The 60,481-nt window shown below is 39.6% G+C and overlaps 2 protein-coding genes across 3 annotated transcripts; one reads left to right on the top strand and one right to left on the bottom strand.

Annotated features, from left to right (window-relative positions):
* Positions 1-6,609: 6,609 nt before the first annotated feature.
* Positions 6,610-9,092, top strand: LOC147903849 (uncharacterized). The gene is made up of 7 exons (XM_087372332.1): positions 6,610-6,708; positions 6,820-7,113; positions 7,162-7,360; positions 7,524-7,714; positions 7,778-7,969; positions 8,124-8,708; positions 8,837-9,092. The coding sequence occupies exons 1-6, from the start codon at positions 6,610-6,612 to the stop codon at positions 8,616-8,618; spliced, it is 1,470 nt and encodes a 489-aa protein (XP_087228458.1). The 3' UTR covers positions 8,619-8,708; positions 8,837-9,092.
* Positions 9,093-26,970: 17,878 nt separating this feature from the next.
* Positions 26,971-28,629, bottom strand: LOC147903850 (protein ALUMINUM SENSITIVE 3-like). Of its 2 annotated transcripts, none has more exons than XM_087372837.1 (3): positions 28,264-28,629; positions 27,857-28,052; positions 26,971-27,713 (listed from the first exon to the last, which is right to left on the bottom strand). In XM_087372837.1, exons 1-3 carry the CDS (start codon positions 28,549-28,551, stop codon positions 27,409-27,411), a joined length of 789 nt encoding a protein of 262 aa, XP_087228963.1. In that variant the 5' UTR covers positions 28,552-28,629; the 3' UTR covers positions 26,971-27,408. The 2 variants fall into 2 exon arrangements, with proteins under 2 accessions (XP_087228963.1, XP_087228962.1); XM_087372836.1 differs by having other exon boundaries at positions 27,807-28,052; positions 28,264-28,628.
* Positions 28,630-60,481: the final 31,852 nt, after the last annotated feature.

Raw genomic sequence — 60,481 nt, forward strand, 5'->3', positions numbered from 1 at the left:
CTTGCACTCAACCATGCCAAATGCCTTTAGTATCTCTCCAGCATACTTCAGCTGTGAGATGAAGATCTGTTTTGGCTCTTGCCAAACTTCAATCCCCAATCATAAATGCATCAGTTCGAGGTCTTTCATTTCAAACTCTCTTCCTAGCAAATGCTTTGTCTGTAAGATCTTCTCTTCATGGTTCCCTACTATGACAAGGTTGTCCACATAAAGGACCACGATCATACACCTGCCTCCTTCTCTGTAGTTATACAAATTTGCATCAGATGGGCACCTCTTGAACCTGTTTTGCAGAAAGTAGGCATCAATCTGCTGGTACCATGCTCATGGGAACTGTTTCAGCCCATAAAGTGCCTTCTTCAGTTTACAGACTTTACCTTCTGAACCAGGGATCTGAACCAGGGATGATAAAACCTGGTGGTTGTTCCACATATACCTCCTTGAGATCTCCATTCAGAAAGGTGGATTTTACATCCATTTGAAACACGGGCCAACTTTCCTGTGCTGCTAAAGCCAAAACACTATGAATTGTGGTTAGTCGAGCTATGGGAGCAAAAGTATCCTGATAATCAAAACCATTTACCTGTGCGAATCCTTTTGCCACGAGCCGAGCCTTGTACTTATCCAAGGTGCCATCGGATTTGTACTTGGTCTTGTACACCCACTTGGTTCCAATTACCTTGTGTTTTGGTGGTCGATCCACAAGGTCCCAAGTGTTGTTCTTTATTATGGAGCCATACTCTGACTGCATAGCCTCGATCCACCTATCATCACCATGTGCCTCTTCAAGACACTTGGGTTCTTCAGCACGGATCACCTCTGTCATCAAAGCATAGTTGACCAAGTGTTCCTGCGCCCTTCTTTGCTCCTCTAATCTCTTGGACCGGCAGTGTTCGGATGGTTCCTCCTCAATGGCTGGAGGTTCTCTGCCATCCAAATGCTACTTTACCCACTTCGAGAATGGCCGTTGCCATTGTGGTTCTGCAGGCTCTTCTTTCTCTTCTTTATCTTGAATCCTCCCAAGCACCATTGGGGGAGTTTGGTCTGCTGTTGGTTGTTGTACTGGATGGATATCCTGGTCCTGGTTGTCTAGGAAGGAAGCATCCTCCTCCAATTGATGCAGCTGTTCTGAGAAGACCACATCACGACTTTTTCTTACCTTCTTGGTAACAGGGTTATAGAGACGGTAACCCTTCGCCTCTTCACTGTAGCCCAAGAAAATACACTTCCGGCTCTTCGGTTCCCATTTGGTCCTATTAGCATCAGGGACATGCACAAAACAGTCACATCCAAAAACTCTGAAATGTGCAACTGAAGGTTGCTTATCAGAAAAGGCCTGTAGTGGAGTCATTCCATTCACAGCCTTCGTGTAGCTACGATTCAAATTGTAAACTACCATGTTACATGCTTCAGCCCAGAAAGTCTTTGGCAAATCTTTCTCTTTCATCATACTCCTGCCCATTTCACAGATGGCACGCATCTTGCGTTCTGCTACTCCATTTTGCTGTGATGTATGTGGCAAGGGTTTTTGCCTCTTGATCCCGTGACTTTTGCAGTAACTTTCAAATTCACTTCATGTGAACTCTCCACCTCTGTCTGATCTCAACTTCTTCATATTCCTCCTCGTTTCTTTCTCGACCATTACATGCCATTCTTTGAACTTACTAAAAGCTCATCTTTAGTCTTTAGGAACTATATCCATATCCTTCTACTGTAGTTGTCGATCAGCATCATGAAGTAGTAGGAACCACCCAAAGCTTCCGTCTCCATCTTTCAGCAGAGGTCCGTGTGAACGAGCTCTAGAGGAGCCTTTGCCCTATTGGCCTCTTTAGGGAAGGGCTGCCGATGCTGCTTCCCCATCATGCAAGCTTCACATACATCGAATAGATCTGTAATTTCTAATAGGTCTACAATCATTCCACTTTTATGCATCTCTTTTAAAGAACTAAGGTTTAGATGACCAAACCTCTCATGCCACAGCTCAGTGCTCTTCACATCGGCTCAAGCACTAAAAGCTGAGAGTTCGTAGATGTTGTTGCATCATGTACCTTTACCAACGACCTTCCCTTGAAGATCCAAAATTTGTGCGCCATTCTTATTGAATTGAACTTTGAGGTCCCGATCTGTGATCGCAGAAATGGACAACAAGTTACTCTTGATATCTGGTACATAAAGAACATCGGACAACTGTTTTACAACTCCATTTGACTTGAGAGCAATCGTACCTTTTCCTTTTGCTAGATATTTTGTACCATTGCCGACTGCTACCAGGATGTCATTCCCTATCACATGTAGAGAGGTATACCAATCCTTCCGACTGGTCATGTGGCACGATGCATCACTGTCAATAATCCAAGGTTCATCCACAGGTAGATGAGTTGCCTTTGTGCAAATCTCCTCAATTGTTACGAATAGCTCTACTAGTACTGCCTGCGCGTTGTTGCTGGACTCTTTCTTTACTCCGTTCTTCTCATTTGCAATCTTCTTCTAGCACTCATTCTGCTTGTGCCCTGCCTTGTTGCAATAGAAGCACTTGATCTTCTTCTTTCTCTTTTTATTATCAGAAGAAGATGGGTTACCAGAGTCCTTACCCTTATCTTTCTTTGATCCAGCCGAGAAAGCCGAATCTTCTCCAGTCCTCATCTTTTGACGCATCTCCTCCTCCAGAAGCATTGCACTAAAATCCTTAAAGTTGAGGGGTGGATTTTTGTTCTGCGTATTCAGTGCCATAATAAGACCGTCGTACTTTGGTGGGAGAATCCGTATGCAACCTCGTGCTAGATTCTCACTGGTGATGGTGATGCTAATCACAGTCATCTGATCGCGTAGATTCTTCACCCTGGTGATGAACTTCTCTGCCATTTCAGACTCAGACAATTTCTTGTTCACGAGTTGAGTCTCTAGATTCTGAATCCGCGTCTGATTCGTAGTCTTGTATCGATTTTTCAAGACCGTCCATGCCTCCTCTGCTGTGGTGACATGTTGATTTAACGCCATGATAGAATCATTTACACTGCAAACAATAGAACACAACGCATCTGCATTTCTTCTTGTCCACGTGAGAATCTCATCCGCAGTTAGTACTATCTGTTGTGCTGCATTGGCTGGATTCGATTTCACAACCGGCTTAAGGTCCACCCCAATAGCAGTATCCCAAAGCTCATATGCACTTAGGATGGTCTTCATCTTGAACTTCCAGCTCTGATACCATGTAAGAAAACAATACAACGTCTGTGCTCAACAGATAACAAGATCTCGTATGCAAGAGAGAAAAGTAGATAGTATGGAGAATCAAAAGTTTGATTACTATAGAACTGATACAAGCTGTAGCTAGTGATGATGATGGGCTTCACGAGCTTACTCTTATATAGCTAGCAGTCATAGTCGGTTAGACCCAATTGGGTGACTGACCCAGTCCATCCAAAACGGCCGACTGGGTCCCAAAATAGGCCACCGACCACTCAATAGAATCTTGGTGCAAAATAGAGCAACTAACCTATGGACACCGTTCAGCCCAGAGCCATCTAGGATCATCTGGGCTCCAAACCGGCCCTGCAACATGAGAGTGGGCTGCCTCGGGAAATGCTCCATCTACCCTCAGTGCGGTCAATCATGGGATGCCTTCTTGCACTTGCATGTGGCCTAGTTGGTAGTGTATCAACTCCATCTGAAGCCGTCCAGCCATTAGGCCACACATGGCCCCCATCTGATGTCCAAACCAGGACCTACCGAATAATCGAGCTACTCAAATGCCTTCTCCTCATATGGGGGGCTTACAAGTAGAGTTAGTTGGTTCCTGCGTAGTTACACGAGAGTGGAGCATTGATATCTAACAAAACCCTCGAGGAAGGACCATGTCTTTGGGTGAAGAAAAAACTTCATGTGCTAAGAAAATTTATATAGATTGTAAGGCATAGCACGTACCAAGATGATATCATTTTCATGTGACTTTTAATGCAACCCATAGTAAGTAGACATAAAGTTATGTTTCAATGATGAGACATGAAACTACCGTTGTCAAATCACATTCATATATACAAGCTATTGTCATGAGGGACTCATAATCCTTGTATTCACACTATCCTCTCAGTTCCATGCTTTTCCAACCCATAACTTATGATAGAAGACACACAAAGAAAAATAAGAAGCCATTATTGAATTTGAGAGATGCCCATTTTCTTTGCAATTGCACAAACTTTATGATAATGGCTCAACTAGAATATTGCACTTACTATGGGTTATGTTTTCAACTAGAAGCTTGCACTTACTATGGATTATGTGTTTGAAAGCACTGCAATTTGTGTAATTTTGCTTACAGTATCCTATACTAATGGAGCTTAGATGTGCAAATTTAATATATTCAAATTAAGAAATGTGTTGTAGCTTCAAAGAATTTCAAGGAATACTAGTTTACATTGTTGAGGAAGGGATTCCTTTGGTTGAAAATTTCGAAGAAGGGAATCCTTGGGTTAACAAATAGTTTATGTGGTTGAAGAAGGAAAAATTTTGGTTGACAAATTTACAATGATTGGTCTCAATTGTCAAATTATCTTTTGCATCATCGAGTATAAAGGTGTCCTATCCCCTTCCTTTACCTTAGGCTTTTCTCTTATTTTTCCTTTTACTTGTGCATGTATTCTCAATGGTTGGGCATCATTGACTATAAAGGTGTCATGTCTGCATCCTTCGCCTTATGCTTTTCTCTTATTTTTCCTTTATTTGTGTGGCATTCTCTTGTCACTTGGAAGTACTAGCTTTATACTTTAGCTTTATAGGACTAATCTTTCTCTCCTTATAGGACTAGTCTTTGTCTATCCTTATAGGACTAGTCTTTGCGTATCCCTATGCAAAGGCAACACGATAGTGAAAGCTCATTTTTTATTAAAAAGGCTTTTCAAGGTGCCGAAACTTTTGGCATATCTATGACTAGACACGAGCCTTAGGGCCTTAGCACATGGATGGGGCTAGCATGGGCTTAGGATGGGAATCTTTTTGTCATCATTACACCCATCCTAGACCAAATGGTCTAGGATGGATTTAGAATGGGAGTAGCACCTTTTTCTCCCATCTTGGACCATGGCCTCTAGACCGTGGCAACCAGAATGGGTTTCCCTTTTTTAGGGATTCCAAAACATGGGAGGATGACAAGTGTCCTTGTCCCCACATGGTCCCCAACTTCTAAACACATGAAATGATGCCATGTCTTCTCTTCTACCTAAACCCATCCCTAGTTTCTTTTTTGTTAGCACATGATGGGATGGGAATAGGATAGAAATATGCATGGGACCACCTTTCTCATTCCCATCCTATTTCTTCCCATGTGCTAAGCCCCTTAGAGAGCACTTAAGGTGGGAGGTCGATGGAGGATTAATCTCCACTGGTCGAGCCACTTCATAGACAACAAGGTGGGGATCCCACTAAGGCCCTACCTTTTGGAATGTCATTATAACTCTAAGTGTAAAGTTGCTTGGGGGTGTTGAGAAATGTGGTGTGATTGGTAGAGTGGATTGTGTCAACGAATCGATGATATGTGTACTGGAAAAAGATGATGTTGTACTCTAGGTAGATGAGTGAAGAGACTAGAGAAAAGAGGTGAAAGAGGTGGGTGTGTGTGTGTGGTGGTGGTGAATGGATCATTAAATAAAAGTGGGATGGAGCATTAATAAAAGTAGGGACGTGGCTATTTTGGCAGGAGTAGTGTCTAGAGAGAAATACCCAATAAAAGACATAAGCATTTAAAACCTCCACAAGAGGGCAAAAAGTTGACCCTAACAACACATCAGGAGTAGATTAGAAAGCCTTAAACAACCACTAAACCAAAACTTAAAGTGGTCAAGTTGACCAGATGAACTGAAAGAAGTGGGATGGACTTGATTAGCAAACAGGTTGGGGATCCCACTATGGCCCTGCCTTTTGGAGTGTCATTATAATCCAAGTATTAGTAGCTTGATAAATATTTCGAATAACTTGTGAAAGGAAACAATAGGTGTAAATTGGAAGGAAAGGAAAAGAGAAAAAGCAAGTAAAGGTGAAGGAATATATCGAGAAACGTAGATGAGTGAAAGAGAGGAGAGAAAAGAGGTGAAAAGGTGTATGTGTGTGTGTGTGTGTGTGTGTGTGGTGGATGAGCCATTAAATAAAAGTGGGGACGTACTTATTTTGGCAAGAGTAATATAAATGTGGTGTCATACAAGAGACAAAGAGAGCCTCCATCTGTAGAGAGAAATACCTAACAAAAGACAAAAGCTTTAGGATGAAACACAAAAGCATTTAGGACCTCCACAAGCAAATAAAAACCTTAAACCCTAAACACATTAGAAGCCCTTAAACTTCTATTAACCCACCTTTAAGCCTCATACTAACCATAATTTACAAGGTCAAATTGACCAAATGAACTGACTTCAAAACTATGGCCTTGATTAGCAACTCACTAGGACCCTTGGAGGGCCAAAAAGTGGCCCTCGGATGTTTACCTTCCCGATTCTAGAGACTAGTGGGATTCAACAAGACACCATCCCCTTATGTTTTCCTTCCTCAAGGAATGTCGATTCAACACCGTTGGGCATCCACTTATCTAGCATCCCTTCATCGCCATTTGCATGCAAAGCCATGGAAGCTGTGTTTGGATGTCGCAGATTTCTTGCTCTTCTTTTGTATTCCATAGCCTGTAGCTCATGCGTCTTCTCCTCCTCCCTTGACAACTCTGCTGTAAGGGATCAGCGTCAGCTCGAGGGTACCATTCTTGTCTCATCGAATCAGCGTGCACATTACCACTTCGACGTCTTTGAAATTACTGTTGACCCCGAGTCCCCCTCTTAGCCCAATGCCAGTCATCCCCCACGCAAGCTTACTGATAGCACCTCTGTCAATTACAATGGACACTTTGTGGACGATGAAGATTCACAAAAGCTACTGCGTCGTTGGGCATCATTGGACCTGTCCGCAACTCGGCCTCATCCCGGGCCGGATCATATGTTGGCCTTCGTTTCTGAACGGGACGGCATCGCGAAAGTATACTTCGATGTAGTCAAAGACAAGAAGTCCAAAACAATCGAGCTGCCTGTCGTGGACGGGCCGGATCTGGATCGGATTGCACAGTTCCAGGATAGGCCGGTTTTGTCGAATGGCCGGGCGATTACGTGGGCATGAGACGGCGATCAGAACCCGGGCAGAGTTGGACGGCTGTCTGATCTTAGCACCGGCGTCACAAATTGCCTCACGCCCCCGGATGTGGCGGACTTGAGCCCCTCCGTTTCTCCCTCTGGCGAATGGGTGATTGTGGCTTCTGATCAAGGTAAAAGATTCCAAGGAGAAATCTTCAACACCAACTCAGCTTTGTACATGTTCAAGGCTGGGGATGGTTCGTAGCATCGCCTGTTGGTCAAGGACGGGGGCTGGCCTTCATGTTCAGACGATTCCCATTTCTTTTTCCACAGAAAGGCAGACGACGGATGGTGGAGCATCTTCGAAGCTGAGATCCCGAATGCACCTTCCGATCCGATATTCGTGAAGAGAATATACAGGCTTCCATGCTTTTACTCTGGGAGCTTCGAGGAACAGGAAGTGGTTGACTATGGCTACTCGATCAGAACACAGCGATCACAGAAGAATCGAAATCTTTGTATTGGCAGATCAAAGCAGGGTAGCGCTCACTTCCGCCGTAGATGGCAAATATCACAGCTATAATCCGTTCATGTCTGCCGATTCCAAAAAGGTGGGCTTCCACAAATGCTCTTGTACAGGCTAAGAACCTGAAAACGTTCTGGAATACCTGCAGTCGCCTCTGCCTAGCCTGTCCCTTCTCCGCATCAATGAGGATTTCGCTTCCTTCTCACGCGATGGAAAGTTGATTGCTTTCAATCCTGATGTCAATGATGGAGATTCGTGGGACAGAAATACCGGAGGTGATCAGGTACATGTCACGAGAACAGCACAAGATGGAGGTGGTAAGACCAGAGGTGCTGTGCAGGTTAGTAGCACCCAAGGGCAAGGAAAAGCGTTCGGGATTGCATGGTCGATGTCTTCGACCGCGGGCCGACACTGTTATTGAGCTCGGTCCTTTTCTTTATGGACAAGGAGGAAGAGGTGAGGGTATGCTCCGTTGATGTGAAGGTCGAATTCAGGAACGAACACGCTTGCGCGTTGATAAATCAGAGAACAAAGAGCCTTGCAGCCGGTTCCTGACGAAGAACGGCATCAAGAACAATGCCTTCCCGTCAGCATCGCCGGTTGGGAAGCACCTGGTGTTCCGCTCTTCTCGACTCAGGGCACACAACCTCTTCATCATGGATGCCGAGAAAGGAGAAGATGGTGAACCAGTGCAGCAGTTGACAGACGGAGAGTGGACGGATACCATGCCAAATTGGTCGCCAGATGGGGAATGGATTGTGTTTGCATCGGACCGGGAGGCATCGGGATCACTCCGCTTCGATTTATACATGATTCATCCCGACGGAAAGGGGCTACGCAAGGTGATGATTGCCAACAACAACAAGGAATCAAGTGCCAGTTACGTGCATCCGCATTTCAGCCCAGACTCTCGGAGACTGGTATTCACGTCAGACTATGCGGGGTTATCAGCGGAGCCCATATCGATGCCGAGCCAGTACCAACCTTAAATCTTCATGAGCGATTTGAAGGGACAGAATCTGCAGAGGCTCACGTATAGTCCCTACGAAACTGCGCTTCCCGCATGGGGTCCTATACAGGTTGCTTCTTTGAATCGCTTGATTCTACATGCATTATTTGGACGTCTTCTTTGTTCTTCTAATTGGATTAGCACAAACTTGGTCTGATTCTTCTAGGGATTTCCTTTGTGCTTCGTTGACTCAGAAAGGTTCATGCAAGCGATTATCAAAACTGCACTACATGCAAATGCAGTTTCCAGGACGTCCTTTGGCTCAATTCGAAAGCCACACAGTCTCCATTCTTATGCAAACTCAGCAACGTTGTCAAAAAGCATACACATCTAGAAGTTGAGAATAAGCACAAAAAGAAGAATAAGCATACACGTCTAGAAGATGAGAATGCTACTCCACAAGATTCGTGTGCCCTCTAGGGACAACTAACATGTTGTGAAGAGTGCCATTCAAGGGGGGGTTGTTGGGAGTCCTCTTAGAGTTCTTGGCTAATCAGATGGCCCCTTGGATACCGCCCTAAGAGTATCATGAGAGATCATGGGGGTTTGTAGTTTGAATGAGTGACATTAAAGAGAGTTTGTCAGCAAGAGACATGAAAATGTAACAACTATGTATAAGTGTGTAAAAGTATTCCATAACTTTTAAGACATTTCATATGTGAATGTGACCTAGATATCCTCAAATAAATGCTACATATAACAAGAATCTATGTAATATCAGCATTTATGTTCAAAAATATTTTTAGTTACACATTATAGAGTTTTCCCTTCCACATGGATTCTCATGTGTTTATAATTGATTCATTCATGAATACTAACTTTCACATGGAGTGGTTTTGCTATTGTTATATGACCCCACTCATCCTTGGAGTAAATTTTTAGATATTTTCCCATTGGTTTAAAGTTAAGAATTCAAAGCAAATGTGTTATGAAATATGTATTTTTGGATCTATTACATAAAAAATGACAATAAAATCATGCAAACCAAATGACAATAAAAAATGACACACCTCCTTTTTTGGAAAAAAAAACAAAAAAGTACCTTTTTTCCAAACTATGGGCACAAAATACTCAATTTTATGTCAAACATCTTTTTAAAATAGCTACTTTTATGGAAAAAACGGTACTTATATCTTACTCTAAAACCTAAAGACGTCCAGAATTGGTAAAAGGGTTCTAATTTATAATTTGGAAAACACGACAAATTATAAAGGAGAATTAACTATTCTATTCAATTGGGAAAGTCCTTGGACCTTTTACTTTAAAATATCAATTATTTTTTGGTGCTTAGCTGTCCAAAATGTTTTACATTAAAACCATACACAACAATTTCTATAGCTTGCAGTTTAAACATTTCTACACATTGATGAATTCCACTTTTCTTTTATTTTTATTATTTTAAAGCATCTTTGAATCAACTTTCCATTAAGGACTTTTGTTGAAAGAGTTTTATATTAATTACTGCCATAAAAGTAACAACATTGCCCTGAAGTATAAGCTTTGTACCAATATATGTTTTCAAACTCCATGTTGTATGTAATGTGCTATCCATAAACCTATAGGAATGCATTGTCATTTAAAAAAATCTTTCTTTTTATACAATGTTAATATAATGCTTGAATTTAAGGATATGCCAATATTAATATAGGTAGTTGTATGGAGTTGATGGCCATAGAAGAGGTTTTGTTGAATGTAAAAATGTCTTTAGAATTAAATATTAACTAAAGACATTTAGCATCTTACATTATTTGGATCAAATAGTATATTTTTTATGTAAATAGTCACGATTTTAAGTTTATCAATTTACTTTATTTCAATCCAAGACGTGATGTGAACTTGGATTCTGGAATCCGAAACTGCATGAGGGATTGATATTTCCGTCGACGGAGTGAACTTTTTGTAAGAAAATGTGTAAAATTGCATTTTCATCCAATGAAACTTTCAGCACCAAAATCTCTTGTCGATGAAAAAAGAATCGTCAAAAAATTTCACTGATGGAAAAAATCGATGGAAATTTCAATCCATCAATGGAAATCTCAGTCCATTCGACGGAAACTTCTTTTCCATCGATGGAATTTGGGATTCCATAATCCAAGACTTGGATTCTGGAATCCCTATTTTGATGATGGGAAAAATTTCCATCGGCAGAAATTTTTTGACGGGAGGAATTCCTTCCGTCGGCGGAATTTTTGGATGGTTCTTTTCTCATTGGCGAGAGATTTTGGTGCTAAAAGTTTCATTGGATGAAAATGCGACTTTACACATTTTGGAATGCTTCCTTTTTTCCTTTTTTGGACGAAAACATCAATCCCTCATGCAATTTCGGAATCCAGAATCCAAGTTCACATCATTATTTTTTAGCAACAATTGTTGTTGTCTTCATGACTTATAATTTATTTTTTATCAACTAAAAGTTATATTTTTTCGATGGCTCAGATGGAATAAAGTAAACTCAAAACCTACTACCATCTAAATATTGACCATTAGGTTGAAATTGAACCATTTTGTTTGATGACAATAGATTGTATAACTTTCTTCTCTAACCTTTGACCATTTATATATTTTAGTTACTATCTAATTCTAGAGACGTTTTAAGTTTCAATAGACCTCTTCTATGAGCATGGACTCCATATACTTATTTATCTTGACATAAAAAATATGCTATAATTCAAATATTGGAATGAACTACAATGACTGAGATGAAATTTCTTAATCTATGGTAATTATAAGTAAAGGATGTATTATACATTTCATAGTGATGCATGAATTACTAGTAGCACTTAAAATATTGGATCTTGTCATTGGCTTGGCTTTTTGTTTTTTTTGTTGACATGAAAAGAAAACAAAATCGCACTTACAAATTAGCAATATGTACATTTTTAAATAAGCTCAAAAGTATACTTAGTTTGCAAAATATATGAAATTAGTTCTCTTTAATGTCACCAAAATATTATAAAATTGATTAAAATTTAGGAGTAGCAAAACATCTAGATAACATGTTGCAAACGATAACTCATGACTCGTCGTCATTTTCCATGACTTGCTATTAAATGTGATTCAATTTTATAGAATAATTAAAAATCCGAGACCGAATCTCTACCTAATAATGATGAACAATTCAAATCCAATAATTGAAAATCTTAGACCTAATCATGATGAACAATTCAAATTTAATTATTTTGTTCAAATTTGTAAATTCCATAATATGTAAAGACAGTAATACTCCTAAACAAATAGCATTGCAGAAAGGAAAATTTTGATGATTGATAATATCAAATAGTGCATGTTATGCTTCTAGATTTGGTTTCATCTGAAGTATTTTTCATAGTAGCTTCTTAGCTACAAAACAATGAACAATGCAACCTATAAAATAAAGTACATTACAAATATCATGATTTAAGATTACCATGTCGCTCTACAAATGACATGCCATCATGTTGCATCAAAGAAACCCCTTGCAATACTTATCATCAAACATCTATGGTTCAAATATAGGGATTTGTGGTGCCAAAATAAGGTTATGTAGCCGAGATGGAGTACTATATTTGAGATGAACTAAGTAGTCTACCATATTGTGGCTAGATTTTGTATGACATGTTTACCACCTTATCCTTGAGGCAATAATCTTATACAATTCAATTCTTACAATCAACCGCATTTTAATTAGCACGATTGCAAGCACATCTATAGCCGACGATTACAATCCGAATGAAACATTACAACTTCAAAACATTTAGTTCACAAAGCATTAATTGATAGAACGTTGCACAAGAAAATTGAAAGCCAAAAAAATAAAAGGAGTGTATATTAATTCATAGCTCAAAAAGTGCTTGTATGTACATATTTCATGAAGCCAAGCCACATCCTGTGGCTTCAAGTACAAAAAATATGAGTATATATACAAGAGAGGCACAAAGCCAAGCCAGTGGCTTCAAGTACAAAAAAGAGTAGCTAGCACTACTTCTATGACTAATCTAAGTTATGTGCATCCTTGATCCCTTCTTCGCCCTCTTCTTCGCCCCCTTCTTCACTCCCTTCTTCATTATCTTCTTCCTCCTGATCACCCGCAAGGCCCTGTAAACGAGGGAAAACATGTATCAATGTATAAAAAATCAAATATTTACTTACAATATTGACATTATTTAATTACTTTCAAATACCTTGGGGGGCGCTTCAATAGCTCGGATATACTGCTCCCTAGTAATCAACCCGTCATCATAGAAGTGCCTCCATGTATCTTCTCTGCGATGGTGGCAGTGGTAGGCTGTCTCGACAGGAGTAGGGTATTTGCCCATGATATCAAGCTGCAAGATGACACAATTTATGAAGGGATTAGTACAAAGAAACAACCTCCTAATAAACTACATAAACAATATAATTTGAGATCAATACTTACACATTGGGCCTCCCATGATTCAACACCCCCTGCTCCAAAATGCACGCTTCCATATTGCTCCATTTGGATCCTTCGTGCCTCCACGTGCTACAGACTGGGGTCCACCTTCGCTGCCTTCCTTGCTCTCTTCCACTCATGCTTGTGAGCGGTGTGGGGCTGGCCCCTTGGTGATTGACCTCCCTCGAGCCTGGCAATCTCAGCTAGTGCCTAGCTCTTAAGCGAAGAATTTTTATTGCCAAGTATCATAACAATATTTGACCTGGCCCATTTATCTGTGAACTAAACATTGGGGGGATTGGGATACCTAGAGCGAACGATAGTGAGGGTCTCATCAGCTAACTTTTTTGGATGGTCTTTGTAGTGAATAAAGCAATCTCTGTAGTTGTTAGAGCAATTACAGAGTGCATGAAAGCCATGATGTCCTTCCCCCTTGCATCCATCAAGATGCCTTCTGTTTAAGTGATGTCATAGAAGATCGTACCATCACCCTCTAGCATGTCTACATCATCTGAATCATCCCTGTCCCCACCACTACCCTCCCCCCAAAGCACTGTGCCATGCATCCCCCACCGTTCTCACAGGGGATTCACTAGTAGTAATAAGGAGATGTCACCTGCGTGCAATAAATATATGAAAATTCCCCTTATCTACCCCCTATTTACGGGACCTTACCTTATAAAATGTACCTTCCTTCCCTTATATAACCCCCGTCCCTTACACTCACGTGGTACCATACAATAAACCCTAGTGGACCCCCCGGGACCGTTCTCCCTGCTACTACGCCTGTTGCCCTGTCGTGTCGAGCTAGTACACTGGCCACTCGTAGTAGCTGGAGAAGTGACTCTCGAGTGCATAGGAGTACGCTGGCCACTCGTAGCTAGAGAAGCGACTCTCGATGGCATGGGAGTATGTCGACGGCTCTGCGAGGCAAAAGGACCTCCTGACCACAGGGGGGGAGAAGGGGCTCCGGCTCTGTAGCCAGCTAGGCTGTCTCGACTCCACTGGGGTAATCTCAACTGGTGTGGGATTGGGGGGGTTTAGAGTTTGTACTGCCAACTCTTGGGGGGTGTTTGTAGTACCCGTCATGTATGTGTATAACTCCGTAGGAGTGGGAGGGTGCCCCAAAATGTTATATAACTCCCAAAAGATGGCATCCCGAAGATCAAGTGAGGCTGAAGAGCTTCCTGGCCACATGATGAACTGAAGAAAAGAAAAGAAGAAGATTACCATCGAGCATGCCCTTGTCACGAGATGCAAAAGAGAAAATAGAGTGACAACCTGACATTGAGCAAACATTTACAGTCTCCTACAGTCTTTGAATTACAGTGATAGAAGTTTGTATCTACTTGCTCAATGTCAGGCTATTGAAGCTTCACATGGGGAAAAAGAGAGAAGAAAAGAGAGAAGAGAGGAAAAGAGAGGAGAAAAAGGAAAGGAGATAAGAGAGAAAAAGAGAGGAGAAAAGAGAAGGAAAGAGAGGAGAAAGGAGAGGAAAAGAGACGAGAAAAAGAGAGAAAAAGTGGGGATAAAAGAGAGAAAAAGAGAGAAGGAAAGAGAGGAGAAAAGAGAGGAAAATAGAGGAAAAGAGAGGAGAAAAAAAGAGAGAAAAAGAGAGGAGATAAGAGAGAAAAATTACCACGAAAAGAGAAGGAAAGAGAGGATAAAAGAGAGAAGGAAAAAGAGAGAAAAGGTGAGGATAAAAGAGAGAAAAAGAGAGAAGGAAAGAAAGGAGAAAAGAGAGGAGGGAAAGAGAGAAAAAGAGAGAAGGAAAGAGATGAGAAAAGAGACGAAAAGAGAAGGAAAGAGAGGATAAAAGAGAGAAGGAAAAAGAGAGACAAGGTGAAGGAAAGAGAGGAGAAAAGAGAGGAAAATAGAGAGAAGGAAAGAGAAGATAAAAAAGAGAAAAAGACAGAAGGAAAGAGAGGAGAAAAGAGAGGAGGGAAAGAGAGAAAACGAGAGAAGGAAAGAGATGAGGAAAGAGACGAAAAGAGAAGGAAAGAGATGAGATAAGAGAGAAAAAGAGAGACGAAAAGAGAAGGAAAAAGAGGATAAAAGAGAGAAGAAAAAAGAGAGACAAGGTGAAGGAAAGAGAGGACAAAAGAGAGGAAAATAGAGAGAAGGAAAGACATGAGAAAAGAGACGAAAAGAGAGGAAAAGAGAGGAGAAAAAAGAAAGGAGATAAGAGAGAAAAAGAGAGGAGAAAATAGAAGGAAAGAGAGGAGAAAGGAGAGAAAAAGAGAACGCAATCCCTTATTTCCTCACGAATGCAATCCCTTTCTTCAATCATGCTTTCCCTTTCCATCATTCATACAATCCCTTTCTTCAATCATGTAATCCCTTTCCATCATTCATGCAATCCCTTTCTTCATTCATGCAATCACTTATTTCCATCATTCAATATGCAATCCTTTTTTTGGAAGTGGAAGTGGAAGGGGAAGGGGAAGGGGAAGGGGAAGGGGAAGGGAAAGAGAAGGAAAAGGAAGGGAAAAGGGAGAATCACATAACAAAGACTGTCGGAGTGCATCTATAGACACATATAGTTCAGCGCGTCTATAGGCATAGCTGTTTGTTTTTCCAAAAGACAGATGCGCTGTTAGACGTGCTATTAGATGCATCTATAGACGTGCTCTGATAGATGCCTTTTTTAAGAAACTGAAAAGGACATGCACCTGACCCCAAAAAGAATAACACTAGTACCAAAAACATCCATTCCCTACATATGACAAAGGAGAATCCAAAGAGAGCAACTTCCAAAGAAGATCAACCGTCAAGAGACTTACCTTGGATAGAGGTATGGAAGCTTCTTGTCCTTCTTTAAAGCTACTTCTCTTTCTTCTCTTCCTTGTTCACCCTCTTCTCTTGTATGCTTGGAGATGATTGTGTAAGCCTGGAGATGAGTGTGGGTGCTTGGAGATAAGTATGGATGCCCGGAGCTATGTCTGTTAATAGGAGAGCAAGCCGCGCAATGCTAAAGGTATGTGAAGGAAAGCAAGCGTGCTAAAAGTAGGTTCGAAAATCAGCTCGCAGTCTGTGCGTCTATCTATGCGTCTAAAAGAGCATCTAAATGCGTATCTATTAGTACATCTACACTATATTTTAGACCAGCCTATAAACATGCTCCATAGTACAGATGCAGTGTTAGACTCACTTTTAGACGCTCCACGGAGTTTTGACATTTACAACTCATGCAAGAACAAATTTTTTGCGTTGTTTATCTGTAGGATGTCTTCATCTTTAACAAGTAGCTCTAGTAAGGATGAATCCCTCTGTATCCACCATTGCGAAATGTGGTTAGAGCAAAAAATCAAATGTATGTGTGATTGATGTCGAGGAAACATGTATCGTGCACGCAGAATTACACTCAACCACGTCTCAAAGTATGGAGAATGGAATGCGACCATAAACATGGTAAGTGTTAAAGAGTTAAGGTTGATTGAGATACCTATGGGTGTTCATGTGTTTGAGATACCTATGGGTGTTCATGTGTTTAATTTGATACAGGATGCAGTTCCACACCCGCATTTGTTGCCCTATGCTCGTCATGAAGAGGCAAAGCATCGGCGATATGAGGTGGGATCTTCAAGAGGGATCGTTACGGATGCATGGAGTGATGGTGATAGTAGCCTCCACCATTACCTCATGAGGCCGTGGAGGAGGAGGTGTTTGATGATATGGTGCGGGATTTATATTTCCATCAATCCTCAGGTTGGGATGATAGCATGGAGCAGGACGATCTTTTTATCTTACAGCATCGACTCCACTGTTTGAGGGGTGCACATTCTCTATTCTACATCCCTCCCTTGAGTTACTAAACTTGCAGACCATCTATGGATGTAGCAATGCAAGTTTGAATGCATTCCTCAAGTAAGCTTTAAAGTCTACTTTGCAAACATGGTGAATTATGTTAGTGGGTCAATTACTCGAATGCTTTTTCTCATTTATGGTCTTCACATGCAGGCTATTGTGTAAAATGCTTCCAAGGGAGAATAAATTACCGACCTCAAGAGATATGGCAAGGCAACATGTGACCTCTCTTGCAAGATTAGATTACAAGCGCATCCATGCATGCGTCAACGATTGCATTCTGTTTCGTGGACCACATAAGGATGCAAGAGAGTGTCCTACTTGTGGAGAGGCAAGATATAGTGTAGATCTCTTTGGATGTGCCTCGTACAGTTCTGTGACATTTTCCCATAATCCCTCACATCCAACATATGTTCAAGTGCAAATCCATTGCAAAGCTCATGTCATGACATTCCTCCCATCGATCAACCGATGGCAAGTGGAGAACTCCCATAGACACTCCTGCATGGAAGCATATTGAAGACACATGGCCAAGCTTCAAGGAAGAACCTAGGAGCTTGAGACTTGGACTGGGTATGGACGGTGTGAACCCATTTGGTCTCAAAAGCACCTCTTAAGTGTATGGCTAGTGATATTGGTGAATTATAATCTTCCACCCTTTATGGCGATTAAGAAAGGACATGTTATGTTATCCCTTCTAATTCTAGAGAAACATAAAGTCAAAAATCTATTTGGAGCCTTTGATTAACGAGCTAGAGATACTTTGGAGAGGTATCGAGGTGCATGATGAGCAGGCCTCCCTCATCCACGAGACTTCAACTGTAAAGAAGTCTTGATATGGATGATGCATGACTTCCCAAGCTATGGCGAGTGTTCAAGTAAGCATTGCACTTTTAATTATGAGTAGGCAATTGATGTGGCACCCTAAACCCACCTTCAACTCTTAATCATGTCTGTTGTTCAGGTCTCATTACATCAGGTTACCATGCCAATCCTATTTGTGGTCCTTTGCTAGTTGCCTCATAGGTAGACGCATTGAATAAGGTCATCTATGAGAATCACCATCGATTTCTCCCACCTAATCATCCTAGATATGTCGCCCCTTGGAATGAATTCCCCGCATAGTCACTCACTGAGATTGGATGAGAATTTGGGATGGGGTTCCATGAATCCTCCACCACTTGGCATGAGCCGGTAAGGGTTTGTAACTATTGTGTGCTATATTAGCTGGAAATAAAGATTGCCCGCTAATACCAGCTTTTGTGTAGATATTCCAATCAACCATTCCTCGTGTGTTCAATTCATACTACCTACTAGCGTTTCTCGCAGTGCATCGAAGGATGTGAAGGATTATATTTACAAGATGGGTGAGCTTGTGAGGTACTTTACAGGATACAAAATATGAATATTATATTTACAAGATGGGCGAGCTTGTGAGGTACTTTACAAGATGCAAGGTGTTCATATTGCTAATATTGCATACTTTTTCCTTTCTAGGTATGCGAGCTCAAAGAAAATAGATCCCACCACGCTTGGGAATGCTTGAGTTATGTCAGTGGAGGTGGTTTGTTTAGTGGAGGAGACATTTCCACGTTCTATTCTCACAAGCCAACTACATCTCATAGTGCATTTGGTGGATGAGATTGCTATATGCGGTACTGTACATGCACGATGGTTGTTCTTCCTCAAGCACTTCATGAAGACCTTGAAGGGTTTCGTGAGACAAAATGCAAGACCCGAAGGTAGCATGGCCAAGGGTTGGTTGGTACAAGAGTCACTTGTATATATTTCTGAGTTTCTTGTTGATGTGGATAGCTCTCTCCCACGATTATGGAGAGATGATGAAGACCTAAGAATGACCTCTATTGTGCCTCAAGGGAAAGGACACATCAAAGTAATAGACACGGAGTTGCTTAATAATATCAACCTCTATTGCATGCTTAATAGTGATGTGATGAAAAGATGGGTGACAAGATACGAGGATGCAAATGCAAGAAGAGAAGGAGAAAGGGCCCTCTTTTGTACACACCACGGATCTAATGTGCCATACCCTCAACATCTAAGAGCCTTTCCAAAGGATATTCATGTGGATTGGCTACTTGACGAAATGGAGAGAGCAGAGAGAGACGAGGGGATGCATATCACAATGGAAGAATGGGAGTATGCTAGGGGATGCATGAGCAACTCAATATATAGAATGTTATGCATAAGTTAGAAGCTTTCAACAATTTAGATTGCTTATTTAATTGATTTTGTCATGGTGTAGTGTACTATGTTCAATGCTATATGGTGTGAGGGCAAGCATCTTCAAACACAACGGATTGATGATAAGAGAAACACACAAGATTGCGGCGTCATTGCTAGCTTTGAGGGAGCCAATGGAGCCATGGATGATTATTGTGGCATAATCTAAGATATTATTAAGCTTGACTTTCGACGCCTCTTTGTGTATGTTTTGGATGTAAAGTGGTTTAAGGACGTGGTGGAAAGAGGCCCTTATGCAACAATCAAATGCCATGCAAGTGGCTTTGTATCTATTGACTCCACCAAGTTTTGGCAAAGTAAGAAGGACACACTAATACTACCGCAACAATGTGAACAGGTATTGTACACACACATAAAAATACTCAGTTTTAAATATTTGATACCTTCGATGCAAGGAAAATAACATGATGGTATTTTTGTTTAAAGTAGGTTGTCAATCAACCAATGGTGGATAATAATCGGTGGTGGCATGTCATACCTATTACACCACGTTCCAAAGTGATGTATAGTACATTTACTAATATGCAGCATATGGAGGATGATCATGGCCATGGAGGTGATGATGACTGCGATACAAGAGAGGAGAATGATCATGAGATAGGAGATACAGATGAGGCTATTACCCATGAGGACGATCCTACCATTGGTGATGCTGATTTTGATGAGCACATGAGTAGCACAAGTAGTAGTGGGTTGAATGTATTTGTAGATCTCAACACTGGTTTGGATTTTGAAGTAGATAGTTTAGCAAGGGTTGATCTCATTGAAAATGAGATTGACATCATTGATACTAGCAAAACTATTTTACATATTGTCTCATTCTCCCCACCTCACTTAATTTTTGTATATGTGGGTTTGTCAAAAAGCATTCATATTTTTGTTAAAATTATGTGCTTTGGTAATCATGGGCAATTACAACAACACAAAGCAACTATAGATGTGCTTGGTAGATGTGCAAAATAGTAGGCGCGTCTATAGGCATTGCTTGAATAGAGAAATTACAGGCGCATCTAATCGCGCATCTAATAGTTCATCTATTTGCACGTGTATTAACACGTCTATTTGCACGTCTACACTGAGAAAATACAGGCCCGCCGTCTAACATTGCGTTTATCAACGCGTCTATTTGCACGTGTATTAGCGTGTCTATTAGCGTGTTTACATTGGAAATTAGATGCGTATTTAGATGCAAAACAGAGAATACAGAAAGTGAGATTTTGGTGTACATCATTGCTTTCCAAACATTGCCCATGATTACCAAAGCACATAATTTTAACAAAAACATCAATGCTTTTTTGCAAGCCCACATATACAAGAATTAAGTGAGGTGAGGAGAATGAGACAATATGTAAAATAGTTTTGCCAATATCAATGATGGGCTACGGTTCAATCTCATCCTCAATGAGATCAACCCTTGCCAAACTATCTACTTCAAAATCCAAACAAGTGTTTAGATCTACAAATGCATTCAACCCACTTATACTACTTGTGCTACTCATGTGCTCATTAAAATCAGCATCACCAATGGTAGGCTCGTCCTCACAGCTAATGGCCTCAATATCTATATCTCCTATCTCATGATCATCCTCCTCTCTCGTATCCCAGTCATCATCACGTCCATGGCCATGATCATCCTCCATACGCTCCATATTAGTAAATGTACTATACATCGCTTTGGAATGTGGCATAATAGGTATGACATGCCACCATCTATTATTATCCACCATTGATTGATAGACAACTTAATTCAAACACAAATACAATCATGTTATTTTCTTTGCATCAAATATTTAAAAGCAAGTATTTTTATATGTGTGCACAGTACTTGTTCACATTGTTGCGGTAGTACTAGTGTGTCCTTCCTACTTTGCCAAAACTTTGTGGAGTCAATAGTTACAAAGCCACTTGCATGGCGTTTGATTGTTACAGTAGGGCCTCTTTCCACCAAGTCCTTAAACCGCTTTACATCCAAAACATACACAAAGAAGCATCGAAAGTCAAGCTTAATAATATCTTGGATTATGCCACAATAATCATCCATGGCTCCATTGGCTCCCTCAAAGCTAGCAATGACGCCGCCTATTCATAATTAGAAGTGCAATGCTTACCTGAACACTCGCCATAGCCTGGGAAGTCATGCATCATCCACATCAAGATATGCGGGTGTGGCGAGCATAGGGCAACATATGCGGGTGTGGCACTGCATCCTGTATCAAATTAAAATGAGATCATAACTCAAACATATGAACACCCATAGGTATCTCAATCAACCTTAACTCTTTAACACTTACCATGTTTACGGTTGCATCCCATTCTCCATACTTTGAGATGTGACTGAGTGTAATCCTACATGCACGACACATGTTTCCTCGACATTGATCACACATACATTTGATTTTTTGCTCCAACCACATTTCACGATGGTGGATACGGAGGGATTCATCCTCACTGGAGCTACTTTTTGAAGATGAAGACATCCTATAAACAAACAACCCAAAAAAATTTGCTTTTCTTCAAATATTTAATTTTAAACTCTGTGGCGTGTCTAAAACCGCGTCTGTCTCTTCTGTGGTGCGCATCTAGAAGCATGTCTAAAATCGCGTCTGTTGTTCTGTGGTGCACGTCTACAAGCGCGTCTAAAACCGCATCTGCTTTGTGTATTTAGACGCGTGTATAGACGCACTATTAGATGCACCTATAGATGCGACTTTTAAATCTGCTTTAAGCACGCTCGCTTTGCTTTTCTTCACATTACTTATACTTTGCGTAGCTTGCTTGCTTTGCTATTAGCAAATCCATAGTTTCAACGCTTAAGAGGAAGGCACCCACACTTACTTCCAAGCTTACACTTAAGAGGAAGGCACCCACACTTACTTCCAAGCTTAAAGGAGAAGAGGGTGAACAAAGAAGAGAAGCAACTTTAAAAAAGGAGAAGAACCTTCCATATCTCTATCCAAGGTAAGTCTTTTTGCAGTTGATCTTTTTTGGAAGTTTGCTCTCTTTGGATTTGTACTTTCTCGTATCCAAGAAATGCATGATTTTGGTATCAGTGTTATGTTTTTGTGTCGGGCACACGTCCTTTTCTACTTTTTAGAAAAGTCCGTTTGTTGGAGCGCATCTATAGGTGCGTCTCAGAGCACGTCTAAAACCACATCTACAGGCGTGTCTAGACGTGCGTCTAGCCTGTTTGCAGACACAGATAGTCGCATCTATAGACGCGCTATTATACGTGAAAATAAACACACTTCTTAGACGCGTCTATAGATGTGCTCTGACAGTAATATTTTATCGTATCCAAGAAATGCATGATTTTGGTATCAGTGTTATGTTTTTGTGTCAGGCACACGTCCTTTTCTACTTTTTAGAAAAGTCCGTTTGTTGGAGTGCATCTATAGGCGCATCTAAAACCACATCTACAGGCGTGTCTAGACATGCGTCTAGCCTATTTGCAAACACAAACAGCCGCATCTATAGACGCGCTATTATACGTGAAAATAAACACACTTCTTAGACGCGTCTATAGACGCGCTCTGACAGTAATATTTTCTTCCCTTCCCCTTTCTTCTCAGCTCATCAGTAATCGTCTTTTTTTCTTTTTTCCAATTCATCATGTGGCCAAGAAGCTCTTCGAGCTCATCTGATCTCCAGGAGTCTATTTTTAGGGACTTATATAACCTTTTAGGGCACCCTCCTAGTCTTGCGGAGTTATACGGGTATATGATGGGTACTCTAAACGCCCCCCAGGAGTCGGCACTACAGACTCCAAACCACCCCACACCAGCTGAGATTACCCCCGCGGAGTCAGCACAACCCAGCCGGCTACATAGCATGGGCCCATCTCCCATGCCGTCTTATGCCCCTTCCCCCATGCCATCTTATGCCCCTTTTGCTATGCCATCTTATGCCCCTTCCCCCATGCCGTCAGAAGGTCCTTCTATCTCGCAAAGCCATTGACGTACTCCTGTGCAGTCAAGACTCGGTTCTCCAGCTACAAGTGGTCCACGTAGTCCCGTGCAGTCTCTAGTGATGAGTGGCCAGCGTACTAGCTCAACACAACATGGTAGCAGGCATAGTAGCAGGGAGAGCGGTGGGGGATGCATGGCATAGTGCTTTGGGAGGGCTGGTGGTGGGGATGATGATGAATATTCAGATGATTTAGATGTGCCTCCAGGTGATGATACGATATTCTATGACATCACTCAGACAGGAGGCATCTTGATGGATGCATGGGGGAAGGACATCATGGCCTTCATGCACTCTATAATTGCTAACAATTACAGAGATTGCTTTATCCACTACAAAGACCAGCCAAAGAGGTTGGCTGATGAGACCCTCGCTACTATTCGCTCTAGGTATCCTAACCCCCCCAATCGTCGGTTCACAGATAAATGGGCCAAGTCAAAGATTGTTACGATACTTGGCAATAAAAGATCTTCGCTTAAGAGGAGGCACTAGCAGAGCTTGCCAGGCTCGAGGGAGGTCAACCACCAAGGGACCCACCCCACATCGCTCACAAGCATGAGTGGAAGAAAGCAATGAAGTCAGCGAGGAAGGACCCCAGTCTACAGCACGTGGAGGCACGAAGGATCTAGATGGAGTAATATGGAAGCGTGCATTTTAGAGCAGGGGGTGTTGATTCATGGGAGGCCTAATTTGTAAGTATCGATCTCAAATTATATTGCTTATGTAGTTTATTAGGAGGTTATTTCTTTATACTAACCCCTCCGTAAATTGTGTCGTCTTGTAGCTTGATATCGTGGGCAGATACCCTACTCCTGTGGAGACAGCCTACCACTGCCACCATCATAGAGGAGATACATGGAAGCACTTCTATCATGACGAGTCGATTACTGAGGAGCAGTATATCTAGGCTACTGGAGTGGCCCCCAAGGTATTTGAAAGTAATTAAATAATGTCAATATTATAAGTAAAGATTTGATTTTTCATACATTGATATATGTTGTCCCTTGTTTATAGGTCCCTGCACAAGAAGACAAGGAAGAAGACAAGGAAGGAGGTGGAGAAGGGAGTGCAGAAGGGAGCATGGAAGGGAGCGAGGATTAGTTGTAGAAGTAGTGCTAGCTACTCTTTTTTGTACTTAAAGCCATTGGCTTGACTTCGTGCCTCTTGTATATACACTCCTCTTATTTTTTGTACTTGAAGCCACATGACGTGGCTTAGCTTCGTGCTATATGTACATACAAGCACTTTTTGAGCTTTCAATTTTATTGCATTTTGGAGTTATAATGCTTTATTTGGAATTGTAATTAAAATGCCGTTGGTTGTAAGAATTGAATTACAAAATGTGAAAATGGGATTCTTGTAACTATATAGCATACACAACATACACAACATTCTGTAAATTTAAAAAAATATATTATATAGCACGTCTATCAGTGTGTCTATAAATGTGTCTGTCTGTTCGAGAAGCGTTTATTTATGCATCTATAAACACGTCTATAAGACCATTTATAAACGTGTCTATACACGTGTTTAACGATGCGTCTGTCTGTTTTTTAAAATTTTTAACAGAGCATCTATTTATGTGTCTAGATGTGTGTCTATACACACGTCTGTTTGCTATATAGACACGGGTCTCTAGACTCAAAAATACACGCGTAAATAGACGCACCCGTAAGTTTTTTTTTAGTTCAGTAAACGTGTCTGTATGCACATCTGGGGGTGCTTTGTCTTGTTGTGAATGTTTGGAAAGTAGTGATGTACATTTATCAGCATGCACCAAAATCTCACTTTTTGTATTCTCTGTTTTGCGTCTAAATCTGCGTCTAATTCACAGTGCAAACGTGCTAATAGACGTGCTATTAGACACGCCCGTATTTTCACTATTCGAGTAGCACCTATAAACGTGCCTGCTATTTTGTGTGTCTGTAGTTGCTTTGTCTTGTTGTGTTAGTATTATTTTCTATAAGCAAGGGGGTGAAGCAACTACTTCTTATGGGTTTTTTTGTTGTTAAAATAGCATCACCTTGTTAGTTTACTCACCAACAAATCATTGCTACTTGTTTAGGTGATACTAGCATCACATTACAAGTCCACAGTGCATGAAAATCTTCAACTATATTATGTAATGATGCATTAAAGATCATGGAAACATGCTTATAGAATCATGTATTCTTGTTTTAGGTTATTTTTTAATGGAATGCCCAATATTTATAGATGTATTTCCCATACATGATATTATCATCATTTTTTGTTATTTTAGTTTAATCTCGTAAGTTCATGTTAGTAATTTGTTTATTTGCAAATATTATAAATTTTAGGAAACAATATTATTATTTTTGGGTTTGAAAGGATCCTCTTTCATATCTTTTTATGTTAAAACCATATTTACAAAAACTCTGCTTTTGAGATAAGGCTTTTGCCTAATTCTTATAACTTTGTTTGGTACAATTGCTTGTTTTTATTTAATTTCTTACTATTTTCGATGTTTAGGATCATTTCGGATGAGTATTTGCTATTTTTTAGAAATTTTAAAATTTTTATTTCTAAATTGAGAATTCATAAATCTTAGCTCACAAGTTTTTGTTCTTGGTATAGACTATGGCACCTCCATTAGCTCACCTCCCAAATCTTCATCTAGAAGAGGATACTAACTAGTCATAAGCATTAGGATAATTCTCAAACTTACGAGAGTCTTGAATCTTACCTTAATAATCCAAGTTTGAGAGGACCCCTCCTTTAAAAAATAGGTTTTCCTAGTGTCATTGGTTCTTCCAGATCCATAGCATAGATGGGCTTAGCACCCTCTAACTAGTACTCCTCTACGTGCTACCTTTATAGTGGACCATCTCTACAATTTGAAGATGAACTCTTGGTCTTCATCATGATGTGAACCTCTCATTGCTGAGAGACTAGAGTCTTGCTTAGCAAACATCTACAAAGTGATTCAAACATTTGGTGGAGCACATTTCTACTACAAGTGATATCACCACCATGCCTTGAATTCATGAAGTAGGTTGCCTTGCTCTATATTTCACCATGCCTTGAGTATTCCAAATGGACAACGGTCCCTATTCCTCTATCACATTAAATGATGGGGCATGTTATAAGGAATATGTTGTACACATGAACATGCATTGCAACATAAATTAACACAAGGCCAATTCACAAAATTACAGCATAAGGCAGATGTTGATATGTGGATCCCCCCATTCTTTTACAATCAATGATATGAATCCTGTCATTGTTGCTAGCCTAAATCTTTCATAATATACATAATTAATATGATTGTATCGAAGAAATGATTGTATCAAAGAAGCTTTATCGACACATCAAGGTCTACACTTTTGCTCTAAAAGTAGCTATTTGAGGATATAAATATTCTCAAACAAGTACACGGGACAAGTATCATTCGAAGGCATTGAGAAAACGTATCATTGTGTTGCATTTCTTTTCTTGGGTTTGAAGTTGGTATGGACTACTTGGAGTGGCAACTGTATCTTGTAGAACCTTCCATATAGTAGACTCCTCCATTTCAATCAATTGGTCCATGCTCTGACAATGGCTATCCAAGCAAGTGAATTGTAGAGAGCCAAAGTAGAACAACTCACAGGTTTGGGGAATAATATAATAAATCTTCAACTCGAGAACAAGGATCTCCATGACAAAGCAATTGTCACTAGCCTTAGAGTGAGAGGGATTGCAAGTGTTACTCTCAAACTTAGATGATGTCATGCTTTGTGCACATGCACTTGCCACTACCAATCAATCTTCACATCCTAAAATAAGCAAAAGTGTGAACAAAGCTTGATGCATCAATAAAGTTGCTTTGACATAGTCAATGTAATGAAAGAGTTAGACTAGCAATGAGAGGATTCATATCATTGATTGTATGAGAATAGGGGAATCCACATATCAAGCATTACATAGTAAATTGGAATCTTTCTTATGTTGGAGTTTTGCAAATTAGCCATATGTCAATTTATGTTGCTAATATGATGCGTGTACATGTGTACAATATCTTCCTTATACACATGCCTTGTGCTTTGTGGTAGAGAAAAGGCGTAGTGTCCATTTGGAATACTCAAATAACAATTTAGAAGACAGGCAGCCCACTTCAAGAATTCAAGGCATGGTGATGGTATCACCCGTTGTAGAAATGCGCTGCACAAAATCTTTGATAATGTTTGCCACACGCAAGACTCTCAAGAGTGAGAAGAAAAAGGAATTGAGCATTGCAAAAGCAAGACCAAGAGAGTAATCCTCGAAAGTCATCCACAGGGAACAAGGGTTGCACTGTGGTTGATCAACTCGTTACTTAGAGATATTGCGACATCAATCTGCTTCAATAGCATTGCGGCGGAGCTGATACGTGTCTGTGAAGAAGAGACTCCAACTGAAACGCGCGGCCACAATGCTGCTTAGAAAAGACGCGCATAGCAACGCGTTCATGATCACGATCTGTAGCACAATGGCCTGCAATGGCGAGGCCCCAGCTAACATCATGCCAGTCATTGCCCCAGGCAAGCTCACCAACCCAAATGTCTTGGCTGTATCCAACAGTGGAGCCAGAGCTATTGCCAATGCCCCCCTCACGATACCTTTGCACGCCTGCCTCGGTGTCGCCCCCAAAGCCAGAGCCGTCTCCACCTGCCACGACAAATCTGGAGTGTTTTAGAAAAACAGTGTTCAGCATGTAGCTGCTCCTTCCAATTGATGATATTTAAGACTGAGATTTCTTACAAGGTTCTGCTTAAGCCTTAGATCGTCGCGTAAACGGTTCAGCGTTATACCAGTCACAACCATCGCCCTGCCAACAGTTAGTCCCGCAACCGGAATCATGTATCGAGGTGTGAGAGGGAACACTCCCAAGACTACAAGCAACGACATCGTGATGCAGGTCCCAATAAATATTGAAGCTCCGGCAACGTATTGCGCCCGCGGCACATGTTTTGCTCGCCGTCCAGCAGTGTAACCAGCAACTAAGACCTACAGTATTGTCCATCATATGTGAAACTTACATCTAATCACTCGCCAACCCTGTACAAACGTCTAGCGGCTAAATTTGAAAATACGTAATTTTGAAAACACGTAATTTCGTACACAGACGCCTATACCGACCTCAAACCCAAGGGAAGAAATGCACGCGAGCAGAAATAACCAAAAACAAAACCAGATCAAGCAATCTCGCGAGACTCACTGCAAGGAGATATGGCAAGAGAGTCCACAAGATATTGGGCTGCGAGAAGAGGAACTGCAGCAGAAAACCGACGACGAAGAGCTGGCAAACGGGCCTGATGAAGGAGAAGGCGAGCTCCTGGACCATTGCGAGCTCCTCAATACAGGAAGCAAACAGTGCCACTAAAAAAACGACCAGGGAGGCAGCAAGCTTGGAAAGGTCATCAGCGAGGAAGGAAGGAGCCCAAGAGGATACGCCCTCGCTACCAGAGGCTTCCATAGCTGGAGAGAAAGCTGCAGGAACTTCCATAGCCAGCAGCTTTCTGATCTGGCTGTTTGCTGTTCTTTCCAGTTGCGTATTGTTCCAAGATGAATAAGAGAGAGGCGACAGAGAAGGATATGAGACTTTTCACGTTTGTACATGTGCGATGGATCTTCTTGTCAACGTCAATACTGACCACAGTAACCAAGAACCAGAGGTTGTGCTTGAGTAGTCTTTTCAAGAGTAGATTTCTTCCGTTTTGTGTTTCGGTAGCCGTTTTACAAACTCAAAATGCCAACTTTGAAACGTCTTGGACAATACTTATGGCCAAACAAGGGAGCTTTACATATGAACATCGATTCCTAAGGTTGAAATGGGTGGGATTCTTGCAATCACTTCTGGCAGGCAAGCCAACCACTCTATATACGAAATTTCTTATTTTTTAGCACTCGACACTCTCGGCAAATATGTGCATAAGTAGACGATTTGTCTAACCCGTAGCCCTCCCCCTCCTCCTCTCAACACAAGCACTACCCTCCCCCCCCCCCCCTCCTCCTTGTCCCCTATATTGGTCTATATATTCTCCCTATTGAGTATTTACTAGTCAAATGTATAATGGATTAGACATTTGGTCTTTAATGTTTATGTCCTATCCAAAACAATAATTTACTCTCTTTTTTTAAAGTTAAAGTTGATTTTTTTGATAAGAAAACATATTCTCTCCAAATAAGTCAATTACTTGGCATATGATTGAAGCTTCTTTCTAGATAAAACGAGAACATACAAATTTAATAGATTAGATATTAAACCTTATGTAATGTCCCCTTTTTAGAATTTGAATAGAATTGCATATCTTGAGGAATATAGATATGCCACGTTTAGACAAAGTTAAAAAGTTGAGTTGTACTACCCCATCTCACAAGGATTGTGCATGTGCAAGTGTTGGCCAAGGATCACAACTATACATGGTTGAACCATGTCAGCATTAGCTCTAAATGGAGTTAGGTTGAGTAATATAAGTCAAGCAAGATCTAACCCGATCTTCAACCAAAAGTAACATGGGTAGTCATTGAGGCATTTTCCACTCATCAGTATGCATGGGCTCAAGAATGGTGACCAGCTACACTTGGAATGTAGTCATGAGGTAGTCATTAACCTCATGGAAGGCCTACCATCATCACATAACATGGTACTATGAATGTTTGGTGAAAGATTGCTTTTGAGTGATACGTCCTTTGTTTTAATGATAGATGTCACAATCAATTTCATTGTATTTTCCATGGCAGGCTCCATAGGGTTCAAATTGTATATGCTTTGTTTTTTAGAAAATGACTTATGCCATATTCCATCACAGTTATTCCATAGTAGGTTAGATAGACTCCAAAGATCTTGGCACACCCCTCACAATAATTTCACTTGACAATATATTGGGATAGCTTTCACTTGGCCCCTAATAAAAGGTGGCCCTCCCATCTTTCATTCTCTATACCATAGTACCTTGATGTCATCGAATTGCAAAGTTTTCCTCCATTAATGTTACCTTTTCTCTTGGACCATGTTTTGTTGTTTTTGGATACTTATCATAGCTATGTTTGATGCATTAAAAACATTGAGTTTTACCTTTAGTTGTCTACTTTATGTTGTAAAAATAAGCTGAATGAATGAGCATTAGCTAATTGACCCTTTTAACACATAATTATTTGATCTATTGGCCACTTTGAAAAACTAAGTGAAATTTTTCAAATTCAAGATTCAATAAAAATGGATTGAATAGTCAAGTGATTCACTACCACATCTCCTCTTTTCAAGATTCACCATGTGATCTTTCAATATTCGTATGAATACTTTATTCATAAAGATGACTATTGATGAATAAACTATTCATATGAATACGTTCATTAGTAAGAACAACCTGTCCCATATATCTTGACAATCTCTTGATAGCCGATGCAAGCTTGGCTATCTTGTGCTTGGCCCTCTAGTTTAGCAAAAGAGATCAAAGAAGCAAACGCAAATAAGGAAAACCTTTTAGATTGCTTCAGTAGTTCCTTGAAGTTTTAAAAGAAGATTAGTTCTTAGGATCTCTTGTGTTCTTAGGGTCTCTTATGTGAACTATGTTAGAGTGTTTGTGTTGTATTCTTTTAAAAATGAAAGTTTCTTTCTTTTGTGAATGAATGCTATGTAAAAAAGTGTTATAAAATATAAGTGTTTGTGTTGTATTTGTAGTTTATACCTTTTGTGAATCAATACTATGTATAATAAAGTTAACAAATGAACAAGTATTTCAATGCTTTTGAAAAATTTGCATACTTTGCATTCTTAACAGATATTGAACTTTCAATTGTGCATGTGAATTATTGAGAGAGAATAAGAAGAGATGATAAACACACCAAATAGACTCCCAAAGACTGATTCATATTGATCACTAGTTACATATATATAGGCGAGTCCTAGTTCAAGTTAGGGCAAGCTATATATAGCTCTAACACCCCCACTCAAACAAAGGTCTCTAGCTATGGATGAAAAAACCCTTGGGGAGCACAAGGAAAAACCCAAGCTCCTATATACAATATACAAGTTGATCATTTGTACAATTATTTACAAGTATGTAATGCAGATGTGCATTTATATACAAAAGGTCACCCATAGGTGTGTTAATCTTGGAAGAGAGAAGCTGCAAGAGCTCCAACTACTGATCGTAGCACTGTGAAGCATGCCTCACTAAGTCCTTTAGTGAGAATATCTGCAATCATCTGAGAAGTGGGACAATGTTCAATCATTATCATCCCTTTCTTCACTTCATGTCTGACATAATGGTAACGAACAGCAATATGTTTGGATTTGTTATGCTGAACATAGCCTTTAGCCAGACTTATGGCACTTTGATTATCACAGCTGAGAGAAGTACTGGATGATGGAGGATGACCAACATCTGCAAGCAATTGTCGTAGCCAAACCAATTCTCGAGCGCTTGTAGACCGCATAGAGAAGTGAGAGCTTGCCCAATCTGCATCTGTATATCCCAAAAGATCAAGAGACATCACAAAAGATGATTCTCTATGATGTCGATAAACTAATCCAAAATTAGAAGTGCCTTTCAAATACTTTAGAACACGTTTTGTTGCAGACCAACGTTGCATTGAGGGAGTAGCCAGATATTGCACTACAAGGCATAGGCCATTTTCCGACGGAAATACCGACGCTTTTTACATTAAAAATTTTTTTTTCACGGGCGCAAAGGTCGCTATAAAAGTCGTTAAAATCGTCGGAAAAGGAGCGTCGCTATAAACCATCGCTATATAGCGACGCTGTTAATCGTCGCTATATAGCGACGATGCAAACGTCGCTATATAGCGACTCTGTTAATTGCCGCTATATAGCAACACTGGTAAACGTCGCTATATAGCGACGATTAACAGAAGTAAAAAAAAAGGGTTAGTGGGGCTAAACAGGGCTTCCTTTTGGCCCTGTTTAGCCCCACTAATCCTTTTTTTTTTTTTGTAATTACAAAAGAAAGTTTTTTATAACAAAATTTCCCTTGCTTGCAGGGTGATACAAAATTGTTCTTGTGAACGATGAGGAAGAAATGCATATACATATACAACTGTGTTTGTAACAAAATTACCCTGTGAAAGGGCGATACAAAATTGCTCTAACGAGTGGATATACAAAATGCTACTACCACTACTAATCCGAATCCGAATCTGAATCGTCTTGTTGGCCTGTTCCCTGGTCCTCGGCACCTGCATCTTCTCCCTCGTCCCCGACACCTACGTCTTCTCCCTCGTCCTCGGCACCTGCGTCCGATCCTTGCCCCTGTTGATCGCTCGTCTCTGATGATGGGACGCTTGAGCTTTGACCCTAAGAGTGAACCATATAAATCAAAAATTAGATTGGAACTTAAATTAAAAAGTGAGATTACAAGTAGGAGTAAACTTATACCATGCGAGCAGCCACCTCAGCCCAATCGACTGTCACTCCCATTGCCTCTTGCTCAATAAACCACGGCTTTGTTCCTATCCGAAATGCGCGCCGCGTCTCTGCATCCGTAGGAAGACGACCCATCGCAGCTTGCTGTGGATCCAATTTATGAGAGTTAGAGTTAGCTAAAGTGCATGTAATATGTAAGTAAAACAAATAGAACAATACATTAAATGGAAAGAAGTAAACTTACCACGGTTGCCTCGAACGCATACCGTCCGCCTGCACCAAAGTGCGAAGTACCTACGACGTCCAGCCGTCTCTTCGCAGCGCTCCTCTGACCCTCGAACATTTCGGGATGGTCCCTATGTTGCTTCTTGAAGTACTTCCAATCAGCTTTGTCTGCCCAGCTGGGTTTAGCCAACCCCTTTGTAATGGAAGTACGCATGGTTGATCTGCGATGCTTTAGGACCAAACCCACGTGCTCGAGCATATAATTGTTATTAAACTCCACATTTGGCGGATTAGGATATCTTTGTTTTAACTCATCGATCACCGCCTGCTTCTTTTGGGCATCTTGATACCGCCAATCGATATTTATGCCGCTCTTGAAGTGATGACTCATCAACCGCCTCATGGCGGCCATCACTGCTTTGCCCTTTTTGTTTTCTATTATCTCTCCGGCAGATGTGATTTGATAGGAGAGATCCCCTAATGAGTAAGGGGGACTGATGGTAGCAGAGTCTGAAGGAGTGTCTGAAGGAGTGGAAGCTGCACGACCGCTTCCGGATCGAGGAGTAGCTGTGGGAGTAGGAGAGGGAAAGGGACCTGACTAATACTGTGTCTCCGGACCAAGTGGAGACCTAAAGGAGCGTGAGTGTGCTGACTTGTCTACATCTCTTGAGTCAGCACAACATGAGCTGCCCATCCTACTCTTCCTTCCCTTGCGGGAGGCATGCGCAGGTGATGATCCCGGGGTCGAAGGGGCGCGAGGGGATGGCTGGGCAGTACGTCCACCCGTCGGTGTAGGGGAAGGAATTGCGGAGGTCCTCTGAGAGAGCAGAGAGAAGAATCTCGCTGCCTCCTCATCGCTCATCTGTGCTACAAACTCGTCGGGAGTCCCAACAAAGCCATGCGCGACTAGCAAAGGAGTCCCCTGAGGGGTAGTCGCAGTGCTACGTGGAAGAGGGGTCGGACCAGGGGTAGTCACAGTGCTAGGACCGAGAGGAGTCGGACCAGGGGTAGTCCTCGGGGTAGTCGCCTGAGAGGAATCAAAGTCCTCTGGAGCATATAGATCGTGAGCTCTCCTCCTGCGAGGCTATCCGTACTCGTCGATGAGCGACGTGATCCCATGTCTAACATAGACACAAACACGAAAACAGAAAACAAAAAACAAACATGAGCATTCTCATAGGCATAGGCATAGGCAAGAAGAAAGAAGAGGGAAAGGAAAGAAGAGGGAAAGGAAAGAGGGAAAGAAGAGGGAAAGATAAGAGGAAAGAAGATGTAAAGGAAAGAAAAGAATGAGAATGAGGAAATAGAGAATGAGAGAAGGGGGAAATAGAGAAGGGGAAAGAGATGAGGGAAAATAGAGAAGGAGAGAAGGGGGAAATGAGAGAAGGGGGAAATAGAGTGGGAAATAGAGAATGAGCTTATGCAGAAATAGAGAATGAGCTTATGCTTCTCTCATTCTCTATTTCCGCATAAGCTCACGCATAAGCATGAGCTTATGCGGAAACTTAAGCATAAGCTCATGCACATGCATGAGCATAAGCATGAGCTTATGCTTAAGCATAGGCATCGGAAATAGAGAAGGAGCTTATGCATAAAATAGAGAATGAGTTTCCGCATGCTTATGCTCATGTGGAAAAAGAGAAGGAGCTTATGCAGAAAAAGAGAAGGAGAGAAGCATAAGCTTCTTTCATTCTCTATTTCCGCATAAGCTCCTTCTCTTTTTCCGCATGAGCTTATGCTTATGCTCATGGGTGAGCATGAGCTTATGCTCATGTTTCCGCATATGCTCACGCAAAAGAGAAAGAGAAAGAGCTTATGCAGAAAAAGAGAAAGAGCTTATGCGGAAACTCATTCTCTATTTCCGCATAAGCTCCTTCTCTTTTTCCGCATAAGCTTATGCTTATGCTCATGGGTGAGCATGAGCTTATGCTCATGTTTCCGCATATGCGGAAATAGAGAAGGAGAGAAGCATAAGCTTCTTCATTCTCTATTTCCGCATATGCTTACGCAAAAGAGAAAGAGAAAGAGCTTATGCGGAAAAAGAGAAAGAGCTTATGCGGAAACTCATTCTCTATTTCCGCATAAGCTCCTTCTCTTTTTCCGCATGAGCTTATGCTTATGCTCATGGGTGAGCATGAGCTTATGCTCATGTTTCCGCCTCGTTTCCGCATATGCGGAAATAGAGAAGGAGAGAAGCATAAGCTTCTCTCATTCTCTATTTCCGCATATGCTCACGCAAAAGAGAAAGAGAAAGAGCTTATGCGGAAAAAGAGAAAGAGCTTATGCGGAAACTCATTCTCTATTTCCAAATAAGCTCCTTCTCTTTTTCCACATGAGCTTATGCTTATGCTCATGGGTGAGCATGAGCTTATGCTCATGTTTCCACATATGTGGAAATAGAGAAGGAGAGAAGCATAAGCTTCTCTCATTCTCTATTTCCGCATAAGCATAAGCATAAGCTCATGCTTATGCTCATGCGGATATAGAGAAGGAGCTTATGCAGAAAGAGAGAAGGAGCTCATGTGGAAAGAGAGAAGGAGCTTATGCTCATGCGGAAATAGAGAAGGAGCTTATGCGGAAAGAGAGAAGGAGCTTATGCGGAAAAAGAGAATGAGAGAAGCATAAGCTTCTCTCATTCTCTATTTCCACATAAGCTTATGCGGAAACTTGCGCATAAGCTCATGCGGAAATAGAGAAGGAGCTTATGCGGAAAGAGAGAAGGAGCTTATGCGGAAAAAGAGAATGAGAGAAGCATAAGCTTCTCTCATTCTCTATTTCCGCATAAGCTCTTGCGGAAACTTACGCATAAGCTCATGCTCATGCATGAGCATAAGCATAAGCTCATGCTTATGCTCATGCGGATATAGAGAAGGAGCTTATGCGGAAAGAGAGAAGGAGCTTATGCGGAAAAAGAGAATGAGAGAAGCATAAGCTTCTCTCATTCTCTATTTCCGCATAAGCTCTTGCGGAAACTTACGCATAAGCTCATGCTCATGCATGAGCATAAGCATGAGCTTATGCTTATGCTTATGCTTTGAGAGGTACTCTCCCCCTCCATCTGACCTTAGGCATTTTATTTGTAGGCCTGTTTCTTTTTTAACCATAGCTTTAAAAGCTTTGAAATGCCCAAACACTTCACTTTTCTTTTTCATAAAATGCACCCAAACTTTTCTGCTGTAGTCATCAATAAAAGTGACAAAATAATGATAGTCTCCAATAGATGCAGCTTTAGTAGTCCATACATCAGAGTGGATTACCTCCAATGGCTTCTTACTCTCTTGAACATGCCTAGGAAATGGTTTCCTTGCCTATTTTCCAAATTGACAGGCTTCACATACCTTATGCATTTCTACAACCTTGAATTTAGGCAATCCTGCAACAATATTTTGGGCCTGCATTGATTTAAGTCGTTGTACATTAACATGACCAATGTGTTTATGCCAGATATCAATATCTGCAACTACACCGGTCCCATGTGCAAACATTGCTGCACTCAATTCAGGCATATCCGCATCCAATGTAAACATCCTGCCCTTCTTCTTTCCTTTTGGTATCAAGCGATCGTTATTTTTCATATCCTCAACAAAGCATCCATGAGGATTAAATCTGACCTACAAGCCCTGCTCAACCATTTGACCAATAGAAACCAGGTTCTTGGTGATGTTCGAGACATGAAATACATTAGACAGGTATTTCTTTTTCCCATCCTGCATAGACAAAGGAATTTTACCAATCTGCACAATAGGATGTGCAGTATCATCACCAGTCTCCACAAATCCTGGTCTTCCCATTTTCCTTGCATCCTGCATCCATTCTGCATGACCTGTCATGTGGTTTGATGCACCTGAGTCAACATACCACACATCATTGCTTTCTTCTGCACTTGTCATAGAATTGGTCATGTGCTGCACCATAAACAGATGCTCATTTCTGTCATCACCCTATCTACTAGAAGATGCATAATTCCCTTATTGCAATTTTACATTCATGATGTCATTCTGCTTTTTGTAGCAGTCTTTAGCCATATGACCCATTTTACCACAATAGTAGCATTCAACATTGCTGTTTGCATTTTGGCCTCTTTGCCATCCACCATGACCTCTTTGGCTCCCCCTGCCTCTAGAGTTACTACGTCCTCCTCCAAAGGACTGGTTTTCTTGAGTTTGCTGCATATTTTGATTTCTACCACAGCCTCCAGATCGGCCTCCTCTACCTCTGCGTCTACCTCTTCCAGCATTTGAGTAGAAGGCAGTTTCTTTTGAAGTTCCTCGTGAAGAAGATGCACCACCATTTCTCTGCTCTTCAAAAATTAGAAGAGCAAATGACTCCTCAAAATCAGGAAATTTTTCACGAACGGCAATGGATGTCCGAAACTGTGCATAATCCTTTCCTAGACCATTCAAGGTCACAGAAACTAGATCATCATCTTCCACTGGCAACCCAATGGAAGCAAGTGCATCTGCAATTTTCTTCACCTTCATGTGATAGTCATTGATGCTCATATTTTCTCTCTGCACATTGTGCAACTCCTGCTTGAGCTGCATTTTCCTGGCTTGCGTATTTGTGCTGTACATTTTTGCTAAAGTATCCCATGCCTCCTTTGGCGTACTTGCATCCTGAATATGCACAATCATGAATATATTGAGTGATAGATAGTGCATATATCCTATATTGAGTCATAGATAGTGCATATGCTCTTATCCATCTGTCACTCCGTATTGAAGGACCTTGCATTATCTCAAATTTTCATCTGTATTATGTACTATTTTACTTAGTTAATGCCAACGTTTGATTAACTATGGTTATGCCATGCTATTTTACAAGAGTTGGGCATTTACGATTGCTCATTGCATCATGCATGATCAAGAGACATATAATTAGAGAAAGTATATGAATTTAAAACTTAGAATATACACATTTAAAACTTAAATATAGCATTGCATTTTCATCCCACAAAGAATTTGAGATTTCAAGGAGTGCCATGAAAAGAGTAAATGTCACATTACATATATTTGACAGACTTTATATTCGACATGGTATGTACATTGCAACCAAAAACTCAATACACTACTTAATGATCTCAGTACAATGTTCTTCAAAAAGAACATGCTTCCCAAGGTGCATCCATGCTTGACGTTGCATCTCCGCTATCTACAGTTCATTGGGTGCTAAGTGGTGCATCTTGACTACCTAATTTAATCAACAAAGAAACATTGAATGAGTCAAATGCCTCATTTGTGTCTATATCTCCAAAAATTCCATGTGGGGGGGCATGTGCAGCGAAAGGGAGGACTATTGGATGTGGAGCATGGAAACTAGGATGGAAAGGTGGACATGGAAGGAAGGGTTGTGGTGGACATGGAAGGAAGGGTTGTACTAGATGTGGAAGATGGTGGATCCACCAGTGCTTATGGTGGACAAGGCCATGGATGAACAGGTGGAATTGACACCGATGCATCTCCTTTGTCTTTGAAGGCATGCCATGCATCCTTTATGTATGCAAGTCATACATCGATGGCTAGATCCTCCTTGTCACAACCAATGATGTATCAATATATTTGATTGAGACATCATCTGCTCCCCAAGATGGAATGATGAATGTATTGGTCTTCAAATTCTACATCTGGAAACCTTTCATGCAAGGCTCTTACTCCACGCTCTACCATGGAGGTCACGAGATCACACACATTGCTTTTGCCATTAATGAAAGCAATCTCAATGATGTCCTGATTGACAGTCATCAAGAATTTGATGTTCTCATTCTCAAGGACCTTCTTATGGGTTTCACTAAGATCAGGGTGATCAATATTTCTCTTATCACCGGTATGATCCATCTAATATGAATGCAAGCTACAACATAGAATTCAGAATCAAATTTAATGCCAACAATTGAAACACAAGCAACAAACACTAAACTCATAACACAATGCACAGCTACTATTGAGGGAGGCAAGTGCCACGCTAGATGTTTGTGCAAATCTCTCTATGTTATAAACTCATATTGCATCATGCGTTTATGAGTGTTAGGATAAATGCTTATGCAAATAACCCTAAACTTAGACTGAATCACACAACTCCAAAGAGAGAGATGAGTGCTAGACTATGCATTTGTGCAGACACAAGCTACATTATACAACTCCCAATAGAGAGATGAGTGCCAGCTTGTTGGAAGCCAACCCTAAGTGCATCACACAACTCTCATTAGAGATATGATTGCTAGACTAAGATAAAAACAATAACTAAACATAAGATTCAGACAACATCACACAATTATCATTAGAGAGATGAGTGCTAGACCGAGATGCAAACCATGCAAACATATTATGTAGTCGGAACATACAGCTCAGATTGCATCACATAACTCTCAAGATACTAAGAGTAAATCCAATCTAAACATGCAAACATATTATAAATACAAACATACATCTTAGAGTACAACACACAACTCTCAAAGAGAGATGAGTGCCAGACTGAGATCAAACCTATCTAAAACACTGGGATGGCTCATCCAGGACAAGGTTGACAATGGTTCCCTTAAAGGAATTTAAGTTGAAGAAGGAAGACAGATCATCTGTCAACAATTCGTGGATGATACGAACTTGACTCTACACAATGACGACCTATCAGTTAATGAAGCCTTGGAATGTCTTCATGTTTTCTACCTAGCCTCAAGTTCCAGAATAAACCATAAAAAACAGGTACATCTGGCACTTGGAACCATCCTCGTCAACTTCTCCTAGAAAAAGGTTGCAAAGTCATAAAGGATTGAGACATCTTGAGATTGTTTGGTATCCCAATGGGCTTCAAATGCTTGATAAATGATCAGTGGGACTGGGTAACAGATAAAGTCAAGGATAAAAACTCAACAATGCAAGGACTTCAGCAACCTCTTGCAAAAAGGAAGTTTGTTCTTAATCACTACATCTATCCCTCTATCCTTTACTTCATCTCTTGTTGGATACCAACTAAGAAGATTATGGGAAAAATTTATAGCTCCTTCCTTTGGGGGGGGGACGTTGACCACCACAAGATGGTTAAGGTCAAATGTCAAGTGTGCACACTACCTAAGGATGTAGGAGGACTGCGGATAGTGAACATAGAGAGATCAGCGACAGCAAGGTTTATGAACCAGTGGATAATCAAGGAAGTGCTAGACCCTAATCCAATGTGGGCAACTCTAATCATACGCAATCTAAAAAAAGTCAGGCTCAAGAGATGCAGATGTTGGAAGTAGAGTCCCGAGGTGGCACTTCTGGGCAGTGAAACATGTTTAGCCAAGGGTTCAAAATTGTGGAAGGGAATGTGGAAATCTTGGGAGTCAACACGTTGTTATATCAAGTGGAAGGGCTTTTCAAGAAAAACAGGTAGCTTTTGTAGTCAATATTTAATTTGGTTCCTGATAATCTGGCCAAAGGTGCATATAAGCAATGAGGACTTGAAAGGAGCACTCAGGCTCAACAAGAAGGGGATACAAACTTATGGAACCAAGAGCAGGGCAAATGGTTGCAAGATGAAATTTGATGACTAAATTCCATCTCAATAGATTTGACTTGAGGCTAATTCATGAGAGATAGGGGCTCTGGTCAATAGAAATCTTGTCGTGGATAAGAGGCCACCTCAGACCATCCCTAAGGGAATTTAGATGGGTCGGACAAAACCAGTTAACACTGATCCCAATTTGGGTAGAAGGCCAGGAAGAAATACTAAAGACACTCAACCTGAAATGACACAGGAGAGATTCTTGGGGGACGTGGGTGAAGAGATTCGAAAAAATGTGGGACAAAGACATATCTGAGAAGCAATCCTTCTTGCTTTGGCTAATCCTACACAAAGGAGTTTGGAGTGCTAAAAGATCTCGCAGGATCGGACACGGCGATGGCATTTACAGGCAATGTAGAAGCACCCAGGAGAACATTCTGCACTTATTCCTCAATTGTAGACTGTCCAAAACATTATGGACTTCAGCTCAAATTTGTCACACTAGACTACCTCTAAACTATGATTATCTCCTCTTGGGAGACACCCTTAACAGAGCTCCACCAAATTGGAACACCTTCGAGCCTCGGCACTTTGGTCAATTTGGCTCTCATGGTGTATAAAACTTTTAAACGATAAAGTTATTGATGCTACTAATGTCTTTTTAAATTCATGTGTGCAACTTGGAGCGCAGTGACATTCTTCAAAAGATCCTCATAGCTCAGACACAAATACATGCTTTTGCTCAGAAAGAAGATGATCTTGCCCATGAAGAAAATAGCCTGTTCGAGCAGATACGACTTCTTGCAGGGAAGGAATCAAATGAAAGAGAACAACCTCAACACCAAGAGAATGAAAGCCCAACCCCTCTACAGACCATTACTCCTCCTCCTGTTTCTCCTGATCCTATCTTTGTACCTGCCAGTGCGCTTGAAGAGAGAGTAGTGATGCAAAGTGTCATGCATGCACAAGCACAAAAAAGAACTACCCCTGCTGAACTGTAGAAACCTTTGCCAAGCCTACCTTCATAAAAAAGATCGGTGTCTTGACTCAACGAGTGTATCAGCTAAAGTGCGCAACGAAATCATGTTGAGGGAGCAATTCATGTAGACCCTTCAGCCAGAGAAGGCCATAAATGATGACACCCATGTCCTTACCATCACATTCGAGGCACAATTGTCATCAAGGTGGTATCCCACGTGGTTCTGAAGGATGAAGCTAAATGAAATACCTCCTAGATCGGTTGTTGACAGACTCTTAGATCTCAGTATGATCTCCCCTCCTGTAGGGGAAGGAGTTGTTTTATTGTTTTTGTTGGTGTAAAAACCTTGTATATCTTCTTGACTTTAGAATATAAACCCACATTCTATTTTTTTTGTATAAAATGTAAAAAATACCACAACTACTCTACAAGAAAGTCAATTGAGACTATATAGATGCAAAGGTTAACCTTTGAAATTCAACTACATCATTCCAAGTTCATAAGAGAAAAAAATTATTGTAAGTGCCAAACAAATATGGTCATCATTAGTGTTGCAGTATGGTTTTTTGGGAGAGTCATCATCCATGTACATACGGTGGGGCATATGTATGTATGTTTTTTACTTAGGGTAGATGGTTAGACATATGAAGAACTCTAGAAGGGACCTAAGTTCAAGTGTGAATAGTTCGTATGGACTTCGGGAAACCCACATTAGAGTTCATCATATATTGTATCATATTGTCTTTTGTTTGTAGTTGAAAGAGTGTATGTTTGTATAGCCAATATGCTAATTTCTCTTTCCTTCGTGTTCACTATGCGCGTAGATGTGTGAACTATGTGTTCAATTTGGCATGGCATTAGAGTATGTTTCTAGATGGTATCAAAACTTTGGTTAAGCTTGCTAGGTGAGAGTGACTTACTAGAGATCTTGGTTTGCCCCCTCTCTTTACTTTTGTCTCCTTTATTAAATAAAATTTCCTAGGGGTGTCTCCAGTTGGTCTTCCCTATAATTTTTCAAAAGTCACCTCAACACTTTTGTTTAGTATTCAATAGGTGAAAGTATGAAAACATATTGTGTAGACTTTTTAATAAAGAATTAAATAGAGTAATTCAAGATTTTGCTCAATTCAACACATAGGAGGTAAAGATACACCATCATTTTTTTGGAGTGATCATAGAATTTGCTTTCCTAGGCTTTTGAATCTCATTCAAAGTCATTAGGTCCTTATATTGCATTTCGACTTGATGGATCAGGTCCACTAATTCATTGCTCCCATATACAACATGTAAACCCTCTTCTATAGTAGGGAATACAATAATAAAAAAGTTACAAGATGTTGCTTCCATGGACTAAAAAATCTCAAACTTGTAACCCTGAACCTAAATTTTCAATTTGTACACCTTTAGAAAATATATCAATTAGATATCTTATTTTGATTTGAATAACGCACTTGAAACATATTCCTCTAGTATTTATATTTTTAAAATGAAGAGACATGTTAATTTGCACCCAAGCTTGAGTTAAATGTTGTCTCAAAGTAACCTTTTGCTTGAGTAATTACTTCAAGCTAGGTGTAGCAGAACCTCTTTCTTAAATCACTAGATTTTGTTGATTTAAGTAACAAGTTATGTTTCACTCCAAGGTGTTTCTTGAACAAGAAGTTGCATGCCACAAATTTAGAGACAATAGTTGTATTGTACCAACATGTTGCTCAAATCAAATTCAAAAAATGATTTGGGCAATAGATCGTATTGCACCCAACCTATTTCTCATTTAACGAGTTGGTATAAACTATGTTGTGTGCAACATGTTGTTCAAGCAACACCTTGGAGTGAAAGACAACTTGCTGCTTAAATAACAAAAATCTATTAATTTGAGAATGAGGTTGTGTCATAGCCCAAAGTATTGCTCAAACAGTAGGTTGGTAAAAGAAGTATCTTGGTGCTTATGCCAAAAGTTAGGTGCAATATGTAAAAGAAACATCTTGTCGCTCAAGCAATAATAGGAAAGAGAAATCATGTTATGGAGTATTTGCCTTTGTGCTAGGTGGTAACCAACCCTAGATCTCTAAGAATCTTGTATCTAGAGGTCTTGTTGTCTACAAGCAAGTCTTTGACCAAATTTGGAAATACAAAAAATATCATACACTACTATAGTATTAAGCTATATATGAAGAGGCTTTGGTTGTCTATTGCTATGCCATACTTCTCTTTTTTTCCTCCCTGATTTGATATGAATTGATGAATCGAATGATGTGTGCTCAAGCATTTCCAAGGGTAGGTATCGAGGGTTACACCATCTCTAGAAGTCCTCCTAGTCCCTTGGAATCATGTTCATCATATTTTGAAGTCTTGTAGATAAATAATCTACACTACACAAGATAGTTTTATTGATCCTTTTGTATTATCACATCCATATGCTACTTTTGACCTTGCCTTTGTTGCTTGAGGACCCCATTTGTATTCCTAATAGCTCTAAGTCAGCTCTAAGTCCATGTATGACTATTACATCTCTTCTTGGCCTTTTTTGTTCATGGCTTAATCATTGTCTAGGTGTCCAATATATTATCTTTGACCAATGCCCTTTGGAGGGTCTCCTTTGTGGTGGTTTGGGACTTAGCTTGTATTCATGTATTTGACTAGAACATGGATCTGTTTCTTGAGGATGCGATCCTTTGATTCACCTTTTTGTCCTTGATGTTTATGTCAAATGATGCTTTTCTCTTTCATTTCTTCATAGATAGGCATGGTAGGTTCTCAATCATGTTTTGGTGTGTTTCTCCAATTGGTGAATTCTTTCTTTGTGAAATTCTTAATCTCCTAGGTAACGACATGCAAAATTGGTATGATGAATTCTACTCGAAGAACTACTTCAAGGCCATATATTAATTAGAGGGGTGTAAACTCATTACTTGACTATGAATGTAGTTTGGTGTGCCCATAAGATTGCATTTGAGTTTTGTACCCAATTGAAAGTTTAGGTTCAGCTGTCGTGTACTTCTCTGTGTAGACTTGATATGATGAAATTTAGGGGAAGAACTACTTCAAGCCCATACAATAATTAGAACAGTGTAGACCAATAATGACTATGAATGTGGTTTGGTATGCCCATAACACTAGTCATGAGTAGTATAAATTTGGCAAATAACCCAGTCTATCATGCTAGAACAAAACACATTGAGGTGCATTATCACTATGTGTAGGAGAAGCTTCTAGTAGGTTTTATTGATCTAGTTTATGTCAGCACACAGGATCGGGTAGCTGACATATTCACAAAGGCATTGGGCACAGAGAAGCTGCGCAAGTTTAGAGATCTGCTTGGTGTGCATGAATTGGGATTGAGCTCGAGGGGGAGTGTTGAGATATCCAGCTCCACTCATGATATGCCAGGGTGACCATTGTGCATTTATGTCACCCTGGCATATCATGAATGATTTATTCATGAGAATAAATCATTCAAGATGAGCTTATCCACAGGAATTAATAAGCAGATGCGCCAAATCTCCCCCCAAGCTTGGGGAGCATCCCACCCTTCGAAGAAGGACACCCTTTTAATTACCTCCGAAGCAGCAAGTAGCTCGCACAATGAGTAGAATTGAAATCAAAGTCCTCCCAGCGTATCACTAGTTCTTCACCTTGAATCATCCATGGTGTATCATCCCACTTGTCGTCTCCTTGAGCAATGCACTGTACAATCAGTTGTTGAAGATCGACATGAAGATCAAGAAAGAGATCTCGCCCATTGGTAGCCGTAAGGTGCGGAGGACCAGGCACCAAATCCTTGAACTCATCGAGAAGTGACATAAATATCCACCCTCCTCATGTGGCGTGCGCCCGTGAAGTGAACTTGAAAAAGTTCAGAATCTGCGATCTAGTAGGAGATATGAGTAGAGCACATGAAGTGAAGTACTTTTTCTTTTTAATGTATTGTTCGTAGTAATGTTATCATTGGATAATTTTGGCTTGAGATAAATATTTTTCAATAGCTAATGTTTTGATTCCATTTAATTTGATTACTAATTATTACTTTTTATGTGCAAAAACACGGGGACCACCATACCATGGAATTGGGATACACTTATACAAGTGACATCACTTTTTAACACTTTTCATATAGATCCATGTTTTCTCTACACACTACTAGGTGGGGAGTAAGTTCCAGATGGTGGGCTTACTCCCCACCATGTGGTCTTACCCTTTGGGTTGGGGGTGGGCCACACACACACACACACACATTTTTTTCAAAAAACATTTCACATGCACACGCACACATATCCCTAAATCTAACCCAAAAACCACCACTTTGTTGTAAGTTGGATAGATTTTGAAAATCACCATAAAAGGTGATTCTTTGATTAAAATAAAGTTCTCCCCACTTTTTTTCAATTAGATTAAAATAAAATTCTTGTATTCCATCACCCACACACACACTCTTCCTTTCATGTCGATAGAGAAGTTATGATCTTTTGATGATTATTGATTTTTAGCTTTAGAGCATTAATTTGATGTACACACACACTTCCATTTTCTACAAAGTACCCGAAAACTTTGCGAGGTTGGCACACATTTATGCAATTTTGGACATTAGGGAATGTTCTTGAAATGGAAGAGATTTTTATCCCGCCTTTTCCCCCCCCACCATATACACACACTTGCTTGCACCGATGATGTCTACACACTTGGCTCCTAGGCTTTCCCCCCCATCCATCTTTTAGAATATCTAACTTTTTAATGTTTTCTTCATAGCTAACCGTTACTTTGCTACTTGTCATTTTGTCTTTACCTTACTAACCCCCTTGACCTAGCCTTATAACACTTTCAAATTTAACATTCTTTTCCCCACAACCCCTAACTAGACCTTTCTAACTTAACTCTTCCTCACACACTAAACCCAAACCTCCAAAAAAATGCCAACCCTCATGTAGCTTTCTTTCTCTTGTAACCACCCTTATTGCTTCTCTTGACTCACACAACCCTAGTCTATTTACACAATTCTCTCGCCCCTCTTGCACCACCCAAACCCTTTATGGACCCTTTAAACCTTTAGCTGCAGATGCGGTTGGTACACCGCCCATGAATAATAGCTAGATGACAGCTATCTTTATGTACTCTAGTTAGTGGCTCAATTAGTATGCCAACTTAGTTAGCTAAGTTTGGTTTGAGACCCACATATAGGGTTCACCTATTCTTTTGTACTTAGAGTTCTTTTGGCTTTCACAACTAAGAAGAGGAAAACTGTTTTCAGCCTCCACCTTTATATTCCCCCATTGTGTATGTGAGAAAGCTGCAAGTGAGACTCTTCCTTCTCTCCCACTCTCTTCACATGGAAATGGCACTAGGATGGACCATCAGTCCTAAAGTGATGTATGGGTGTGGATGCTCGATTAGTAGCTCCACCCCTCCATCTCGCTTGTATTAGGTTTCTCACAGTCTCAAAGACCCATCGGTCTTTTGAAGACTTTAATAATCTCTCTCTCCCTCTCTCTCTCTCTATCTCGCTCTCTTTCTCTCTCTCTCTCTCTCTATATATATATATATATATATACATATATATATATATATATATGTATATATATATATATATATACATGTATATATATATATATATATATATACATGTATATATATATATATATATATATATATATATATGTATATATATATATATGTGTGTGTGTGTGTACATGTATATGTATATATATATACATGTAAATGTATGTACATATATATATATATACATGTACATGTATATATATACATCTACATGTACATCTATATATATATATATATATATATATGTACATATATATACATGTACATATATATATATACATGTACATATATATACATGTACATATATATATATACATGTACATGTATATATGTAGGATATGCAGTGTTGTATATTTCTTTTATATACTCCTTACATAAATATTTATGCTTAAATATTTATTATATATTCTCATATTTATGTAACTTATATAAGGTCATAACTATATAAATACCAAAAAGTATATATGTATAGCTATATATAAATAACATAGAGAGAGAGAGAGAGAGAGAGAGAGAGAGAGACATAGGTATGTATGTATGTATGTATAAACTATGTATATAACATATATAGAGACTATAGAAAATATATATAAGCGCTTTTATATAGAGAGAATGTCCATAATATAGTTCATCTATCTAAATAACTATATATATAAAGTATATAGAGTTAATCTAAACCCTTCCACTTGGCTAGTTTATAGACTGAACCCTTAACCCTTACACTTCCTATTGAAATAAAACGTTTACGGTTTTGTGGTCTCCTCCCATTTCATCCTCCCTACCCTCCGCTCCTCTTTCCTTGCCACTTTGTGTTCCTTGTGCTTCCTCCCATCCCTATAGGTGGTCTCTCCCCCATCTCCAGTTTCCTCCCAACCCTCCCATTCTATGATCCCTCCCATTTCCCATTTTGTGCTCCCTCCCATGTCCCTCACACCCCTTCATTTCATGTTCCCTTCCATTTCGTGTTGTGAAGAAAATGAGCACTGCAACCATTGCATTTGATGCACAATGCCTAGTGCCAGATATAGAAATTCTATTGAAGTATGGAAAGTGTTTTGTGAACAAAACTTTTTTGGCAAGTAAAGTTTTTGCATGATTGAAATTTGATAGACTATATGTAGTGATAGCTAATCCTGTTAGTGGCCAAGTCCTAGTCTTAATGGTGGAGCACATTGACATAGAGGGAGCTTTGCATTTCATGAGTTGCATCACCCGTCTATGACAGTTTAGAGACCCGATCCGCTGTCTCGAGGTGGGATTTTAAAATGTCAATAAACAAAAAAGCAAGTTTCATATAACCCAATTTATTTAACAAATGCAATTCAATTTATTGGGGGAGCTCTATGTAGATCTATTGTGTCTTTTTGAATTTGTTGTCTTTGCTCTATACTCAACAAACACAATTCAACTTATTAGGGGAGCAATATGTGGATCTATTGGATCGATTTATATATAGATTTGGAGCCTTTAAGAATTCCTTTTGTATCATTGTGTTCTTTTGCATGTCATTGTGATGAGGACTCTCTCTCTCTCTCTCTCTCTCTCCATCCATGTATGTATGAGACACCATATTGCAAATGTCCAGACTTCCAAGAGGAGCAACGATTATGAAATCATATTTGGCATGCAAGCATATATATTTTGTGTTTCTTCAAGTCCTGCGCTTTGATGCTCAAACATATATATCGAAAGATAAACATCATCAAGACAATGCAGCTCCTAATGCAAAGCATTCCTATCCATAAAGGACCATATGGCAAGTAACCTCAGAAGGATAGCAACCTCCTAATTACTGAGACCATAACCTGTCTCACTACGCATCACATCCCAGGCTCTCATAATGATATCAAACCTATGAAGCCAAGCTCGAGGAGATTGCTTCTGGCCATGGAGGCACTTACAAAGCAAACATATCAATGATTCTTGCCCATGCGCAATATGACTTGAGCCAATAACTGCAGAAACCACATCTATCTTAGCATAACCAGCCAATGGATCATACCGGGCATCATTAGCCAAGGTATCCTTGTCACCATGCATAGCCTCATCCTCATCTGCAAGAGGCACTCTGCATCCTGGGAGCAAACTATAACTGTCCATAGAAGATGCATCAACAATCTCCATAGGACTATAGACCTATGGAATACTCTAGACATCTGACCGTCTACCAAAATCAAGAAGTAATCGTGGCTATCCCAACTTTATAACCTACTCACATGAAAAAAACCTCCCACTCCGAGGGATATGGGCTGCCCCTGCAAAGAATTTGGAGGTATCAGTGCACTTACACCCTCCTAGAACACCACTCTCTTGCTATCCAGTGTCCTGGGCTGTCTAAACATAGCATCCTCTCTAGAATAGACATTATGGCTGTGTATTAGCTCTCTAGCTGAAGAATCCCATAGCATGTAGTCCCTATTGGACTCACTGTATCCAAGGAAGATACACCTCCTTGATCGGGAACCATGAGCATAAGCCTCATAGCCAAACACACGTAAATGCTCATAACATGGTGCCTGCCTATCAAGAAGTCAAATGGCACTCTACCATCCAAAGATCTGTTGGGTGACTTGTTAAGCAAGTATGCAATCGTCTTACATGCCTCAGCCCAATAGCATTTGGTAAGACTTGCATATCGTAGCGTGCTACCAATCCTGTCCAATAGAATCCGATTTATGCCTTCTGCCCAGGCATCATGAGCAGAAAGATGAGGAGTGGTCAACACCCTCCTGATACCAAGTGTATCACATTGATGTTGAAATCTAGGAGAGGTAAACTCTGCATCACCATCAGTCATCAAGCTCAATAGCTTCTTTCCTGACTGATTTTCAGCATTACCCAAGGAGCGATGAAATGTATCATATATATCATGCTTCTAACGAATCGGATATACCCATATGTACTTTGTAGCAACATCAATAAATGTCACAAAGTAAGAGGCACCACCCAGTGAAACGGTAGGCATAGGCCCACAAACTGCACCATGAACCAACTACAATGGCTCAACATACCTCTCACTAATTGTCTTCCTCACAAATTTAAAGAGGATCCTGACTACTGACCATCATGACAATCATGACATAAAATCTGAGAGACATCCATAATAGGAATGTATCTCAATGTTGTAAGGGCTTCCATACCTGCAACAAACATATGTTCAAGTCTGGCATACCATAAACTAACTGATGGCTGCTTACTAATCATAGCATCTGATCTTGGACACCTGATACATGCAATGCATAAGAGAATCCAACTCGTGATTCCCTAGCCATAACCAGATTGCCTTTAGCAATCTTCCATGCATGATCACCCAAAGATACATGATAACCTGCCTCAACCAACTATCCAATACTGATCTTGCTCATAGCAAATCCTCGTATATGTCTAACCCTCTGCAAAACAAGAATAGAGCCACTAGGCATAACAAGGTGGATATCCCCATAACCATAGACATCCATAGAATGATCAATGCCCATCAAACTACTCCACAATGCATTCCTAATATGCACTGAACCATGACCTATGAGGGGTCATATGACATGAAGCACATGGATCTAACATCCAATCATCGAGAATGGGTACATCAGTGGCCAAGAAGGAGGTGTCAGACATAGACAAAAGAATGCCTTCATCACTGCTACTATTAGTGGAAACCTTGGCATCCACGCCTTAAAGCTCAACATGCTTCTTATCCTTCTTTCTGTAATTCTTAACCTTGCTCTTCTTCTTGCATTTTCTTAGCCATTTCTAGTAGTACTTTTTCATGTGGCCATGCTTTCCACAATAGAAACATCTAACACAAGTCCGAGAGCTAGACTTGCTCTGATACCAGTTGTGGGAGAGGAGAGCACCCACAAAGGGATAAGGAGACACCAAAAGTGGTGGAGCAAATGCTACTCTAGCTTATTCTTCTATCATATATATATGAGTATACATGGCCCCTATAAAGTGGGTGGGCAAATTGCCCTTTACCCCAACATTTGAAGGATCCTAGTGGCCAACCCTATGGAAAAATGCTTATGAGCATGTGAAAATATGTGATGCATGTCACAGGGTTGTTAACGTAAGCCTTAGCATAAAGATTTCAATCCCTAACAATAGTAGTGGCATAGATCCCATTTGAAAAATTGGTAATTTAGGTTTTGTGAGATATACATTTGATTTGAATTGGGAACTCATGCTTGATACATTATTCTAGCCACAAATTGCTCTAGCAAAAGTGGAAAAAAGTGAAAGAAATAAGAAAAGTAGATGCAAGAAGCATAGCAAAATTCTTGTACGTGATACAGATGCCCAATCGACATTATGTCAAATTTTATAAATGATTAACACTCTTCCTTGTACTTATTTTACCTCTTAGAAAAGTATAAAAATAATATTATTGATATAAAATATATAAATCAAACAAAACAAATTATTTTAAAATTCTTAAAAAATATAAGAATGATAATTTTCCTTTTAAAAAATGTCATAGTTATGAAAAAGAGGAATTGATATTAAAAATATGAAAGAATAAAACCAAATAATGATAAAATATTTGTAAATACTAAAAATAATATGTAATAAAATAATATCTTGTTATTAAAAAGAAAAATAATGAATATGTACCAAAGTATAGACGCGTCCAAATATAGTATGTGAATGAATGTTTTACAATATGTATTCTTATGCTTACTTTTGGGAGAAGAAATTTATTCTTTCAATTCGATGTGAATGAATGCATAACTATTTGAAATCTACACTCTTAATTAGAGCCCTTACACTTATTAATGAAAGAATAGATATGTGCTCTTTTAATTTTATGTGAATGAATGTGAAGTAAACATTCTTACATTTACTTTTGAATGAATTTTTTTAATTCTTTTAATAGTATGTGAATGAATCTTTTAGAATTTGCATTTTTGTATTTGTTGAGGTTATGTACACTTACTCTTTAGAGAACTTATTTATTCTTTGAATTGGATGTGAATGAATGTGTAACTATTTGCAATCCTAATTAGTATTCTTACAATTGCAATTGAAAGAATAAATATGTATTCTTTTAATTATATGTGGATGAACTTTCAAGTAATAATATTCTCACTTATTTTTAAATGAATATTCTTTATTCTTCCAAAAGTATGTGAAGGAATACAAATATTTGAAGTAACATCTTACACTTACTTTTGAATGAATATTCTCTATTCTTTCCATATTATGTGAATGAATGGATATATGCTTAAAACATTTAATATACTTTGAGTGTATTTTTAATATTCTTTCCATAGTATACTTTGAATGTATGTGTGATTATTTGCATTCTTATGCTCTCTTGAAAGAATGCCTATAATTCTTAAATTGGTTGTACAATCTTTTATCAAATTACATTCTTACATGTGCATTTAAATATGTATGATTTGTGTTAATGAGATAAAGTATAATAATTTCTATTATCTTTGAAACTTATGATTTTTACTTATGTTTTTGTTTGTTACACTTAAGTATGGTACACAGTAAAATTTGGTCATATTGTACAAAAGTGTGTTCCTCAATCTCGTACTTACAGTGTAAATCTTATGGGCATAAGTTTATTGGTAGCTCTACTCTGATCAAGCAACATTTCTTAGGGATCAGCATGGATGTTGAAGCTTGTACATGTCCTCCATCCGATGTACTTGATTTGCCACATCTTTTCTTGTGCTCACCAAATTGTTGGAAGTACGACATGCTTTACTTGAGATTGTTGTAGACAAATGTTGGGCAAACTGGCTAAAGAAAAAGAGATAGTACACACTACCTAGCAACAAATGTGCACACCTTGTAAGTCAGCTCCATTTTGGAGGAATGTTGAAAGAATAAAAGAAGGTGTAGAGCCATTCATGCTCGTGTTAAGGATGGTTGATGTAGATGCTTTTGTTATGATTTAAGTGTATTGGAAAATGTCTGAAGGAATTCGATTGGTTAAAGAATCCGTACAATTTAAGTGTATTTGAAAATGTCTAAAGGAATTTGATTGGTTAAAGATTATGTGCGCTTCTTAGCCAAGGAGAAGCAATAGGTCATATAGTTGGCCAATAAGAGATGGAAGCAGATGCACACTCCTTTGCATGAAGGTGCATTTGCACAGCATCCATAATATCAGATGCATACCCAATCTCAAAATCCAAAAGTCATAAATAATTTTTGAGATAATTGTAGAAAGTTGCTCTTGGGAGAACGAGGTAAATTAGCCTACAAGCAAAGATCAAAATACACAAAAGGTGACAGTTAATTTGGAGATCCTTTGCATCTTCATTCCATAAAGACCATCATTGTACCTACTTGGTGGAAGGAATATGGTGGAGAGACGTTAGAGTTGCAGCATGTTGCCACGTGTGTAATGTATGTTGCTACATCATTTGGTGCATGTGAGAAAAATTGGAGTGCATATGCTTTCATCCATTCCAAGAGACACAACGTATTAAAACCATCAAGAGCTAATGAATTAGTTTATTGTTTCAAAAACTTGCGGCTATTTAAAGGATTGAATATTACGACCAAGGCATCGAGTGGATCGAATGCTTTGAGAGTTGGTGATGAATGATTCACTACGAAAGTTGTTACTAAGGGTGCCTTCAATGAGAAAGAGGATGAGTTTGAGCTATTCAATGACAATATTGGCATGGAAGAGACTAATGTATCATACTTGTGCTAACTGCAATTTGGAATATGATGCCCATGTGCATGTGAAGCGATGGATTTGAGAATTCTAGTGTATGCGAGGTGATGGGTATGAGAATATTCTCATACTCAATTTTGATGCATGTGAGGGGATGGATATGAGAATATGTGAAGTAAGTAAAGAGTGCATATGCTTGTCTCCATTTTGACTTTGTGCATATCTTGTGTTACCATGCATAGAAATATGACAACTTCCTGAAGAGCATAGTGTTTGTATTAAAATTATTGCATACGAGTGGGTGGATGTGAGAATATATTGAGTAATAGATAGTGCATATCCTATATTGAGTGATAGATAGTGCATATGCTCTTATCCATCTGTCACTCCACATACCTTGTATTGAAGTACCTTGCATTATCTCAAATTTGCATCTGTATTATGTACTATTTTACTTAGTTAATGCCAATGTTTGATTAACTATGGTTATGCCATGCTATTTTACAAGAGTTTGGCATTTACAATTGCTCATTGCATCATGCATGATCAAGAGACATACGATGAGAGAAAGTATATGAATTTAACACTTAGAATATACACATTTAAAACTTAAATATAGCATTGCATTTTCATCCCACAAAGAATTTGAGATTTCAAGGAGTGCCATGAAAAGAGTAAATGTCACATTACATATATTTGACAGACTTTATGTTCGACATGGTATGTACATTGCAACCAAAAACTCAATACACTGCTTAATGATCTCACTACAATGTTCTTCAAAAAGAACATGCTTCTCAAGGTGCATCCGTGCTTGGCATTGCATCTCGGCTATCTACAGTTCCTTGGGTGCTAAGTGGTACATCTTGACTACCTAATTTAATCAACAAAGAAACATTGAATGAGTCAAATGCCTCATTTGTGTATATATCTCCAAAAATTCCATGTGGGAGGGCATGTGCAGTGAAAGGAAGGACTATTGGATGTGGAGCATGGAAAATAGGATGGAAAGGTGGACATGGAAGGAAGGGTTGTGGTGGACGTGGAAGGAAGGGTTGTACTAGATGTGGAAGGATGGCCTATGGTGGATCCGCCAGTGCTTGTGGTGGACAAGGCCGTGGATGAACAGGTGGAATTGACACCGATGCAATTCCTTTGTCTTTGAAGGCACGCCATGCATCCTTTATGTATGCAAGTCATACATCGATGGCCAGATCCTCCTTGTCACTACCAATGATGTATCAATCTATTTGATTGAGACATCATCTGCTCCCCAAGATGGAATGATGCATGTATTGGTCTTCAAATTCTACATCTGGAAACCTTTCATGCAAGGCTCTTACTCCACGCTCTACCATGGAGGTCACGAGATCACACACATTGCTTTTGCCATTATTGAAAGCGATCTCAATGATGTCCTGATTGACAGTCATCAAGAATTTGATGTTCTCATTCTTAAGGACCTTCTTGTGGGTTTTACTAAGATCAGGGTGATCAATATTTCTCTTATCACCGGCGTGATCCATCTAATATGAATGCAAGCTACAACATAGAATTCAGAATCAAATTTAATGCCAACAATTGAAACACAAGCAACAAACACTAAACTCATAATACAATGCACAGCTACTATTGAGGGAGGCAAGTGCCACGCTAGATGTTTGTGCAAATCTCTCTATGTTATAAACTCATATTGCATCATGCGTCTATGAGTGTTAGGATAAATGCTTATGCAAATAACCCTAAACTTAGACTGCATCGCACAACTCCAAAGAGAGAGATGAGTGCTAGACTATGCATTTGTGCAGACACAAGCTACATTATACAATTCCCAATAGAGAGATGAGTGCCAGCTTGTTGGAAGCCAACCCTAAGTGCATCACACAACTCTCATTAGAGATATGATTGCTAGACTAAGATAAAAACAATAACTAAACATAAGATTTAGACAACATCGCACAACTATCATTAGAGAGATGAGTGCTAGACCGAGATGCAAACCATGCAAACATATTATGTAGTCGGAACATACAGCTCAGATTGCATCACATAACTCTCAAGATACTGAGAGTAAATCCAATCTAAACATGCAAACATATTATAAATACAAACATACATCTTAGAGTACAACACACAACTCTCAAAGAGAGATGAGTGCCAGACTGAGATCAAACCTATCTAAAACACTGGGATGGCTCATCCAGGACAAGGTTGACAGTGGTTCCCTTAAACGAATTTAAGTTGAAGAAGGAAGACAGATCATCTGTCAACAATTCGTGGATGATACGAACTTGACTCTAAACAATGACAACCTATCAGTTAATGAAGCCTTGGAATGTCTTCATGTTTTCTACCTAACCTCAAGTTCTAGAATAAACCACAAAAAACAAGTACACATGGCACTTGGAACCATCCTACTAAACTTCTCCTAGAAAAAGGTTGCAAAGTCATAAAGGATTGAGAGATCTTGAGATTGTTTGGTATCCCAATGGGCTTCAAATGCTTGATAAATGATCAGTGGGACTGGGTAATAGATAAAGTCAAGGATAAACTCAACAATGCAAGGACTTTAGCAACCTCTCATAAAAAGGAAGTTTGTTCTTAATCACTACATCTATCCCTTTATCCTTTACTTCATCTCTTGTTGGAGACCAACTAAGAAGAATATGGGAAAAATTAATAGCTCCTTCCTTTGGGGGGGGACGTTGACCACCACAAGATGGTTAAGGTCAAATGTCAAGTGTGCACGCTGCCTAAGGATGTAGGAGGACTACGGATAGTGAACATAGAGAGATCAGCAACGGCAAGGTTTATGAACCAGTGGATAATCAAGGAAGTGCTAGACCCTAATCCAATGTCGGCAACTCTAATCATACACAATCTAAAAAAAGTCAGGCTCAAGAGATGCAGATGTTGGAAGTAGAGTCCCTTTGAGGTGGCACTTCTAGGCAGTGAAACATGTTTAGCCAAGGGTTCAAAACTGTGGAAGGGAATGTGGAAATCTTGGGAGTCAACACGTTGTTATATTAAGTGGAAGGGCTTTTCAAGAAAAATGGGCACCTCTTGTAGTCAAGATTTAATTTGGTTCTCGATAATCTGGCCAAAGGTGCATATAAGCAATGAGGACTTGAAAGGAGCCCTCAGGCTCAACAAGAAGGGGATACAAACCTGGGGAGACTTATGGAACCAAGAGCGGGGCAAATGGTTGCAAGATGAAATCTGATGACTAAATTCCATCTCAATAGATTTGACTTGAGGCTAATTCATGAGAGATAGGGGCTCTAGTCAATAGAAATCTTGTCGTGGATAAGAGGCCACCTCAGACCATCCCTAAGGGAATTTAGATGGGTCGAACAAAACCAGTTAACACCGATCCCAATTTGGGTAGAAGGCCAGGAAGAAATACTAAAGACACTCAACCTGAAATGACACAGGAGAGATTCTTGGGGACGTGGGTGAAGAGATTCAAAAAATTATGGGACAAAGACATATCTGAGAAGCAATCCTTCTTGCTTTGGCTAATGCTACACAAAGGACTCTAGACTGTTAAAAGATCTCGTAGGATCGGACATGGCGATGGCATTTGCAAGCAATCTAGCCCAGGAGGACATTCTGTACTTATTCCTCAATTGTAGACTGTCCAAAACATTATGGACTTCAGCTCAAATTTATCACACTAGACTACCTCTAAACTATGATTATCTCCTCTTGGGAGACACCCTTAACAGAGCTCCACCAAACTACTAGAACACCTTCTGAGCCTTGGCACTTTGGTCAATTTGGCTCTCATGGTGTATAAAAGTTTTAAACGATAAAGTTATTGATGCTACTAATATCTTTTTAAATTCACGTGTGCAACTTGGAGCGCAGTGACATTCTTTAGAAGATCCTCATAGCTCAGACACAAATACATGCTTTCACTCAGAAAGAAGATGATCTTGCCCATGAAGAAAATAGCCTATTGGAGCAGATACGACTTCTTGCAGAGAAGGAAGCAAATGAAAGAGAACAACCTCAACACCAAGAGAATGAAAGCCCAACCCCTCTACAGACCATTACTCCTCCTCCTGTTTCTCCTGATCCTATCTTTATACTTGCCAGTGTGCTTGAAGAGAGACCAGCGATGCAAAGTGTCATGCATGCACAAGCACAGAAAAGAACTACCCCTGCTGAACTATAGAAACCTTCACCAAGCCTACCTTCATAAAAAATATTGGTGTCTTGACTCAGCGAGTGTATCAGCTAAAGTGCACGACGAAATCATGTTGAGGGAGCAATTCATGCAGACCCTTTAGAGACCAGCCAGAGAAAGCCATAAATGATGACACCCATGTCCTTACTGTCACATTCGAGGCACAATTGTAATCAAGGTGGTATCCCACGTGGTTCTAAAGGATGAAGCTAACTGAAATACCTCCTAGATCAGTTGTTGACAGACTCTTAGATCTCAGTACGATCTCCCCCCGTGTAGGGGAAGGAGTTGTTTTATTGTTTTTATTGATGTAAAAACCTTGTATATCTTCTTGACTTTAGAATATAAACCCACATTCTATTTTTTTTTATAAAATGTAAAAAATACCACAACTACTCTACAAGAAAGTCAATTGAGACTATATAGATGCGAAGCTTAACCTTTGAAATTCAACTACATCATTCCAAGTTCATAAGAGAAAAAAATTATTGTAAGTGCCAAACAAATATGATCATCATTAGTGTTGTAGTATGGTTTTTTGGGAGAGTCATCGTCCATGTACATACGGTGGGACATATGTATGTATGTTTTTTACTTGGGGTAGATGGTTAGACATATGAAGAACTCTAGAAGGGACCTAAGTTCAAGTGTGAATAGTTCGTATGGACTTAGGGAAACCCACATTAGAGTTCATCATATATTGTATCATATTGTCTTTTGTTTGTAGCTGAAAGAGTGTATATTTGTATAGCCAGTATGCTAATTTCTCTTTCCTCCGTGTTCACTATGTGTGTAGATGTGTGAACTATGTGCTCAATTTGGTATGGCATTAGAGTATGTTTCTAGATGGTATCAAAACTTTGGTTCAGCTTGCTAGGTGAGAGTGACTTACTAGAGATCTTGGTTTGCCCCCTCTCTTTACTTTTGTCTCCTTTATTAAATAAAATTTCCTAGGGGTGTCTCCAGTTGGTCTTCCCTATAATTTTTCAAAAGTCACCTCAACACTTTTGTTTAGTATTCAATAGGTGAAAGTATGAAAACATATTGTGTAGAGTTTTTAATAAATAATTAAATAGAGTAATTCAAGATTTTGCTCAATTCAACACATAGGAGGTAAAGATACACCATCATTTCTTTGGAGTGATCATAGAATTTGTTTTCCTAGGCTTTTGAATCTCATTCAAAGTCATTAGGTCCTTATATTGCATTTCGACTTGATGGATCAGGTCCACTAATTCATTGCTCCTATATACAACATGTAAACCCTCTTCTATAGTAGGGAATACAATGATAAAAAAGTTACAAGATGTTTCTTCCATGGACTAAAAAATCTCACACTTGTAACCCTGAACCTAGATTTTCAATTTGTATGCCTTTAGAAAATATATCAATTAGAAATCTTATTTTGATTTGAATAACGCACTTGAAACATATTCCTCTAGTATTTATATTTTTGAAAAAAGAGACATGTTAATTTGCACCCAAGCTTGAGTTAAATGTTGTCTCAAAGTAACCTTTTGCTTGAGTAATTACTTCAAGCTAGGTGTAGTAGAACCTCTTTCTTAAATCACTAGATTTTGTTGATTTAAGTAACAAGTTATGTTTCAGTCCAAGGTGTTTCTTGAACAAGGAGTTGCATGCCACAAATTTAGAGACAATAGTTGTATTGTACCAACATGTTGCTCAAATCAAATTCAAAAAATGATTTGGGCAATAGATCGTATTGCACCCAACCTATTCCATTTAACAGGTTGGTCTAAACTATGTTGTGTGCAACATGTTGTTCAAGCAACACCTTGGAATGAAAGACAACTTGCTGCTTAAATAACAAAAATCTATTAATTTGAGAATGAGGTTGTGTCATAGCCCAAAATATTGCTCAAACATTAGGTTGGTAAAAGAAGTATCTTGGTGCTTATGCCAAAAGTTAGGTGCAATAGGTAAAAGAAACATCTTATCGCTCAAGCAATAATAGGAAAGAGAAATCATGTTATGGAGTATTTGCCTTTGTGCTAGGTGGTAACCAACCCTAGATCTCTAAGAATCTTGTATCTAGAGGTCTTGTTGTCTACAAGCAAGTCTTGTGAATTGTGAAAGGAATTCAATTGCATAGGCAATGCTCAATCTTGTACTACACGAACTAATAAGACTCTTGACCAATTGCATGTACAATGTATTATCAAATCTTTTAGCTTGATTATGCTTATTGAGTTTGAGTCCCTTTTCCAAAGGTGTAGCTACTATCAGTTCCCCATCTTAGACTTGTGCGAAATATGTTTGGACTATTTTCTTTGGGAGATAGATACTTGAACATGAGACTACTAAAACTCTATACCCAAACAATAGTGCAAAATGCCCAAATTTGTCATAACAAATGTGATAGACATCATGCCTTCCACTTCTAAATTTTTGCATTATCATTGATAATTAGTAATATATCATCAACATAAAGTATCAGGATGAACAAAATAATTTGTTTTGTAAAAAACAATAGTTGTTAATCCCTTTGGTCAACAAAAACCTCTAATACCAAAGCACAGGGTGGCTGACAATGCCTAAGCTTGCATAACTTGTGCTCGTCCATGAACCTAAAATCCTTGAGGTTGACACACATAGACTTTTTGCTTGAGATCCCCTTAAATTGTGGTCTTCACATCCATCTAATAATTTCTAGCCACCTATCATGTGTAGCTCAGGTAAGACACATTAGATGGTAGTCATTTTAGATACCAAAGCAAAGGTCTACTTGTAGTCTATTCCCTCTTCCTATGCATAACTCTTGGCTACAAGTTGGGCTTTATACTTTTCCACTATGCCATCCAAATGACCCATTTTGTGCCAACAATATTTTTTCCTTACGGTGTATTATCAATGTTTTTCCTAGAGGAAGGCATTTTTATGAATGGATCTCATCTCCATTTGCATGGCATCTTACTCCGACATATTATTCTTTACAAAATGAAGAATAATTCCTTGTTTTTGA

Source organism: Dipteris shenzhenensis, chromosome 3 (assembly GCF_047967505.1).
Source record: "Dipteris shenzhenensis isolate YYH24624 ecotype China chromosome 3, Dip_SZ_1.0, whole genome shotgun sequence".
Taxonomy (NCBI): domain Eukaryota; kingdom Viridiplantae; phylum Streptophyta; class Polypodiopsida; order Gleicheniales; family Dipteridaceae; genus Dipteris; species Dipteris shenzhenensis.

What these genes read in the sequence shown, in the direction of transcription:
- LOC147903849 (XM_087372332.1), top strand. Translation starts at nt 6,610, where the DNA reads ATGGAAGCTGTGTTTGGATGTCGCAGATTTCTTGCTCTTCTTTTGTAT. An exon ending in CATGTTCAAGGCTGGGGATG is followed by an intron (nt 7,361 to 7,523) that starts GTTCGTAGCATC and finishes GAGAATATACAG; the next exon opens with GCTTCCATGCTTTTACTCTG. An exon ending in AGACCAGAGGTGCTGTGCAG is followed by an intron (nt 7,970 to 8,123) that starts GTTAGTAGCACC and finishes GGTCGAATTCAG; the next exon opens with GAACGAACACGCTTGCGCGT.
- LOC147903850 (XM_087372836.1), bottom strand. Translation starts at nt 28,551, where the DNA reads ATGGAAGTTCCTGCAGCTTTCTCTCCAGCTATGGAAGCCTCTGGTAGC. An exon ending in TCTTGCCATATCTCCTTGCA is followed by an intron (nt 28,053 to 28,263) that starts GTGAGTCTCGCG and finishes ACAATACTGTAG; the next exon opens with GTCTTAGTTGCTGGTTACAC. An exon ending in TAAGGCTTAAGCAGAACCTT is followed by an intron (nt 27,714 to 27,806) that starts GTAAGAAATCTC and finishes TTGTCGTGGCAG; the next exon opens with GTGGAGACGGCTCTGGCTTT.